The sequence below is a fragment of the Microtus pennsylvanicus genome, chromosome 12, assembly GCF_037038515.1.
Source record: "Microtus pennsylvanicus isolate mMicPen1 chromosome 12, mMicPen1.hap1, whole genome shotgun sequence".
In the NCBI taxonomy this organism is placed as follows: Eukaryota; Metazoa; Chordata; class Mammalia; order Rodentia; family Cricetidae; genus Microtus; species Microtus pennsylvanicus.
The window spans coordinates 54,597,554-54,669,642 of record NC_134590.1 but is presented as its reverse complement, the minus strand read 5'-3'; the positions used below and the strand labels follow the sequence as shown (position 1 = coordinate 54,669,642).

The window sequence follows — 72,089 nt, the reverse complement described above, 5'->3', positions numbered from 1 at the left end:
CCTTCTGTCTCTTGTTAGAAAACAAACAGGCATCTAAGGAATAATAAAATAAGATAAAAACAATACAAATATGTCAAAACAGCCAAACAAGAAAAATACCCCCCCCCCAAAAGTACAAGAAATGAATACAGATGCAGAGAAACACACATTTCCACAGTCAGGAATCCCATAGAACTAGAAGCCACAATCTATGACCAAAGGACCTGTAACGTAGAAAAACAACAACAAAATAACAAAATGCCCAGACTTAGCAGCATGAGATAAAGAACCTCTGAAGATGCCATCTACTGCTACACATGGGGCTTACCCCTAAGAGTGGTTTCTTCCCCCAGTAAGACTCCCTAAGAGAAAACTAAGTTTTTATCTGCAGTGGCTGTCATTGAAGAGTGGCTATCATCCTCTGGTTTAGGGTTTGGGGTGCGTGTCGACTTGGCTTTTCAGCTCTAGGACCCTGTCTTTGTTGTCTCAGTCTCTGTGAGTCCGTATGTGTGTCGGGTCTGTTGTGTCTCCAAGGCTTTGAGTACGGGGAATACTCAGCATTGCTGATGAAGTGCAAACTCGCACAGCCACTATGGAAATCAGTGTGGCAGTTTGTCAGAGAGATGGAGTTGATCTGCCTCGAGCTATACCAATCACAGGCATATACCCAAAAGATATTTCATCCTAGTATAGAAAAACCTGCTCAACCGTGTACATTGTTGTTCTATTCATAATAGTCAGAAATTGGAAATAACCTAGACATCCATCAGTGGATGAATGGATAAAGAAAATGTGGTTCATTTATACACTAGAAAGACAAATACGGTATGTATTCACTTGTATGTGACCGTTAACGATACTGTCATCGATAAATAAGATACCATCTGTAGCATTACAGAGGTTAGGTAGAAATTATCTGACTCAATTCTTGAATGATCCTGTGGACAACTTTGCAAGGCTATTGATGGTGTGATGCACATGAGACGCTTATAGTATTTCACGACCTGTTGTGTGATAACCTCCTAATCAAGTATGACATAATAATTATTACTGCAGAAAATAATGTTTAAATATAACGTACACTTGCAAAGTTGATGCAGGTGCTTAAATATAGTTACCAGATTCCTTTCATATCGGATTAAGATATTTTTACATTTTTAATTAAAATAATATGACATCACTTTACCTCCTCCCTTTCCTCCTCTCAACCCCTCCTGTGACCTCCCACTGTGAAACTAATAGCCTTTTTCTTTATTATTGTTCAGGTTATATTTATATATTTGTGCATATATGTATCTATGTATGTATATAACAATAATAATCAAAGATTTATTTTTTTAGTCAAACTTTCCCAGCAGAATTAGTCCCAACACTCTTCAGAATGGCACAAAGCACAGCTTGGACTATCACTCAAGGGGTAAGGTCAGGAATTTACCTCTGTTATGAAACTGCAGAGCAATATAATTTTGTACCTTCTAGGGTTGGGCAAACTCCACAGCCAGCATTTGTAAAAAGCAATATTGTAGCAACCACATTCATTATCAGTTAAGTCCTTTTGAATCTTGTTCTTTCAGGAAATCCCCCAAAGAATGTGTAAAATTCTGCAGATTTGGAGATTTGTTTTAACTTTCCCTCAAGCCATGCAATCTAAAAAATGTAACACTCCTTCTGAAATGAAAATGGCACATGTGTATTAACTTTAGCATGACTAAAAAGAGGACAGTCTGGAAAGGCATGATGGTGTACTCTTTTAATTCCAACACGTGAAAGATAGAGACAGGCAGAGTTCTGGGGCTGTCTATGACTCTTTTGCCTGCTTTTGGGACCCTTTTCTGCCTGCCTGCTGGGTTGCCTTGTCCAGTCTTGTTGTGAGGGAACGTGCCTAGTCTTATGACTTGATAGCTGTGCTTGGTTGATATCCCTGAGAGGCCTGGTCTTTTCTATAGGGTGGAGGGTGGATCTGAGGGAGAGGTCAGGTGAGGTGGGGGCCTAGAAGGAGTGGAGGGTGGGGAAACTGCTTTCAAAATGTAATATATGTGAGAAAAAATAAACAAATAAATAGACAGACAAACAAATAAACAAACAAATGAACAGCCTTGCCTAAATAATGAGTTCTGGGCCAGTCAGAGTTACGTAATAAAACTCTGTCTCAAAAGAACAGAAAGTAAAACAACATTAACTCAATCACTGCGGTGTTCTTTAAAATCATATATGATTGTAAGCAATTTACATTTCTAACCATGAAGAGACAGGTCAGAAGCATGGGACATCTCAAGAACACCTTGTTTATTATTAACTGGGAGATGCCTGGAGCACAAAATGGGAATGACTGAAGGTAGATATTTGAATTCTGGAATTTAATAATAGTATTGCTAACCTTTTGAGTATAACAATAAAAAAAAGCATGAGATACGTGTTAATAAGGGAAATTTTAGGATATTCAGTAAAAACAGGGAAGTTATAAAAAGGGTTGACTGCTCTTTAGAAATTAAGTAAATTAACTATGGGAGAAAATCAGAAAAAAAGATATGGGAATATTCCCAAGGAAATAAAATCATATCCAAAATTTGGTGAGGGGTAAATTATGATATGTTAGCAACTCAGACCTAGTTGATGAAATAAAATGACCATGTCTAGAATATTCTAGAACTATATGAACCAAGTTGTAAACTGGTTATTTCTGGGATTATTGGTGGTTTATATTTTCATTTTGCTTCTCTAAGGGAGGAAGAAAAAAGAAATTAGCAAACAGTCTAAGGGCTAGGGAGGGTTTTGGACATACAGGGAGGCTTTGGTTTATATTTTCAACTAAGTAGAGGTGAAACTGCCAGGAAAGTTCCCACAGAGACCTGTGTCTGTTTTCTGAAGAGGGTCACCCATGGCAAGCAAGACTGCTCTTGTTCCAGTGGTAAGTGCTCCCTCTTGACTGTCCTCCTTGCTTCCACTTAGGACTGCGCCTTTAATCCCAGCACTCGGGAGGCAGAGGCAGGCGGATCTCTGTGAGTTCGAGACCAGCCTGGTCTACAAGAGCTAGTTCCAGGACAGGCTCCAAAACCACAGAGAAACCCTGTCTCAAAAAAGAAAGAAAGAAAGAAAGAAAGAAAGAAAGAAAGAAAGAAAGAAAGAAAGAAAGAAAGAAAGAAAGAAAGAAAACGCAGGACTGGCTTCCTGATGCAAGCCTCACACAAAGCCTGCCACGCTGATAACCCTCTGATAAAAGTAAGCCAGGTGCTCCTCCTTGCCTCAAGGTCTTCTCAGATCTTTGACGAGTTTGGGGTTCATTAGTTTTGTTCACTGATATGTATGAAGTCATGCCAAGACAAGAGGAGGAATCCTTGCAAGAAGGTGAGACCTGCAGACTCCCTGCCATGTGTTAGGTCTGTTTCTGGTGCTATTGATGTGCTACATAGACTTGAGACCAAGCTAGGTGCATAGGAACTAAGTCTTGGGATCTGCCTCTGTCAGAAATAGCCAGGTTAGCAGGCCAGATGATGTCACCAGACTGGGGGTCAGTAGAGCCAGGGCATGAGTGTCATTGTGTCTGAAGCCCGAGAACCAAGCTTACTCCCTACAGCTCTCCCCCACCCTTTGTTCCTACAAGATGCTGTAGCCAGCTAATTATCAAACCAAACCATAGGGTTCTGGAACAGCACCTATGAAATCAAATTGATCATCTGCCAAATGACTCCTTCACTAAATTGCCAGTGCTCGGTTCTGACCTTCTCCGCGGAGGAGGAAGCCCCCAGCAGGCATTCGCACCGCGGGCGGGAAACTATAATGGGAGTGAGAAAGTGGGAGGGGTGGGAGAGGGAGCAAGCCTTTTTCCCTCCCTGGGCTTCCAACCAGGAATAGCTCCCCAGCCTTCCCCCCTCCCCCAGTCCTGCAGTTGGTCCCATTATCGCTTCCACCCTAGCTAATTATAGTCACTGATTACCTAACATCAAATCCTACTGTCACCTGCTTTGGCCTGACAGATTATGCCATCTGGGCCACGTGGCCAGGGTGCAGGAAGCAGGAGAGGTCACAGAGAGGGGTAAACAGCACTAAATGGGAAGAAATGTGTTTATAGCCCCGACAGCTGACTGGGCCATTAGAGGGGCTTTAGCTGCAGTGTTGCCAGCTGAAGCCTCTCTCCAGGGGCCTCACCACCCAGTGCTATTAGCTAATGGGATATGGCTGCATGTTGCTGCCCCTGCTCCAATCTTGGCCATGCGATGGGACTGTACCCGCTCCTAAAAAGGAAGAAGGACCCAGGAGAAAGCCAGGGCTGCAGTTGCACCCACATCAGAATAAATGGCCGGTAGTCTAAGAACGTCCAGATCAGGTCCGTTTAACACCTCCACTCCTCCCTGTGTATTGTTACCAACATAGACACGAAGCCCATTTGTGAAACTAAGTAGATTCTAGGTGGCAGTTCCAATGTATTAACAACTTTTGTTCTTTTAACAGCAGCGTGTACGTCTGATGTTCGCGTGCACGGTGTGACCTAGAAATCTTATTAAGAGGCATGTTTTTATTCTGTAGGTTTGGGGTGGGAAGTGAGGCGGGTTCTCTATTTATAAGAAACTCCCAGAGGAAGCTGCCCTGCTTTGAAAATCCATGAAGTAGTCAGTGAGCAGAATTCAATGACTAAATTAACATTGGACCAAAAAACCTACAGACCAGTATTTCTAAATCTGTGCACAGTAGAACACTCCCAGACAGCCGCTTCTATTCTGCTCTGCACCCCTGGGAACTCGGTGCACAGGATTAGCATAGTGCAGGAAGAAATGCCTCCAGTGGCCAGCTCCAACTGAGATGTGAACAGTTTGCATTCTACCGAAAGTTTGGTGCTCTATGACCTAAATTTTTATGACAACTCTTACTGAAGACGCTACACTCCCCTGATTGCTTAACCTGCCCATTAACGTCTTGATTTGGAAAATGCATTCTCAGCCGGGTCTATTCACATGAAACACCCCCCCCCCACACACACACACCAATTTGAGAAAGCCACACACACACACACACACACACACCAATTTGAGAAAGCCTTCACGACTGAAGCAATACCCTTATGATATGTTGTCATAAAACAGGCATGTGGGCACTTGGTTTCTTTTGACAGCTTCTAGCTTTCTCCTCTTCCCAGTTTAAAGAGGAAGTAGAAATAGCTGGGGGAAAAAGAGACAAGAACCCCACCAGGGTGAGGAGCTAAGGACTGAATATGTAGGAAGTCAGAAGGAAGACTTAATGTAAGAGACTGATAGCGTATAAAAAAGAGATTTTCAAGACTAATCAGTCTTGCTTCAAATGTTACAGAAAGACACAGTTTGCCATCCTGTGATTCAAAAGTGATTTTACATGACAGTAAGAAGTGAACTATGTGAACATTATGTAGAAAGGGAAAACATAAGACAAAGTGACAGATACCATGTGATCACATTTTGTGTTCTCATGTGTATTTATGTGCCTGTGTCTTTACGTATTGGCACATGCCTTTAGGGAACTATAGTGTAGTGATTAAGTATGTAGACATTGGGAACTGGAGGGACAGCTTCATGGAAGACCTCTTGCTTCTTGAGTATGAGAACTGCAATTGGAATCACAGAACCCACAAAAATTTGGCATAGTGTAATCCTAATTCATTTGAGGTCGAACCAGGGCACTCCAGGGGCAAGCTGGATAGCTAGACTGACTGAATCCATGAGTTTCTGGCTCAGTGAGAGAGCTTGACTCAGTGTAGAAGGTGCAGAGTAACCAAGAAAGACACCCAATATTAACCTCTGTGCCTTCACCTACATACAACATCCACAACACACATTCCAACATGCATACGTAAACACACAAAACACACACAGACACACATGCATGAGTGCCAGAACAATCCCTTCTTCAACGTGCATGAGGAATTACATGAGATGATGCTTTGGAAACACCTAGCGCATTGGTTCAAGCAAAGCACTCACTGATGGGAGCTGTTACAATCCAGGAAAAGAGCCTTGGAGGAATCATAAACGACTCCTTCTTCACGGGCTTGGGTCTTTATGCTGACGTGTCTGATGTTACTTGGTTGTGTGACTCTTTCCCTAAAGGAAAAGTCAGCATTTTGCTATGTGCAGTTTCGTCTAATGAGGCAATACCATAACCAACTGACTACCCTACTTAGTGAACAGTGCCTAATACATTTTTCCTGGAAAACTTGGCACTCAGTACCACTCTGTCAGGCCCATAGTATTCATGGCCACCACACTAACAAAAAGAACATTTGTTGGAAATAGAATATGCATCCCTGCAGCCAACCAATCAGAATGTGTACACACAGTTCTTCGGGTACACAGCTGAGCAAACAGTGGGTGCCTCTGTGTTCATTGGAAGGAGTCGCTGTTTCTCCCAACTGGAGGAGCCCCAAGTAAGCAGAACAGAGGCTGTGTCCCAGCTACCACTTACTCAGCTGGGGGTCCTGTGCTGGGCGCATACTGCACCACAATCATTGGTAGCTCTGCTAGCAGGCTGATAGACAGGATATGTACCTCTCTGTTCAGCTGTCACACGTAGCAAGTAGTGACTTATAAAATGTGAACTGGCTGACTGAATGCATGAATAAATTGATTAATGGATATTGCACAATGAATATATTTTCTCAGACTAACTTCGGATTTAGTAAATCCAAAGTCATCCTCTGTGTTTCCTTGATGTTGTTCCTGGTACCCTTTGGATCCTCACATGGAAAGTTCTCCTTTTATTTCTCTGTGGCTGGCGGTTATTGAGGACTGTGGATTGTTTCAGCAAGTTGATTTCCTGATGTGCGGGACTCCAAGGCAGATGAAACTTGGCCCTGGGAGAGCTTTTATGTAAAATCTCTTCTCTGCTTTGGCTGAGAAGCTCCCAGCATGCCCCTGTCTCTTTCTCGTGCTTTTAAGTGAAGTCTGTAATGTACCCTCTACTTCAGGCAGGCAGAAGCAGTGATTACTGGCAGCTTCACTTGGGTGTCTCATCAAGAGGCTGTGATGAGCAAGATCTGACCAGTGTTACCCAAAGTACTTCAGTAGGTACTCTGCTATCCTGCTGCACAAGGATTTCTGTGGGGTGGATCAAATACGTCAATCACCTGTCACAATTAGCTGGGAAACTTCATCCAGTACCCAGGGCCATTCCACCGAGGGCTCCAGGTTCTTGATCCCAGCCTAGAGATGTTTAAAAGCTACACATAGGCTTCCACATAAAAGACTTCTCTAAAACCCTCTGAGGTCCTCAGATCCCAGGATTAACAGTATCAGGGCAAGTTGTGATTCTAAATACTGTGGTCCTGTCCTTTTCTTTGCAACTACACAGTATTGTCTCTTGCCTCATTTATCAACTATTAGAAAAATCTTCCTTGCTGGGAATTCTACACTCACTCCCACTGAACCTTTGCTGGATCTCTGCCCCCACCTCCAATAATACTGGAACCAGATCACCTCTCTGCTGGAATGTCATCAGCACCCTCAGACTGTCATATCTTCTCAGCTAGACATGAGATCTATCATGAGAAAAGTTGTATTTGTTCATGTTTCCATATAACACAGCAGACAAAAATCTCAGGCTCCGGAGTCACAGGCCTCGTTCTCCTACACTGCCCATAACTGTCTGGACTAAAGTCAGCTTTCCAAATCTTAGTGTTTCTGTCTATAAAAGGTGTGTGTGTGTGCACGCGCACATGTGTGTGCGTGTGGGGGGTGTTAATATCTATGACCTGTCTCTGTGTGAAATACATCGATGATCCGGAGCGAGTACTACAAAGTGTCTAGCACATGAAAGCACAGCCCTCTCCAATGTAGTTCTCATGAGAACACAAAGGAAGCATCTAGAAAAGCACAGTGGCTCACTGGCGCTTAAAACTTGGTCTGTGAGGGAGGATAGGTTGAGACAAGGCTGGAGGGATCATCCAGTCTGAGATAATAAAAAGCTTCCAGTCCCATGACAAGGAGTCTGGGCAGGACTGAGGAAAAGAGCATCCTCCAGGAAGTATTGATTAGGAGAGATTGAGCTGATAGAGATGCCTTAGAGACTTCTCTACTGCTGTGAGAACACCTGGGGATCATAAGAGGGATGTTGGGGGTGAATGTAGTCATCTGACCCTGGAAGGTATCAGAAGTAGAGATTTATTCCACAGATGTTTCAACATGAACGAGACAGCCCTTGCCCTTGGGAAGTTTGTGCTCTACTGGGGTCCAATTCTTAGATAAGAGAGCTGAGGAGGCAGGAGTGTCATGATGGGAAAGATGTGGGTCTCAGAAGCTAAAGAAAGCAGCGGCATCTGGATGTGGTGGGGAAGAGGCCCGGGAAGCACCAGAGAAAACAAGGGCTGTGAAGTTCCCTCCTCCCAGCTGTCCTGAAAATGGAGGTGCCTGGACATCCTAATGCAGTCCAATGGTGTCATGTGCAATGGGCAAGAGGGATGAGAGATTCCTTCCTGAGGCCAGGACTCCTGATGTCTCACAGCTTCGAAACCCTTCTCACGGAATTGTTGGCCCCCATCACTTCCCTTCCTCTGCACTATCATGGCAGTGCGGGCGACTCCGTGATGAGCCATGATCTCCTTTCCTTTGTATCTATCTATGGGTAGATAAAACCTGCCTTAAAAGTTTCTTCGAGCAGCTTTTCTTTTCTTTTTCAGACAATGGGCTCTCTGAAATGAACTGGAATTTAATGTCATTCCATTAACATTTCGGAAAATGCCAGCAAGGAGCTCCAACCGATAATTACGTACAAGAAGCGACAAATAGGACGTGCTTGCCTCGCGCAGGTCCACTGTCCCCCCAGAAGTGTTTGAGAGTAGATTGTGTCATCAGAACCTACTTGAGATTATTCTGTCCCCACAATTACGGATTCAAATGACATTTACATTTGGCCAAATGGTCTCTAATTGAGCTGCCCATTAAGTGACTGCAAGTAGAAGCAGGCATGAGATGAAACCTCATTTGCAAGCTGCAGATAGGAAGGTGGTGATTAGTTCTAGAAGGTGAGAAGCTCATGAGTCCTTCTCTAGCTGTTTCAGAAAGGGGTGCAGAGGCCAGCGATGGCCCCTGCCCTTGTTCACAGTGCCAGTGATCCTGGCCCACACAGTGGTTGCAAAAGCCCACCACTCCACGTGACTTCACAGCTCACTGTCTCGGGAGCCACTGTGACCTCTGCGTCACCTGTGAATGGACAGTGCAGGTGCTCCGCTGTGCTCATTCCACAGCTGAGAAAACTGAAGTCATAACTCAGATGACTCACCGAGGTCATGCGACAAGCCGAGGAAAAGGCCACAATCAAGCCAGCACTTCCTACCCCCAGACCTGGGGCACTTACCACACCATGGGACCTGTCTAACACCTTTAGCAATGACAGTACAGAGGGATAGGTTTGGCAATGAAGACAGATGTGTGAATGTGGCCAGCCCATCACCAAATATGAAAATGACCACACAAAGAGGAGGTGACCTGTGGCAAATCTCCCACAGGGAGCCCAGGAGAAGGCCACAGGGAATGATTACATTCAGAAAATAATGGCAAGAAGAAGGGCAGTACATTGCACCAAGTCACCTTTCCTTTCCCACATATTGACTACACTTTGTCTGACTCCATATGAGCAGAATCAGCAGACATGGAGAGTCAGCTATATTTTTTTTTCTGAAGGAGTTCCTAAGTGGACACAGAGGATGCTCTCATACATAGTTTGTCCTATCAGATTCAAAACAAGAAGGAGGTGTTCAGCTCAGAGCGGCAGCAAGGCCATATGAAACACACAGACCCAAACCAACCTCGTCCCACCCATGAGTGTGCTGAGGAACGGTCCTACCCGTGCCATCTGTGAGAGAGATGTGAGAACTGTGGAAGACCCCGTTAATGTCTGAGCCCTGCAGACTTCCTCAATAGGACTTGGAATACAATGTAAATGCTTAGAAGGTTTCATGATACCCAGTCATTTCCAGTGCTGGCTCCTTCCTCAACCTTATCTGTTATCAACTGTCAGCCCTCCACACAGATCCACAGATATATCTGCCGGGTTGTCGAGATCGTAAACTGCTTCCCCTCTTCCTCTGCTGTGGCTCCTGCTCTTGTTTTTTTTTTAAATCTGTTCTTTGTGCAGAATTCACTTCCTCCCTTCTACCCCAGCTGTTTACCTCCTCCTGGCCCTTCTAGTACCAGCCTACAGGTCACTTCCTGTGGGACGTAGCTAAGTGCACCTCTGCCCTTCCTTGGCTAGGCTGGCCTGCCTTCCTCTCCCACCTCTGTCTGCATTTCCCCAGCTCTCTCTGGAATTGCTTCATTCTCATTCAGTCCTCACCACCTGGCAATTACTGAGTGGAAACAGCAACTGCTTCTCGTATTCACTATGGTAACCTCAAGGCAGGCACTGCAGTATTTTGTTGAATGATGGAATAGATTATTTTTTTTAATTAAGTTAGCCAGTGGTAAACCTACTAAGCAAAACAAAACAAGGATGTTTTGTTTAACCTTTAGGTGTTAAATTCAGTTGGCTTGAGCAGCGCTAAGATCCCGACTGGACAATATCCCTATGTCATATGCCATAATAGCACATTAGAGTCAAGATTCTGCTGAAGAAAAGAAGGCAAGCAGGCACCCTATTTACAGAAGTCCGTCTTAAAGGGGCTTATTTCTATCTGGGTGGGATCCAAGTTACTGAATGCTTTAAATAATTGGGAAAGACATTATCTCTGGAAGCTAAAATCCAACCCTTGAATACCTTGGTTCTTGCCAAATATCTCCCACAACCCACATTAAGTGGATTATCCTGTCCTTAATCACATGCTAAATGCCTGCATCTGTGGCTGGCATCAGCTGAGTGTGCAGCAGCTGCAGTCACCACTTAACCCCCCACCCCCTGCTATCGCAGCAGAAAGCACTGGGCGAGGAGCTCCCGGCAGTGGGTGGGAGTCAAGACCGTACAGGTTAAGGTCTTCATGTGGTCATCCGCTCAGCACCAGTTAATGGTCAAGCGTATTCTCGGTGCAAAAGAGAGAAGTCTGGCCCATTTCATTTTTTCCAAGGGACTCTCTGGAAAAGAAGTACTTACAGGACTAAAAATTCCTTTTGCCGGCACTCAGACTCGATGTAAACTCGAGGTTCTGATTCTGGAGGTCTGGACTAGGGGCTAAGAAACCAATAGTCAGATATTCTGTGGATTAAGATTATTGCTGCTGCTAGTGTTAAGGACCACAGTCTGCATGCAGAGCATCTTGCTATAACATAAACAGGGACAATGAAATCCTCATCACCTCAACTGATTCAATGACGGTGGGAGTAGGTGCAGAGGTACTTACTGAGCCTCTACTTACCCCGATGGTACCTTCACTGTTAAATTTTCACTTCCTTTACATAAACCCCAAATCCTTAATCCCCACTTTAATCTCCTTACACTTAGGATCTGATCCCAGAGGCTGACTTCTACACAGACCTGTTGTTCACCAAGTGGTCTCTCAAGCCGAGGGCTGTACACACTGAAGGTCAGAACTGCTTCTCTGGGGCTGGTCTCTCTTGATCTTCAAGATCTTTATGACTCCTCGCACCACGGTCTGAGAGGCGTACGGAATGTGCGAACCAGGAAGTTTTGAGAAGACCAGAGTGCTTATCACCAGGGACTCTGAGCTAGCCATCCAAGCACTTGTCAGGTGCCACATGTCCAGTATGTCCTCCCACAAGGTGTGCGCAAGCAACAGAGCCCTGTGCCGGGGGATAATAGGTGAGAATTGCACTTGGTGAGGATCTGCTGTGGGCGGGACAGTGTCCAGACTGTTTCCTGAGCTCTCACTCAAGAGATGCAGCTTAGGTTAAGGGTTTTGCTGCCTGGGCTGAAAAGACAGCTCAGTGGTTAAGAGCATTTGCTGGACAATCATGAGAACCTGAGTTGGGATCCCCAAACCCAAGTGGGGCACCCAGAAAACACCTGTTACTCCAGTTCGAAGGGATCTGACACCTTCTTTTGGCCTCTGTGTGCACACAGGCACGAACACCTTCACATCAGAGGTATGCATATACATACATGGACATATGCATAAATAAATATTTGAAAAATATCTCCTGTGTGCTGTGTTCCTTCATCATTAGTTAAGGACCAGCTGTGCTTTAGGCACTGAGTAGCTATACACATGACCTATATAGTCCTTCACTTTCAGAAGTCCTGATGAACAATAAAGGTCACACCAAAAATCACTCTCCTAGGAAGCACTTTTAGGGATAGACATTCTTCTCCCCAGCCTAAATCCCTCCGTTTTTTTCAGCCTAATGAATCCTTCAGACCATCAATTCATCAACTAGGGAACATGCTAATAATATAGATATCATGACTCACTTGGTCTGTAACAGGTCTAATAGGCAATCTTCCTAACATATTAAGAGAATCTGATAAGAGGAAACATCATATTATACTTGGAGGAAAATGACACCCATAACTATTGGAGACAGACAGATGAGCATTTCCCATTTAAAGCCACCCTAAGAACCTGCTTGGTACAGAGATACATAGAGAGCAGACAGGACAGCCTCCCACCTTGGAGAGACTGAGTTAGGTTGGAAAGACGAGTGCAGATATTGCACCCAGGCAGGTTTGTAAACAACATAACCGGAGTTACGTCTGAGGCCAGGAATGCAGCCTTGCTAGAATGCTGCAGGGCTAGCAAGGTGTGGGTGGGTGGGGTCGCTCCAAAGTACCACCCCATGCTCACATCACACCGTGTTATTATGACCGGTGCTTCTCTGCACTGATATCCTGCCGCATGATTATGGCTTTATAGTTTCAGGCCCACAATCATAAGGGATGGGTCACTTGGGCCCTAAGATAAACAGATGCTCCAGGTAAACACTTCCCCTAGCAACTGCCCAGCTGAGATTAGTCCTGGGTTCTGGAAGCCACCAAACTGCACTCAGAATGGGCATATCATGAACCTAGATTGACAGAAGTGTTAGAGACAACTAAGATCTTAAGGAGGTCACTGGGTAGGGACGTGAGCAGTCCAGTAAGAAATGAGTGCAGTAAAGTTTGGGGAACAGAACTGAATGGCTGGTGACTTAGTTAATGGGAGGAAGGAAATCTCGTCTGGTTGGCAGGCCTGTGCTATGCACTGTTGATGCACAGCAGAGCTGGAAAATCCAATGATTTGAGGTTGGGGGTGATACTTTGAAGGAAGATAGAGGTAATGTGGGGATCAATATCCCTTTGAATGCTTTGTATCTGAGAACCATTTTAGTTCTCAAAGTGGAAATACTAGGTGGCCAATGGACATATATACTTTTCTTTGTATCTAGAGCCCTAAAACATGTCTACTATTGGCACTTGGTATGTTCACCAAGACAAGAGTCTCCCTGGAAGTAACGAGGATACAGGATCAAACTAGGGGCCCTCTGACATCATGAGATGGATAAAGAAGAGGAAGAAAATTGAATGGGAAGGGCCTGTGAGGTGGGTACAAAAGAGAACCTGGTTTGGGGAAGTCAAGGGCCCAGATGAGAGTCAGCATGGGGATATGAAAAAGGAGTACACACTTTATTAAGGATGTAGACCTCCGTGAACATAGAGCTTATATCTCTAGCACCTAGAATAATGGATGACATAGAGTAGATTGTAGAATTTGGATTAATTAACTAATTAAGGATGTAGTCCAAGAGTGCAAAATAAAGAGCATTTATTTTTAGAGTAGACCTTCCCATTCTCCTCGCCTGACTCTACAACAAGACATTCAGCTATCAATAATTAGTTTCTCTCTCTCTCTCTCTCTCTCTCTCTCTCTCTCTCTCTCTCTCTCCTTTACTTCTCATTTTCTCTCTTTCTCTATCTCATGCTCTCTCTCCCACACTCTCTCTCCTGAAATAGGTCTCATTATGTATTTTTGACTGGCTTAGAATTCAGTCCATTGACCTCAGACATTCTTCCCACTTCATCCTCCGAGTGGTGGGATGATAGAAGCACACTACACCCTTGTTTTCTTCTTCTTCCTCCTCCTCCGCCTCTTCTCCTCCTCCTTCTTCCTTTTGAAATTCAGTCTCAGCCTCAGAATTCCTCAGCCTAGCGCGCTGGCCAGCGATACTAAGTGGCTGGACTTGTCTGGCACAACCAAGCCTGTTCGTTTGGCCTAGGAATGCACTGAGTAAGCAGTGCAGGACTTGATGTCAGAGTTGCTCAAAACTGGGGTGTCGCTGAAGCAGCTTCAGGTGGAGACCCAGACACTGTCAAGGTCCTCCAGAGGGAGTTGCTCCTTAATTAGAGTGTAAGCCAGACAATCTTAAAAACAACCCAGACAGGGGTTCTCCCTCATTCCTAAACTGTACCTGTAACAAGCATAGAGAGGAAACGCCTACCTAGTGTATGATTAACACCGGCAAACGAAGTCCTACCCAAACACTTCCTCCTATGCCTTTCTCCTCCCTCTTATCTTTATTGGCTTCCTAAAATGCCTTTTCTGAAAAGGCAGGCTCTGTTCTAAATCTCTGTCTATGAATACAATTACCACGTCTGCTTCTTCCACAAGGTAAAAATGAATCACAAGACGCAAGATATTAACTTCTCCGCCCTGCCATAGGCATCCTGTCTTCATCTCTAAATGATGCAACCCCCCTCCCATAAACTAGAAGGTGACAGCTTTATTCTTCAGTCCAAAGTACTTAGCATTGTGGAGAGACATCTGCTGCAGATGAAATTCGGGTCTTTGGAACATTAATACTTTGAAATGTCGCCTTCTTCACCACCTGGAGGCCCGTGAGTCCATGTGTGGATGTTTCCACCTTGTTGTGCCTTGCAAGCCAATGAGTGCTCAGTTCACAGTGAAACAGGTTGTAAGTTCTGCTGTCTAGATCCAGGCATCCACACTGTGAGGGAAAGGGCTGCGATTTGACTATCCAGAGCCTCTCAGTACCCTCCACCTCACCTCCCTGCATCATTGTCCATCCTCCCACAGACATGCCTCGTATGTTAGATCCTACAGTAATCTCTACAATAGAAGTCACTAAGGAATAAGAGTTGGGTGTTTTTCTCACCCAGGGCTCATGAATGGGCTTCAGAAGTTGTGTGTATCCCTCCAAGATCATAAGCAAGATCCTGTGTGTGAAGTTTGTTTTATTCTTTCTTTATTTATTTTAGATCCCTAATGCAATTTCCCCTCCCTCTTCTCCCTGACTCCCCGTGTGTGTGAGTTTTGTCATTTTCATCAAACCCTGAATCAAAGAGGTGAAGCATCAATGCAAATCTAATACTGCCATCTCACAGGTCTTCCCATTGTCCATATTCACATGAAAATATCACCAGGAACTGACAGATATTTTGTCTAGTTTTAGTTTTGTCTTCAGCTTTGCTGGTCCCAATACTAACCCTCCCTGATCAACCTCTGTTCAAGCTACCTTCATCTCAACAGCTAAGTGAGAAGAGTCTCCCGACTGCCTCCCACGGTGTACCCACCCTCCTTCAGTCTGCTCCCCACAGAGAGCCAGCTCATCTCTCCAGTTCTCTAATCTGATCATTTTGATGCTTTTGCACAAAACCCTTCAATGACTTCCCACAGCTCTGAGTGTAATAGCAAGCCTTGAGTAGTCACGTGAGCGTCTTCAGTCACAATGCGTCACTCTCTACTTCTTTTTGCCTGATGAACTCTGTTATATCTAACTTCTTTTCCAGCTTCAAGTTCTCTATTTCATCTCCCAACCCTGGCTTTGTACACTTTCTGAACCAAGCTGTGTTATAATGGTAAATTCAACCTACCCCTTTCCCCAACTTTCCTAACTGGGTCAAATCCTATATCTGTGAAACAGTGCGCTTTGTGAGCATCTACATTCTCTGTCCAAGTCAGACATATACATTATGTATGAGTCATTGATTAACACTTATCATTTATCCTTTAGTGAAGCTAATTGTCATTATAACTTTAAAGTTTAACAGAATAGCAGCCACAGGGGCAATCGGGGCTTGATAACTACTCAGTGAACAAATGAATGTTCAAACAGGCAAATAAGTATGTGACCAATGGTGTAACAGAGGAGAAGGCGCAGCTCTCTGAGCGTGTAGAAGGGGTGCGTTTTCTCTGCACACCAGGCAGAAAGGGCTGCACCTCAATCATCTCAAGGGGCCAGTTCAGAGACTATAATGTACTACATGGGAGCAGTGGATGTTGACTAAGTGCATGTCACAGAAGCTCACTCTGCATGGAGAGCAAAGGGAGGCCCCAGGAGGACTTGACTCTTGACATCAGTCATAAAGGAAACTGAAAGTACTCTGATCAAACAGAGAAAGAGCCAGGCACAGAATCTTTCAAGTCCAAGGAACGGCGAGTGTCAGGCATGCAGCCCCTGAAGAGGAAAAGCTCTGCAGTTTAAAGGTTCAGAGGAACGGACATCGTGCCGTCTGCTTGGATGCTCCTTTTGGGAGTGGAGAGCTGTTTCCCCGGCTGCTGAGCCCACAGAGACAAGCACTCCCAACTATCAGTCCTCAGGAGTCACAGCTGTACATGACTTCACTTGAGGTCATGTTATTCCAAGGGCATCCTCACCCACTAGCTGAGACTGGGGTGGTCACCTGGCTATTTTGGGTTTAACAGGGAAATGTTGATGCCTTCTTACTTCAGAGCTCTGGGTGGGCATGGCACAGGCCACCAGGGATCCACCGTCACTGTAGCTTTGCCTCTGTGTCTTCTCAACACTAAAAGTTGTTGACCTCCACAGTAAAGATTCAGTGTCGGTTTCTTAGAGAATAGGACTGTCTACCTGGGACAGGCCACCGAAGAGGATTTAGGCAGAGGTATCCACCCGCGGCATACTGACTAAGGAGACAGAATGAGGGATGGGGATGGTCAGACAGTGTCAAGAGAAACATATGTTAACTTCCAGAAATGAAAGGGAGGGAGGGAGAGAGAGAGAGACACACACACACACACACACACACACACACAGAGAGAGAGAGAGAGAGAGAGAGAGAGAGAGAGAGAGAGAGAGAGAGAGAGAGAGAGATATGCTAGTTTAGCTTACAATGAGAACATTCGAAATCAGACCCTTTCATAGGCATCCCCATGGAAGTGAGCATCAGATGATGACTAAAAGGCTCTCGTGGCATCAAAATCGGTAAATAACCAGCAAAGAATCATACCAAAGGAATGGACATCAAATATTAAAACTTAAATTTTTCTGCCTGATATAGCCAGCCATCAAACTTGCCAATAAACATTCTTATGTCAAACACATGAAGCTTCAAAGATGATCAGAAACAAAGGTATACATTTGAAGGAAGGGAAGCAACTTTCATTCAGAAGAATGGGGCCGGAATATAATGCATTTAACAAATGTTTGTTTAATGGAGTCTATTTGTGAGCCCCTAGAGGAGAGGCTGGGAAACACGTAAATAAAGCTTTGCAAATATCATGTTAAGGAGCAAGTACATCCTTGGTGACTTTTACTATAAACAGTGTTGCTGAGTTCAGCACAGTCCTGCACATCAGCCCTACTCCAATGTCATTCAATGGCATCTGATGCTGTGTGTTACTTCTGAACTGGTTATCCTGAGTGGTTATCACCACCCAGGCTTTCATCATCTATTAACACATAATACAGAGTACTGGTGCTGCTCTGACCCCTCACTAATCATGTAACCTTGAGTAAATTACACATCTGTCCAATGGGGACAATTATACCAATGTGAAACTGTGCATCCGCTAGTATACCACAGTGACATATAAGCCTTTACTCCATGCGATTTCGTTATACCAAATAAGGGTGAGGAGGACTGTAAAGAAGTAATTGTCTAAAGACAAGACCAGCACTGACTACATCATTTGGGAGACTCAGAAGAAAAGTGCAATTGAGAGGGTCCTCGTTCAAATATTATTAAAATTTTCAAGGTGAATAAGGCAGAGTCCTGGGGCTAGCACAGGAACCCTGAGTGTGAGGCCTTTTGCAGCTGCTTAGATTGAACACTAAGATGCTGGTCTTGGATCTGAATTCCCTATTCTCATACCTCAATGGACGTTGGTTCCCCAGTATGTCCAGAGTGATGAATGTGTGCTACGACAAGCCTAGTTGCAGAGCTAAAACACATGCTTGTTCTTTGGTGGTTGTATATTATAGACTAGCCACTAATCTTAACAACTTCTTTTTTCTGTGAATAAAATCATATATGTAGTTCTTTAACTTCAGATATTCCAGAGAGAGAGAGAGAGAGAGAGAGAGAGAGAGAGAGAGAGAGAGAGAGAGAGACTCTTTCCATGTACCTGCTTCCTCAACACCAAAGGACATAACTGTATTATCACAGATGTCATTTCTTTGGGGCCTTTGGAAAAGGGAGTCAAGTTTCTGCCAGAGTCTGAACTCCATCCTAGTTATGTCCACATGGCACTGTAGATATTACCACCTGGAGCAAGGAAGAACACATTGTTCGAAATTTCCCAGCAAATAAGTAGCAGGTCCAAGATTCAGACTTTAGCCTTTGGGCTTCAAGGTCCACACTCATCCAATAATGCGTTAATAAATGTGTGTTTCTTCCAGCTCTCTTCTGCAAGACTTGCCCTAACCCTTTGAAATGAATAATTGTTTGGTGAATAGAAAAACCTGCTTTTCTGCACCCCGGTAGGAATGAATGCTCCCTAATTCAGTTCGGGCATGTCAGGCTAGAGGCAGAACAACACATGAGCTTGCATGTCTGATGTGCGCTCCAGGAGTTCTGATTGTCATATAGTGAGGTCTCAGGGCTGCCATTGCTAGACTGCAGCTGCCCAGATGTGAGCCTCTGTGGAGGGAGTAAGGGGAAAACAAAGGTCATTTTAGAGTGAGTGATGGACGTAATTAACGTTACTGTCAATGAAAAGCTCAGTTGCTGAGAAACAAATGAACCAGCAGTGGGCTTGGTGTTGAAACTAACTGGTGTTGTGTTGCTCAAATACCTACTTGTTTTGCAAGAAGATAAGACAACTTCTTTATTAATTCATACAAGATGTCACTTGAGAACACTATGCAAAATATATGGGAAATATCTCTCTCTCTCTCTCTCTCACACACACACACATACATTTTCTTTTGTATCTAGCTTTTTCATTCCCACTAAAGAGTTTTTGAGGTCTTTCATAGCCCAACCCAAATTTCCCTTTCTATTATCAAACTCTCCATTCTCAACCCAATTATCAAAATCGTAACCCATCATTTCAGAGGCAGCTCTACCTAGGTGACAAGTCTTTCCTGTCTCCAAATCAGAAATCCAGGTCATAAAGGGGCATGGCTCTGGTGATGGATGATGAGAAGCATCATGTGTTGCCAACATTTATCCAGACATGTTGCGCCTAAGTTGCTTCTCACAAATTCTTTTCACTTGAATTAATCACTCTTAGTCCCTTCTTCAGGGAGTGAATATGCTCCTGTGTCTAGCTTTGGATTCAACGTCATACAGGACACTATCATCTTCCCAGTCCTGGAAAGTTCAAAGTATCTGATGCACCACAAAATAGACACACCAGCCTATTCACTGCCAAACTCTGGTATCTATGAAAGTCTCATCTCCATATTGCAACTGTTCAACTCTGCCCCTCCTTATGTGCTTGGCATATTGTTTTTAACAAAGTGGGTCCTCAATGAATACTAGATAATCTGATTTGCATCGACCAGGATTGCTTAGGATGATCACCCATGTGTCAGTTTGCCTGGCAGTTGGTGCTTCTTGGAAACAGAGTCAAGCTGATTATTTGAGAACACAAGCATCTTACTAGACTGCAGAAGGGGTGCAAGAAGAAATATGTTCTGGATTAACACAGATGCTGCTCTGTTAAATTATTTAAGAATTAAAAATTATGTAGGAGGTGTGATTGACGGAGCCTCGAAATGAAAGGACAACTCTGTGGGTCTGTTTCCTGTTGACTGAAATTCATCTGGCCCATTTTGCTGAAGTAGAGCTATTAATCTTGACTTTTGGAAATGTATGCCAATAATAATAAAGCACTGACTTTTGGTAAATTACAATGTGCTGTGTGTTTGCTGAGCCCTTGCAGATATTATCACATTAAATCATCTCAATAGCCTCAGAAGTAAAAAAAAAATGTCATTGTTGTTATTATAATATTCCCACTTTGTATCCCTCTTTGGAGATGGGGCCTCAGAGAGGCATGATAATTTGCCTAAAGTTGCAAAGCAAGTCATTGGAAGAACTAGATTTAAATCCAGACCTGTAGCTCTCAAGCCAATGCTTAAAATAAGCTTAATTCAATAAGGTAAATGGAAGTTACTTGGATTATGAAAGGTTCCCCCCTCCCATTAAATAATATCTACCCTATTCATTCTGTAAATGATGAAAATGGGAGAAGAGAAGATGAAATGTTAGGCCTTAAAACATCATAACTGCAACAGATATGTAAATTCAGACAAATTTTTTATATCCAGCTGCTAACAAAGCCATTTTTGTTAATAACAGCATGACTCAGATTTAATTTGTGCACTACCCAATTCACTCAGGCGAAGTTGCAATCCAATGGTTTTTAACATATTCACATGCTACATGTCCGTCACCATAAGTGAATTGAAGAGCACTTCCATCACCTCACAAAGGAGCCCTGTACCTAGATCCATATCTTGGGCACAAAGCATCGCTTACAGCTCCAGCCCAGCCGTCTCACTAACCCTCTGGTCTGACATTGAACTAGGAGGGCCTTGAATTGGCCATCCTCCTGATTCATGCTTTCAAATGTCTGAGATTTCAGGACTGAATCATCAGGCCAGGCCAGATATCTACCAATGGGTCTGTAAAGTTTCTGTCGCTGACTTCTTTCACTTAGCATCACTTATGGTTTTTGAGTATGTCGAGGTTACCTCACTCAAGGCAGCAACAAGGAATGACTGGAAAGGAGACATTTTCCAGGTTTCCATTAGCCTGAAAACAGGAACTATTCAAAATAAAAATGAAACCTAAGCTAAAGCAAAGTTCTTTGTATGTATTATGGGATAATGTATGCCTTGCCACACACAGGAAAACTCATGCTTTGAGGTCATGAATCTAATCATTTCAGATGTAAACTTACATGATGATACAGATTTTATAGAAGTAATTAACTTAAAAATAAGACCATTAAAGTGTGTTCTAATTTAATACAACTGGTCTTATAAGAATTGGAAGCTCAGATACACACACACACACGGGGTGGGAAGGTACAATGCTGTGTGTGGACTGGTGCCTTGCTGCCACAATCCATGGAACTATTGGAAATTAGACAAGAAATGATCCATAAATTCCAACATTTAACCGTCTAGCCTTCATAATTGTAAGATAAATTTCTGTTATTTAAGCCATCCAGGCTGGGGTGTTTTTGTCATAGTAACATTAGAAAACTGATACAGTATTGAAATATAGCTTCTATTGTAGTGTTATTTTGTTTGCGGTTTAACAAATAAAGCTTGCCTGAAGAGCAGAGAAGCAGAGCGGCCAGGCACTAGAGAGTTCTTACCTCTACCTATGCTCAGACGAAAGGGGCAACCCTGTTCTCAGACTGCATCCTCAGACTGACTGCCTAGATTGCACCACACCTCAGACTGACTGACTCTCTCAGGCTGTACTACTCTCTTCAGACTGTGTTGAACTTCTGTCTCCACCTACCTTATACTCCTCTCTCTGCCCAGTCCTATCACCCCCGTCTCCACTTCTCTAGTGCTGGGATTAAAGGCATATTTTGTGTGAGCTCTGTTTCTCTTTTAGATTGGGTCAATTTCATGTAGCCCAAGGTGGCCTTGAACTAACAGAGATCTGTCTCTGAGTCCTGAGATTAAAGGCAGTCTTTAGTGACTTGACTCTGCACTCTGACCTTCAGGCAAGCTTTATTTGTTAAAACACAAACAAATGTCACTACTTTCTATACGACTTCCCCAGTCATTCTTTTCCTAGCAAGAATATTGCCATTACTGTGTCCCTTCTCATTGGTTTCTCTAAAATCAAATGTTTATTTTTCTGAGTCCTAGCCTTTCTCTACAGATTTCTTAGGCAATGGTGTACTATCCAGACAAATGTGCAAAATGTGCAAGCTAGTATTCTAGAAATCATCATGTAGACTTCTTCATAACCACACTTTCCTAAGACACACACACACACACACACACACACACACACACACACACACAGGGGCTATTCTGTCTAACAAGCCTTGGAGAAAAGTAATCTTAATACTATTTCATGTGCTCAGATCTTTAAAATTTAAGCATGAAAATTCTTCATGTTGTCACCAAATATTATCAAAACCTGAATAAACAAAATAGAACAATCACAGATTCTAAATGCCCATACCCACTCCAATTACAATATCAGGTTACACGATTCATACTGTTTTAAAGACTAATATGTCATGACAACTCACAACTTAGTATAGAAATGCAGGGCTGCTTCTTCCCCTTCTGTGTTTGGCAGACTGTTGCCATTTGAGGGAACTACAGAAGGCCAGTGTGCCTTGCCTAGTCACACACTGCACTGCATGTCACTCTGCAGCCGAATCTAGTGCTGGGATTTTTAAGTACCTTTTTATGGTTTTCCAGGAATGTTCTCAAGTCCTTTGGCTCTGAACACCATATTTTTCCTCCTTTATAAATGTGTTCACGGCTTTGCCAAACATTAATCTCTTGAAATGTCTTTCTATGCAGAGATTTTTGCCAATATACATACAAAAAATGTTTCCTACAAACATCTAATGGAAGTGATCAGTTACATAATAGTCAGAGCCAACCTTTCTTGCATAAGAATTGGAATTTTCAAGCCAAGAATCCGTTTCCTGGAAAAAGAAAATCCTGGAAAAATTCTTAAAGGTTGAAGTTCATCCTAGGTAAACACACCACTATGATTATCTGTTGATGTATAACCCTAAAGCCTGAAAATAACAGTAAGAACAGGAAGAATGACTTAGCTCTTCTTATTCTCCTAGTCCTCTGAATAAACTGGGCTCAGATGATGGACTTTTCAAGATGGACTTTCTTGTGAATGTTGACAGTCGATGGTTGGGTAACACTGACTTCAAAGTTGTCTTTGAAGCCCAAGTTGAGTCCCTCACATGGCACTTGATGTCAGCAGCTGAAGGGAAACAAACTATGTATGTATGTGTATACCTGTGCTCATCTGTGTGAGTGTGTTTGTGTGTGTCTGTGAACATAGAGAAAGAGCTGGGGGAGACAATATCAAAATTTTAATTGCTCTTATCTTTGGATGACAAAATTAGCTACATATTTATAATTTCTCCTACATCTAAAGATGTTTCTGATGAGAATTATGCTTAGACTCAGACTCCCAGACTCATAAGGGGGAGTAAAAAGAAGAGAAAGAAGTATTTATGTGAATGTCAGACAATTGGATCAAATTCTAAATACAAATACAGTAAGACTGTTTTTGTTGTTATGTTGTTTCTTGATTTGTGCTTGTCTGTTTTTGTTGTTTGTTATATTTGTTTACTATTTTCTAAGCATATAAAGGATGAAATATATTGCATTTCTGAGTTTGAAATTACCATTCATGAGTTTTTTTTTTTTTCATTCACGTACTGTTGACAAGTAGATGTAATGACCAGAAAGGATCTAGGCACCCATCTTTGAGAAACTCCCTCCCTGTAAACCTCCCTTAAGCCCTCATATTTTTCTTCCTGATTTCCCACAGTATAGTACATCTCTAGTAATTCTTTCACTCTCTCCTCACTTATGTCAATGTATTTTTATCTTCAGCATACCACAGGTTCCTTTGAAACAATACTCACACTTGTCCGTGTCTTGGTCCTATTCTGAGTCATTGACTACAAATACTTGCTGCTGTCTGTTGACTACACAGCATCTCCATCATATTATCACTGCCAGATAGACCTCAAACCTGGCTAGTGTCAAATGTTGAGCTAGAATCTCTGTTCCTTCTTTCCCGAGTGTCTCCATAGCTTCTGGCAAATGCTATGATGCGCCATGCTTCATGGAACATGTAGAAAGCCAGTCATGAGGAGCAAATGCATCTGTCTGCCCATGGGATCATACATAAGGTTCACTGAAAAGCCTTTTCTGTAACTGCATTTCCACATGAAGCCCTTCTCAGTACTATGGCCTCAAGCATAAGGGCATGACCTGCATACAGGAGGTGGTTATCAGCTGAAAATGGTAACAGTATGAACACAGCTTGGAAACAGCAGAGAAGAAGGTTCTACACTCTGAGTTAAGCAAGGCTGAATCGAAATTTCTACTTATGAAATGTCTTGCATGTCATGTGGAGTGACATGCAGTGCAGTGTGTGAATAGGTAAGGCACACTGGCCTTCCGTAGTTCCCTCAAATGGCAAAGGTCTGGGCAAATACAGTAGGGCAAGCAGCACCGCATTTCCCTTTGCTCAGCTGCAGTTTCTTTTCTGTTAAATGAGCAATTTCTACATCTATGTAGAAGTAGCAAACTAGACCACCTCTTAAGAATATGGCTGTATTTAACTGATATTTTAGTGGTGACATAGTCTCTGGTTGTCAACAAATCCAAGGTCACTGCTCCAATTTTCATCTATCCAAACTGAATCGCCTATCCCCTGCTTCCTTTTAGAAGTAGTCTTCTCCTGGAGTTCTTAGGGAGCCACCTTTAGAGAGTCTGTAAGGTTCTGAGGTGGGGAACTCTCCACCTTGTAGATTCTTGCCTACTTGTGACCCACATATACATTCTCTTCCCCCTTTCTGAAATCCATCTCTGCTAAATTTTCCTGAAGGAGGCTCTCAAATAGAACACTATTTCAAGAGATGACACCTTAATCATGGTGTCAATTAGTACTTGTTGTAGCTACCCAAGAAAAGACACCATTGATAAGACTTAGATGTGTTTAGTTTTGACTTTTTTTAGAGACATAATACTTGGGCTGACTTTAAAAGAAGGGTCTAGGTCTAGATTCTAGGTATCTGTTAACCTACACAATGAGTCCTAGTTTAGATTCTGCAGAAAGACAGAATTCTGGAGTAAAAAGGGTAGGCACAATGACAATCAAAGTCTAGTGATTTGCAATGGTGGCCTGTGACTCTCTTGACCCAGTACCTACTTTTTTGCCATGCAGCTTTGAAGTGCCTTCTTACAATGAGCCAGCAAGTTTAAATGGTGATAACGGAGGCACGAGGCAACAAATGTCAGAGTACTAAGTCATGCAAGATGCCATTTGCATCATGTTTGCCAGCATTCCAATGGCCAAAGATGACTGAACGGTCAAGTCCACTCTCAAAGAGATGAATATAAAACCAGCATGGGTACAGCTGCTCCTAAGAGCCAGCAGATTTGTGTGCAGTGACCCAGAGAAGGAAATCAAAGCCATAGTAGTGCTATATTCTATCAGGTCCTGTTTTCCTTCCCAGCCAACTTCTTCCCTCCTGAATAATAGCAACAGAATAAAGCGCCTGGAGGAGGATACCTTTCATTTCTGTCAATCACTGTGATTTGAACAGATCACTGCTTCCTATTGGCCCTCTAATATTTTTCCTGGGGAGCTGTGGATACACAGATACTTGCTTTGAAATCACTGTAGTGTCATTAAGAAGAAAGTTTTGATGAACACAGGGTCCTTACCAATGTTTTCAGTGGCTCCCATGACTCACCAATAAATCCTCAACTCTGTCTAATCTACCTAGGCACTTTCTAAACCCCAAAGTATATTCTGTCATATAGTGGGGCGATTTTTTTCAGGAACATTTTCTGGACTAATCAGTTCTAAACTTCAGATGCGGGACTGTAGTTATCCATGGTCTTTCAGACAGGAAAGCTTTTAGTGGGTATTTGACTTGGCATTCAGATAAGACTTCAAACAGCTCTAGGATATAAGAAAGTGAATCCTCTCTAGAAAAGAATGCTCATAGCACAGGAGACAGAGTCTGCTTCTTGCCACGACAGGACATTGGATCCATTATTACATTTTCCCCCTGAGTACTGATGGTCATAATTCCATTGGTCACTGGGGAAAATGAAATTCAAAATAGGAAGGAAAAAAGCAGTGGTAAAACTCACAAGGAAATGACATTAAAATTATTTAAATTAGAATCTTTGAATGTTCCATAACTGCCATGACCAGACCTATGGCAATAGAATTTAATAGGGTTTCCTCCATATTAAAGTTAATGAAGTAAAATTTTTCTTTGTAAAATTACATTCACGTCACAACCTTATTTAAATTGCCTGCAAGTATTTAAAGTAGAAGCAATGCTGTTGAGTAGAAATGCTTCAAATGAGACTAATGAATGTATTAGTCATAGAAATTAGCCTTAGAAATAAAATGTCAAAGGTACTTAGGCATCACCATACCCATTTTACAGCATGCATTGTGGAGACCAAATAACGTATACAAACTAGACAGTTATGAATCAAATACTTTAAACACAAGTGAAGCAAAAATATATCTATATGATTTGCACAACGTCCTGTCTGGTTACTCATGGAGCAAGCTAGTGGTTTCATTGACTGCCCCAGGCTCTGCAGATATGAATATCTCAAGGAACAGTATTGAAGGGAGGGAGCTTTCGCCAAAGGCAAAACTAGACAAGATTTTCCCATATAAAAAATTTGTCAGTTACCAATACAATCTGGCACCATTACAGAAATGCTGATTTCTGTCTTCTGTCACAGAATCAAGATTATCAGCCACACAAACCTGTTGCTCTATCAGAGATTGAAAGCTCATGTGACCCAGCAAAGGAGACACACAACTTACAAAGTAAGTATTTCACTGTTTGAAAAAAAATTGAAAATACTGGTAGAGGAGGCCAAAGATCAAGGGGTAGATTAGCTGTGCAGCCTTCTACAAGGGGGCAGGCGGTCCTCTCCCAGCCAGTGTCTGAAGGTATCTCACTGAATACAATTCTATTTCCCATTCAGTCTTCTGCCTAATTTTCCACGAGACCCTTATTATACACTAACGATGGTCCTAAGCAAATTAGCAGATGTTCTGAAGATCAACTCAGTTTAAAACTGTAACTCTAGGATCTGTAGAGCTATGGTTCCAGCCAGCCTTCCTAGACAGGGATATTGGGAAACTTGTGAAAGAAAAAAAATAGACTTTGACTTCAATCTGTCTTAATTCCTTGTGCTGGCTAATTTTATGTCAATTTAGCACAAGCTATACTCATCTGAGAAGAAGGTATCACAATCAAGAACATGCCCCCATATGATTAGACTATAGGAAGCCTGTAGGGCATCTTTTAATTAGTGAGTGACGGGAAAGAGTCTAGTCCACTGTGAGTGGTACTGTCCTTGGGGATGGGCCTGGGGTCTGTAGGCAAACAGGCTGAGTAAGCCATGGGACAAGCAAGTAAGCAGCACTCCTTCTAGGCATCTCCGTCAGCTCCTGCCTCCAGGTTCCTGTCTGACTTCCACTGATGATGAACAGTATGGTGGTTTGAAAGGAAATGACTCCCCAAAGAGAATGGCACTATTAGGGATTATGGCCTTGTCATGGTAAGTATAGACCTGTCAGAGGAAGTGTGGTGTGGTTGGAGGAAGTGTGTCACTGTGGGGGTAGGCTTTGTGGTCTCTTCTCAAGTTTCACTGAGTGTGACAGTGTGTCAGTCAGTAGGCTTCCTGCTGCCTTCTGGCCAAGATATAGCCAGCATCACATCTGCCTGTACACCTCCACGCTCCCTGTCATGATGATAATGGACTGAACTGAAATTGTAAGCCACAACCTCAATTAAATGTTTTCTTTGTAGGAGTTGCTGTGGTCATGGTGTCTCTTCACAACAGTAAGGACCTAGCCGGGCATTGGTGGTGCACGCCTTTAATCCCAGCACTCGGGAGGCAGAGACAGGCAGATCTCCAAGTTCGAGGCCAGCCTGGTCTACAAGAGCTAGTTCTAGGACAGGCTCCAAAGCTACAGAGAAACCCTGTCTCCAAAGGGAAAAAAAAAGTAAGAACCTAACTGAGGTTGAATAGTGATGTCTAAGCCAAACAAACCCCGGTCTCCCTGAGTTACTTAGGTCATGGTGTTTTATCACAGCAATAGAAATCCTAACTAAGACATTCTTCCATCTAATATTTATAATTTGATTTGGGATTGTTTGGAGAATACTACAAAAGAAAAGACTATCTTTACCTGGGCATGATGACACATTCCTGAAATCTAAGTGCTCAGGAGACAGAAGCAGGCAGATCATCCAAGAGTTCAAAGCCAGCCTTGTCTGGACAATGAGTTCCAGGCTAGCTACAATATAAAGTAACGAAATGAGACCCTAGCCAGAGAAGCACAAAAAGGGAAAAAATATTCTTGAGAGAAGATGCCCTTGAATGGTATTGAGTCATCTCTGGAAAGCATCTGACCAACCTCACCACTTTACAGATAAGAAGGCAAAGGCCCAGAGAGATGAAGCAACTTGACCAAAATTTCCCAGCAAATTACCACCAGAATAAACACAAGAAGTAAGTTCTCACCATCTCTAACCCTTTCCTTCTCACTGGTCCACACACAGGTTCTCAGTGGCATTTTTACAGGGAATGTTGGCTTTATAAGCCACCTCCTTGACCTTGACACCGGAGGGAAAGAAAACAAGAACATCCACCACGAATGCCCTCTCAATCTAAACCAAAAGACATTCCTGAAAACAAAGACCAAAATGTAATCCAATGGGGCAAAGGCCTCAGTAGAGGCTTCTTCCAGGAGACAGAGGAGAAGAGCAGAAACCCTTTAGAGGATATAGGACTTCGGGATCCCCAAAAGATGATAAATACATAACTTCGAAAGCCAAAGCATCCAATAGAAGGAGCAAGACAAAGAAAATGTCTAATAGGTAGCAACATGCTCTGAGCCCTAAGGAGGTTCCAGATGCTATGTGGCGTCTCTAGATAGTATAATGCTGAGAGATGTAAGAAAATGTCTATCTTGGATGAGCTACAAGTCCACGGTCAAGGTATCATCAGTATTAGTTTCCTCTGAATACTGGGGAAAAAAATTCTCTTTGACGTATCTCTCTTCTAGTTTCTGATGGCAACGAACCTGATCTGTGCATACATTTCACGCATTCTCTGTGCATATCAGTACTCAACCCCCTTCTCTCCCTCCCTTCCCCCCTATACCTGTTTGTTATAGTGTGTGGCATATGTGCATATGTGTATTGGTATGCATACCTGTGTGAATGTATAAAGGCAGGTGTCCTGCTCCATCATACTATACCACATTCCCTAGAAAAATGGTCATCCCTCACTGAAATTGCAGCTAGGCTGGCAGCCAGAAAGCCCTCATTATTTTTCTGTCTCTGTCCACCCTAGTCCTACCATCCCAGGAATGTTTGTGGTCATATGTTTTGGGGATTGAAACTCTTGTCTTTATGTTTATATAGCAAGCACTCTTACCTAATGAACAATACTCTGACCTCCCAGAGTTACTACATAATTCTTTTCTATAAGAACACCAGCTGTATTATACGATACCAATGGCACTAATATCTATAGGTATTTCAAATGAAGCACATATATTTAAATATGTAGATTTAATATTTATCTTTCTAATCGATAATCTTTGCAAATTCCACATTTCTAAGTAAGGTTACATATTATAAATTTATTGGGGGATATGTTTTTGGAAAGACACAGCACTACTCACAAGAGGAGCCTTAAAAGTTAAGTTAACAGGGGGTGAATCAGTTACATATTTCTCAGAAAAGATTGTATTGAACACACTGAATTAGACTGATTGAAAGGGGAGAATTTTAGTGATGCACAATTAATAAAAAACTCAGGAAAAACAAGAGGTTCAACCTTAGGTCAGAAAAACAAAACAGCCAGCCACTGGCTCTTACCTCCACCTCAGTCAGAAATGGGGATTCTGCCTCCAGGAATCTCAGAATGAGACCATGTCTGAGAGCTGTTTCCTCCCATTTTATAACCATCTTTAGGGCTGGATTAACGGCATGCACCACTGGAATTAAAGGCATGCACTGCCTGGTTTCTATGGCAACTAGTATGGCTACTTGGATTAAAGGTGTGTGTCACCACTGCCTGGTCTGTAAGGCTGATCAGTGGGGCTGTTTTGCTCTCTGATCTTCAGGCAAGCTTTAATTATTAAAATACAAATGAAATGTCACTACATTTTAGACCGGGAGACCAGATGTAATATCTGCACAAAAAAAGCATAAGAATTAGTCTCTGCAACAATTATAAAATGCAGAGAAAGGAAGAAAGTCAAGGGATAGTTGATCCACAAAATTTTTGGATCAATTTGATGCTGGAAAGAAGAATATCTAGAAACCCAATTGAACATTTAGATTGAGGAGAAGGCATGATGATACCTACAGAAAAAGAAGCAGATGCAACAAGAGCAAATTGGGGAGCAGGGAGACTAACTGTTTAATATTAGGCTCAGGCTTCTCAAGTTGACATCGTCTATTGTCTAAGAGCATCCAAGTAGAGATAGTGAGAAGGTGCTGCAAAGTATAAGAAAAGAATGAGTTTGATTGCCACAGCTAGAGAAGTGCATAAAGCAGATGGGAACCTGATTTACAACAATGAATTCAGCATACATTCTGGGTTAATGTATGCTGAACACACACATGTATGCACGCACACACACACACACACACACACACCCCACACACAATCCAGCGTGTGTGTAGCTAAGCATACCCTTGGTATCAGACAACACAGTGAACCCAAACTGTGTTCCTGTCCTGAGCCATGATGGAGAGAGAATGTTGTAGAATAAAACTGGGTGTCTCCTGTACGTGTGTCTGGGGCTCTTGCTGGGCTCTCCCCACCTTAGCATTCCTTACTGCACATTTCACTCTATAAAATACACTGACTCTTCTTAGCTGCTTCGTTTGATAGTTCATTCACTAATGAGCGTATTGGGCTTGCATTGGCTGTCACATATCGTGATGCTCATCAGAAGCGCCTTGTGGAAGAAGACGACTATTTTCCCAGCACTCATACTTCACAACAGGGAGAGAAGAAGAAATCGGCAAGAAAAGTATCAGCTAGAAATGAAAGCTGGGGTGAAGGCAGCAGATGAAATGATGGAAAACAATAGGGACCTATATTCATCTTAGATGCCTCTAGGTGCCCCCTAAAGAGACAATATTTTAGGAGAGACCTGAGTGATGACTAGGACTGGGCCTGCAAAGGTCTTAAGATGGTTTTTAAAGTAATAGTATCTATTCTTTGAGAATATCATACACATATACAATGGATTTCAATCATTTTCACAGCCATGCCCTCCCTTCCTCCAACTCTTTCAGCTCCTCCCTCACATCCTCATGCCAATTTCATGTCTTTTCCCCCTTTTAAAAATAGCATGTCAACAATTGTGAAAAACTCTGCACATGTCATTAGCATGTAGTGAGTAGTGATTAACCTTTGCTCTTTCAGCATTTGGGATAGGCCCTAATGCCTCAGAACTGGGATGAGTTACAACAGGAAAAAAAATCATTTCTTAGTTATTCTGTATGTTTATCTGATGGTGGGGGTCGGTTGAGAGGTTGTTGTCATTGAGAGGTTGCCTCCAGTCATAGAAACAGAAAGAAAAGCAGGCTGGCAGTGAACACTAGCAATTACACATGTACTTTAACTCCCGTGTCATTGATCAATGAGAGTCATGTGTGTGTGCCTAACTCGTAAACAGGAAAAATGTTTCCCTTTCAAAACTCCAGGAGGAATTCTAAAAAACACTGGGTACTGCCAATGGTAGGATGGCTAAGACTGCATCGCTTACGTAGTTATATATCATAATAATTGCTTTATTTACCAGTATGCTCTCCTAGAACCAAAAAGCACATATGGCAGCCTCTCCCATATAAAAGTGGTATTTATGTTCCTGCTGGATATACGAAACCACACAGAGTATGAACACTGTATATGCAGCTTTTGTCTTTACATACACTTACACAAATTTAAAGCCTTTTTCAAATTCACTCAGAGGTTAAAACAGACAGTGGCTGTTGCTTTGTCTGATTGAAGTGCAGCAATGAAAATAACATACATTTATTCTTTATATTCAGTTCCATAGATGGAACACTCATTCTCAGAATAACTTAGTAATCTGTACATAGAATTATGTTCTTCTTAAGTTGTTAAATTTCATTTCACTTTTAGCTTTTTTCACATATGTCCAAATTACCAGAATCATTACAAATGCACTCTGGAGACATTATTAAGTAACATGGCAGGGAGTTAAATATAAGCGCTATACTGCTGTAATAGCCAATATGATACTACACTAGTTACTAACTACCAGTTGGGCATTGTGTACAGCGTGGATATCCTAAACAAAGAGATGATTGACAACCTGGGCATGACAAAGAGGGGCAACTCGAGACATAATCATGCTTCTCAAAATGCCACATAATTTAAATATTTATTTATTTATATTTTTGTATATGCGTTTGTGCCTATGTGAGTTTATATGCAGTGTGTATATTCAGGTTCCCATGGAAACCACCAGGTGTTACATCTCCTAGAATTGGAGTTCAGACAGTTGTGAGCTGTCTGATGGTGATGCTGTAAATAGAAACCCAAGTCTTCTGTAAAAGCAGGATAGTGATATAAATAAAAATACCCATTGTAGTCTCGTATACATGAATGCCGAAGAAAGGAGTGGAACCCTTTGCTAAGATTAGAAGGATTAGGAGATATGGCCTTGTTGTAGAAAGTGTGTCATTAAGAGTTGGTTTTGAGGTTTCAAAAACCCATGCCAGGCACATTCTCTGTCACTCTGCCTATGAATTAGGATATAAAACTTCTCTAACACAATTTCTGCCTTCATACTGCCGTGGTCCCCATCATGATAATGATAGACTAACTTCTGAAACTGTAAGTAAGCCCTTAATGAAATGCTTTCTTTTATAAGAGTTTGCCATGCTATCTCTTTACTGCAATAAAACACTGACTAAGACAGAAGTTGGTATTAGGGACTGGGGTATTTTTGTGACAGGCCTGATCGTAATGTTTATTCAAGGGATATAGAAGATTTTGGGATTTTGAACTTGAAAAGTAGTTGAACACTTTAAGCTTATTGGAGCATCCTAATAGGAACATGGAAGACAGTCCTGAGGGGTAATCTGAATGATGGTGCCCAGCTCAAGAAATTTCATAGGGAAAGAATATTAGGAAGTGGACTTGAGATATTTTGTGGCTGCTTTTCCTCTTGTCCTCAAAATCTACCTGGGACTAAATTGAAGAATTTTGAATTAATGGTTTTGTCAAAAATTGCAAGGCAGCCTAGTATTGACTTTGTTGTGCGGTTATTAGTAATCACTCTCACGTAAATCTATAATGAGAAAGAGAGAGCTGGGCAAAGAGAAATACAAAATGTTCAGTGTGAAGAGAGAAAGAGCACCAAGAAAAGTGGTGTTAGAGTCAAGTCCTGTGCTCAAGGAGACAAAAAACTTAAAAAAAAAATACTTGCTGCTAAATGGAATAAAGGGAGTGGTGACCTCAGGGCAAGACCCCACCAAGTTTAGCTTCCAACTTGTAAAGAGGAATTAAAGGAGAGCTTACGCAGAAAAGGAGCCATCAACAGTAGAAAGCTGATGAAGATGCAAATTAAAGAGGGGTCGAGTTCCAGCACTATTAAGCAGCAGAACTTGGCAGCCTCAGCCATGTGGTTCTGGTTTTGGAGTAATTATACAATGGAGGGATTGTGGAGTCTCCCTCTGTAGCTAAGGAAATCCGCGGAGGCCAGAAGTGTGTCAGGGGTGTCTGTGCATGGAGACCATTTCTTGAAGCTGCGAAGGTGAAACCTGGATTGTGTTGGAGACACCAAGATCTTAGAGATACCAGAATCATCAGATACTTGCCAAGGAAAGCTAAAGACTTTGTGTGGAACCAATCCAACACAGAAAAGTGTGCTATAGTCAACAAAGATTAAGAGATTGGAGATCTGAAAAGTCCTTTGACACCAGGCATGGGGATGAAGAACATGGGCTTTGCCTTGCTGGGTTTTGGTCTTGCGCTGTTATACTGTGTCCTCACCATGTTCCCTCTCCTATCTTTTGGAATGAAAATGTATATTCTGTGCCATTGTGTTTTTGAAGTATGTGATCTGCTTTTTAATTTTGATTTTATAGGGGGTTAAAGTTAAGAGAGTACCACTTTGGACTTTAAACGGTGTTGAGACTGTGATAGATGCTGGGGACTTCTGAAGTTGGACTGAATATGTTTTTGCATTATGCGGCTTCAAACCAATGGGACCAGGAAATGGAATGTGATGTTTTGAATAAGAATGACCCCCATAGGCTCATATATTTGAATGCTTAGTCACCAGGGAGTGGAACTCTTTGATAGGATTAGAAAGATTAGGAGGTATGGTCTTGTTGAAGGAAGTGTGTCACTGGGGCGGGGGGAGTGGGGTGAGGTTTCTGAATTCTTTGCTAGACCCAGTTTATTTATCTGTCAGTGGATCCAGATGTAGAACTCTCAACTACTGCTTCAAGATCACATCTGCCTGCATGCTACCATGCTTCCCTCCATGATGGTAATGGACTAAACCTCTGAAACTGTAAGCCAGTCCCTATTAAATACTTTCTTTTATAAGAGTTGCCTTGTTCACGGTGTCTTCTCACAGAAACAGAACAGTGACTAAGACAAGCGGTCAGTATAATCTTAATTGCTGAGCCATCTCTCTAGTCCCTGACTCAGTTGAAAACGGATTGCTGAAACTGTAGAAAGAAAGACTGTGCACACAGAAAGAGTGTTATGTTTTTGTATCACCTAACTAAGAAAAGCCATTCTTTCTTAGCACTGGTTGGTAAAGAACACAGCTTGGATGCTACCCTTCTCTGAAACCACTCTGAATACTTCCTGCTTCATTCTTTCCCTTCAATAGCTTTCTTAGATTCCTAGTCCTGACATCACTTCCACAGTGCCCCTACCTTAGACCTTCTTACTCGCATCTATCTAGTTATTCTTGGCCCTTTGCCAGACTGGAGTTTCAACATGCTTTTGTTTTTTCTCAGTACTAACCCTGCTCTCTCATCTTCTGTTGGCACCATCCACCCCACTCCACATAGGCACCCCAAACTTGGCAAGAGCTGTTTCTCACATTTGGACAATAGGATAGCGGCATGGAATCATGTTGCTGTGTACTACCTGGAGCTCACAAACAGAACCCGACGGATCTTCAAAACGACGCCAGCTTCCAGCAATTTTCTAGAATAATCATTAGGTCTCCACAGGGTAGAGGGTGGGGAGAGTTTTTGCTTTTCCTTTCTCCCTTTGCAACTGACTATTCTAGGTGGGGAAGCGGGATAAAATGACTGAAGCGGCATGATGTTGGCCCACTTTAAAGCTTCTATTATGAAACCCAGTTGCATAAGCTATAAGAGCAAATAACATATTCTCGGGAACAAATTCTAGTGAATCAGCTCATTTTAGATTCACATCTTCATCTGTCTCTGAAGTGGCTTATTTAAATTTTAATAGAAAATGTTGGATGTAGCGCTCCAGTGGAAGCAATGAAAATAACACTGTTTATCCCCAAGATAAAATTGTGTTGGGCGCTGAAAAAAAACAAAACCAGAAAGAAAAAATATGATGCTAATTTCTTGAAAACAAACCTTCTATGTCCCACTTCATAGAAACTGGACAAAGCAATATAAACTCTCTCTTGTGCGGCACCAAGGGACAATGGATTCTTTAGTGACTCACTCTCCTTTCATGTGTGGATTTTTAAAAGCAATAAGCTGAAATAGGAAAAATAACTTCCTTTTGGAGAAGAGAAAAAATCTTACAAAACAAATGTTTGCCATTTTCTAGAAGTAGTTGGGGTGGGGGTAGATAGAAGGCAGCATAGGGTAGCAGGAAGGTCTTGTAGATTAAAAATCAGGAATTAATACTAGCATTTTCCCTTCTTAAGGGTATAATCATGGGAGGAGGAATTCATGGTGCTGGGACACAAACGAGCCTCCACAGTGAAGAAACTGCATGGTGCTGTCACGAAGAGAAAACCTAGAATGTGGCAAGTCACTTGCTCGGTCCAGTCTTACCAAAGGTCAGTGATTTTCACTTATTTTTATTTATTTATTTATGGTTTATTAAAACATGGTTTTTCTGTGTTGGCCTTAATGATCCTTGGCTGTCCTGGAACTTACTCTGTAGACCATTCTGGCCTCCAACTCAGAGATTCAACTGCCTCTGCCTCCTGAGATTAAGGGCATGTGCCACCACCACCCAGCTGATCTTCATACTTCCTAGACTAAGAGTTAGCTAACCAGGGCCCATGGGCCACATTTGGCCAGTTTCATGTGTTTGAAGACAATTTCACTGGAGCACAGCCATGTCCATTGCGCGACAGATATCCGTGGTTTATTTGGCACCATCATCGTATGATCCTGTGATTGCAAGAGACCAGTTGGTTGGAGCCCAGAATATTTACTCCTTAAATTTTCCTGAAAAAGTTTGCCAACTTTTGCTTCAGACGGTTTTGAAATTTAGGGTTCGTATCAGGTAAACCCAACTTCCGCATCCTGTGAACGATCAGTTGCCAGATCCTGTGGATTCTGCTTCCAAATCACCTGTTAAGTCTTTATCTCACAATCCATTTCTGTAGCCACCACTGTAGCTGTAGTCACTATTACTGAAGTTATTTATACCCACATACTCACACACATATACCCTGCACATGCTATTCAAGTGAGGTTTCTAAAATGCAAAACATGGCAACTTTCTACTTAGGACAACTCGCAGGGGTTCTGTTGCTTTTAGAATAGAATGAAAAATCTTGGCCTTGGCCCTGTTGAACCAGTCTTCATTTAATATTCATTGTCCTGCTTAACTTTGGGGTTACCAACCTTCTTTCAGCTTTTCACTGAAGGAAGGCAGCTTTCTTGGGTCCAAAAAAAAAATACTCATGGAAAGACTTCTGCTCTGAGATGGAATTCCCCTTAGTCTTTACCCTCTCCAACTCATTCCATAAGCCAGAGAATAACTGTCATCTGCTCAAGTAAACTAGCCTGGTTTTCCATTTCTCCCCTTCTCCTAGATCATGCTCTGACATAGGCTCTGATAATAATCATATCAACTGATGATCATATTGTTCATAGCTTTGCTTCTTTGACATTTTCCTCAAGAACTTCAGTGTTTTTGTGGTTTGCTTATTGTAGGCAGAGTTTTTGTTCCCACCTACCAGTTCCCAAATAATGGACACAGAGTGTTAATATAAATTATAAATGCTTGGCCAGTAGCTCAGGCTTGTTACTAGATAATTCTTATATTTTACGTTAACCCATATTTTCTTTCTATGCTCCGTCACGTGACTTGGTACCTTTTCTCTGTATGGCATGCCCATCTTGCTTCTCTCTGCATCTGCTGGGGGCTCCTCTGACTCTGCCCTTCTTCTTCGCAGAATTCTCAGTTTGGCTCTTCTGCCCAACCTTACCCTGTCCCACTACTGGTCCATCAGCTTCTTTTTCAAACCAATCACAGTGACATACATTCACCCAGTGTGAAGGAATCTCTTGCAGTTTGTTCTGTTTTGTGTGTGTCTTTTGGTGGGAGGATAGAATGAAACTATATTGTTGGCAAGCTCTGTGTTCCAATACATGGGCCATCCCTTTGCTGCTGCAGCAAGCAATAGCTAAGAGAGACAAAGCCCTGTAACTTCTTTTTTTACTTACAAATTTTTAGCAAACCTTTCAAGACTATAGCTCCTTCTCAATTCATAACTATGTAAAATTTAATTGTGCAATAGCCCATCACAGTCATACTATGCTGTGAGCACAAGATTGTGCAATACATGGGAAACATTTTGAGTGTTACATGAGGGCTTGCTATTTTGACTATGCAACATTGTCAATAAATTTAGAATAGAGGACTAGAGATGTAGCTCTGTGGTAGAGCAGAACTCTCACTTGTCATATATGAGGCCTTAAGTTTGATTCCCAGCACAACAGTAAAATCACTTCTTCCCTTCAGTCTCCAACTGAGCATTTTGCGGGTGTATAATTATCCGAAGTTTATAACCATATGCCAATAACTCTAGACTGCTTGAATTTTCCTCCAAAACCACCTATATCGTATGTCTCTTTAATTTTGCAGTTGATGTTCATAATTCCTGGTCTCTACAGTGAATCCTTGTAGTTAATTAGAAGAAACTCTTTCCAAAGGAAATATGCACCCCAAAGCCAACTGCTCCTGTTCCTTTCCTTTCTCCAAAACAACCAAATCAAAACCAACTGCTCTTTTCTATGCACAATAATAGAACTGGGCAGATAGATAGATAGATAGATAGATAGATAGATAGATAGATAGATAGATAGACAGATAGATAGACAGACAGATAGATATGGGTGGTTATAATTCTAAATAGTACTTACATATGCAATGCTTTGTATATATAAGTCACTGCCTCAATATTCCTCAACAGGTTGTTTACACTTTGGTGTGATGCTTGTATCAACTTTGTTTTGATATTTTTAGTAATTATTCATATCTTCTAAAAATTATCTTATCTATTAGAGATCAGCAAGGATACCTTACTCACTTTGGAATGACCTAAATGCTTTGTCTTCTCTACAGGCAGTAGGTACTCATGAGACGCTTATTAATTTGCTCCCTGTGGTTAAAACATTTTCGTGTCATCAGCACCTACTGCAACTCAGTAGGCTTTGGGGCAAATGTTTGTGGAACTGTGCCAAGATGAAACTTCATCTTTGGTATCAGTTCCTTGTCTTTTAGAATTACACTTGAAGAGCCAGCGGCAGTGCAATACAATGTGAAAGGGACAAGGATTTGCCTCTTCTTAGGTCAGAGAGGAGGGCAAGGAGCTTGGTTCTGAATACTAATGTGGGAATGAGTCAAGCAGCCACTGTGGGAAGTGGCCAGCTTGTGATAGCTAGAGAGGAAACTAAATTACTTCTTAGTCCTCCCAGGGCCTGATGGAGGACCTCTGATTCCTAGCACATTGGCCCTTGCCCTCAGCAAGGTAGCATTACAGCTCACTGCCATGCCACCCACTGCACTATTGCTTTCTTGTAAAAATGTGGTCTTTCTGACACCCTGGGCACACATAGTACACAGGAGTGCCATGTGTGAGGCAAGTGCTAAAGATACAGCTAGAATGAACTGTCTGTCGGGAGTGCATAGCCTAAGTGGCAAGGAGAGGTCCATAAAGAATGGGAGCCACAGATAACAAAATAATAGAGGTCAATGAATATGAAAAGTTGTTTATATAATATAAATGCTGCAAAAATATTTCTTGCAGTAGGAATTTTTATGTATTTATCTATAGGAAGTCACATTATAGGAATGTAAATGTATTATGTTTGTATGTGCATTAAAATGTGGCTCAGAGTTGGGTTTGAGTTCCTCTGATTAAAAAAAACTTTCTATATATGTTTTAACAATGAGTTTATTTCTTCTCATTTTAAGAATACAATACATTAATATTAGCAATAGTCAACATGTTGATGAAGGAACTATTGATATCTACATCTAGAAGCCAAAAGATATTCTCTATATTCTAATAGCAAGGAAATTGGCATGTGACCTACATATGTTTAGGTGGGAGCTCCTACCACCCATGGAACTTTTAACCTTCAAGAAGTAACTTACAGTCTCAGAGAAGTGGAGATGATTTGTCCAAAGGTATGGTTCATGAAGCTACTGATGGTAAATATCCACAGATGGCAACGAAAGCTTCTTTTCAGTCGGATCTATGATATGGCAGTGGGTAGGCGGGACTTTCTCTGATTGTTTCCCTCTCAAGGGTTGTTTTGTTGGCCTTCCTTCAATTCTGTGAGCCTTCCCATTTTACCTCCCACTTAATTAATCTTATTTTTAAATAAGCCAGAGACTGTTTCCATGGCCTTCAAATATTGACAATGGTAAGTAACTACTACATGTAACTAGCACTTTTTGTTAATGTTTTTTTTTTTCAAAAAAATTCAATTTAATGGCAACATTCCAGCATGGAATTGTTTTTCTGAGATCTGAAACTCTAAGAGGACCTAAATGATAGTTATTCGAACCAAATGGACATTTTGATGATAGCTATTATCAAATCAACCTCTAATAATGTCTTAATTTGTCATGACTTAATGGAAACAACATGACCCAACGGACAAAAAACATTGGGTGTATGATGTCTCAGAAACAAGTTCTTCTTAAACTATGATAGTTCTTGGTCATTTATGTGAATCAAGAAGACAAAATGCCGTTAAACGTGGTTTTGAAGCCTTGAAGTATAATTGTACTTGTTTTCACAATTATATGCATTCACTTTCTAAATCTACAGAAAAATGGAATTTTATAAAGCCAGGGAAAATATCTAAAAAGTTAGATGAAAAAATGTTTAGGATAAATCAAACCAATCCCATTTTCTTCCTTCATTATCATTTTAACTGTTGAATGACCAAAACCATGAAAATGTGCTATAGTAAAATCTACCCAATTGCTGGGAGGTGGTGGCACATGCCTTTAATCCTAGCACTCGGAAGGCAGAGGCAGGCGGAACTCTGGGAGTTCGAGGCCAGCCTGGTCTACAAGAGCTAGTTCCGGGACAGGCACCAAAGCTACAGAGAAACCCTGTCTCAAAAAAACAACAAAAAAAAAATCTACCCAATCAACTCTTCTATGTGTCTAGCTCAAAAGTAAGTAAGCAGAGGTTCGTGAAGACTACCCACAACATGGATAGGATGCTACGCCTTCACCGTTAGGCAGTTCTCCGGTTTCAGCTTAGTCTGTTTGCTTAGAGTCACAGTCTTTAGTAAAGTCCTCATTTCCATGCGGATTCAGAAATCCATGAGTGAGTTGTGAACCGTTCAGCACATTGATATCCTACAGGGCAAGAGCTTCTCAAGCAAGCTTATCCTCAAGAGTCTGAAAGATGAGGGCCGTAGAAAATATCACAGACTGCCGGCACAAGTGAAAGGACCGTGTCTTAAGTGACAGCAGCATGGGACAAAATTCAGGTACAAATGTTCAGCCATGTGTCTTCAATGGAGAGTCCCCCCAGGCCTTAGGAGATATCATATGAGTGCCCTGAAATTTGCATAACTAAAAACTTTTTGATTAATTTTATTGGCAATTTTATACACATTTACAGTATATTAGAGATCCTTTCTCCCACAATGCCCTCCTTTATCTCATTCCCGTCAGTCTGTCCATTCCTAATAGCTCCTTTCCCAAATCCATTACTCCTTGTTGCTGTTTTGTGACCCATTTAATTAACCAGAGCCATCTGTGTGAGCATGAGATTAAACTATCTATTGGTGTATGGTGGGGTAACAACTTAAAATAATGATTCCCCTCCTCCCTACATCTATCAGTAGCAAAACGTTCAACAGTGAACCAAAAAGTTCAGTAGATCCCTAAGCCCCTCCCTCTTCTATGCCTGACTATTGATGGGCCCATCCTTGTGTTATTTAATTTTTATCTTTCTCTGAAGGTCAGGGTACTACAACTCCTGTTTACCTAAATGATTATCTTGTCCCTATAGTTCAACAAGGACATCTGTACATCCTGCTGATGCTGCTACTGCAGCTACTGCTGCCCAAGGCTCAAACACTGACTTTATGATAGAATGCTAATATCAGGAATCCCAGCACCATGCCCACCATGCCCACATCAGCCCTTGACAAAGGCCACTGTTCTAATGCCGATCTTTGATCTCTGTCCAGTTTCTTTGCAATATTGTTTCATTCATACCCATGACAATACTATAGTGGCTAATTAGGATCTGCCAACCAGATAACTGCATCTCATTTTCTTTAAATAATCCCCTGAACAACATTGACATGAATTGGAAACATACTGTGTAGGTTTAAATCCTTTCTTTGTTATTTAGTAGATGTATTTATTACTTTGTCCTTTGTCCCAGGGTATTTCCCTATCTATAAGAGCTACCACAGGGAACAGAAGAAAAAAAAAGAGTAACTATGAAGTGTTATTTTGTCCCTGACATATTGTAAAGTGTCAAGTAAGTATTAGTGTTTTGCTATTACAGCATGCATCAGTTTAACAGGTGGTAAAGTTAGATTTTGCCCATTGTGACTCTTTATTGAATATATACAAAAGATATAATTAGTGTGATGATGCCAACATTGAACGGAAGACTATAGATTGAGAAATATCATGAAGTGTTGGTTCAGTCTGCACATCTCTGTGCAACCCTATTGGGATTTTGTAAGGGTTAAAGGTCAAAAGAAAATGAAATGAAATAAGCATAAATCCATATGCTTCAGACTCATCTGAAAAGTTCAAGGATCTGGGAGGAAAGATTCTGGAATAACAGTAGCTATGCGACAGGACAGGTTGTAGCACTGAGCCATACCTATCATCATGTTCCTTATCAAGGGCTTAGTAGGTCACACTTGCCCAGTAGTTAGGTTTCTGGAATTGTTGGGAGGGATTCTAATGAAAAGCCTTCATAAGCTTAGAATCCCATGATGGGTTACAAGAGAATAACCCCTAGCAATCTCTTCCTGCTCCTGGTTGTACAAATAGAACCCACCAAAATGACATATTATAAAGCATCAGGAAAGTGAACAAAGAGCGCAGATTTGAACATGCACCAGTAACACACACAGACACACACACACATGCACACACGCACATGCATGCACACACACTTGGCTCTTTGTTTCTTGAAACTTTGTACCTTCATTTATACTCATTGATGTTAAAGAGAATTTTACAAAAAGAAAAAAGGAAAATACGGTAAAGAGAAAGAAAACATATAAAGAAGTGTTTTCTTTAATGAGCGAGATGGCAAAGTCAGATGAACTCAAGCCATGTTTTTGGCTGTAAACCAATTAGTTGTTCACTAAAGATTATGCTCAGCCTTCTCTGGTTTCCACGAGGTCAGGGAACACTCTTCAGTGGCATGTATTGATATTCAATTCAGTAAGCCTACTTTGAGAGCACTTACTGGACAGAAAGTACATTTCTTTCTTTTTGCTCCATCACTCTTGCTAACATAATCACCCTGTGTCTCCTATGGTATTTGTGCTCAATCTATAATAATTAGTCAATAAATATATGCTTGGTGAATATATAGGTGTGTTTATTCGAACATAGAGGCATATCATGTGAGCAGCAGTTAGGTAGACCTCTTTCCTTCCAAACATTACAAACAACACACACCAGTGAAACCCTGGCCGTAATTTCAAAGACCATTAGTATACAATCGTGTGTTTCCTCCAGGCATGTGTCCAACCTTTCCACATTGCAACAAGATGCTGTCATCCACAAAGTTCATGCTTCTGGACCTCACATTCCACTTACAGAAAAGAAAGCAATGTTTTAAGTTGATGATTTTGTGCTGGGCTGCGTTCATAGCTGCCCTGGGGCAATGGCAGTCCTAGGAAGTTCTCATTTGTTTCAATAGTTGCTTTATCTTCACCTCGGTTCACCTCGTTCAGTTCTGGAACCTTCCCATTGGTGCGTCCTATTAGCACATCTACTGAAATATTTGCCAGTTGGATTTGACTCTGCCAAAATTCTTCCTGCTAGACCTTTTTGGACAAGGTTTGTTTTTCAGAATGGAGCCTCCAGTACATAGTGGGTTTCAGGCTTGGTTCACATCTACAATCCCTTTCTGTCTTACTGGTTTAAATGGAGTGTTGCCGTGGTCAGAGCTTTGTGCCTTTGGGATGATTTCTCGGAAGAAAATTAGACCACTGGAAGAAAGTTATGAAAATCTCTGATCATCCAAGTGAGAAGAAATGAATGGCTGAATGAAGTTAGTAATGGGGAGGCAGAAGGAGAAAGAAATGAGAAGGATATTAAAGGAAGCAAATGGCCTGGAAAAGCGACTGTGTGAGATTCAAATTCAACCGGCTGGAGTAGCCTGGTGATCCGTAAAGCACTGCGCTGTATCAGAGAAAAGATGGCCTTTATGGATCAGAGCCACCTCAAAAGATGCCAGTGGGAGGATGAGGTGGAATCTGAGTCCCCAGTAGCAAAGAGTGGACAGGAGGAGAGTCAAGTGGGGCGATGTGAGTGGGAAGCCTACTATGAACTCTGTAAACAGCGTGGGTTCTGGGGTCTCCCTCATGCTAGACTGAGAAGGGGAAAGAGCTCCTGCTGCTCCTCTTTACAGGGCACCTACTCCCTTCTAAAACCCTATCTGTGCTCTAAGTGTTCAAGTAATTGTGGTGGATCAGTAACAGTGCTGCACCCTTAGGCCTTACCCTAACATGAGCGTGGCCTCAGTGGTTGGTTCAAATCTGGAAAAGTCTAGCAAAAAGATCCCGTTAGAATCTTCTAAAATATTATGCTAATCTACGTAGAAGCATGATGACAAAGTCTCTTCTTGTTGAGCTGGAGTGAATGCACCGGGTTCCCTCCCCCTTCCAGCCTATCCCACTCCCACACACTGAAGGGTTCCCAGGGTTCTTACAGCTGTATGCAATAAAACTCAGTGCCAACTAGCTTAAGAGCTTAAGACGAAAAAGAGTTTAACCTGATTCCCAGGGTAGTCTTCGTCCCACTGTACCCCACTAACTCTGTCACCCTTGTAGAGACTTCAGCAGGGTTGTGAAATGGAGGCAGCAACTCCCCTCTGAGAAAAGACATTTGTTCTGTGAATTGCACAACTCTCTTTGCTCCATTCCTCCGTTTCTGCTTTGCCACCGCTTTGTACATCCTTTTAAGAGACAAGATCCAAGATGGTGTTACTTTGCATTGCATACATATGCCCCATTCTGTGCGGAGTGCTGCTGATTTCAGCCTGGGTTTGTTTCCTGTTCTCTTCCTATCTGAGCTTTCTCAAGGGGAGAGTGTAGTTCTATGATTGGACAGAGCTTAGGAATGAACCAAGGGCACTCTATTGAAAGGCTGAGAGATAGCCACATTTTTTGCCCCAAAGACATTGCTGGGCTAGATTTCGGGGTTAACAGGATGAGCCACCCCTCCATACCTAGGTACTGAACTGTAACATGAACCAAAATCTAGGCACAAAGATGGGATGTCCCAAGCTTCTTCTAATATCAGAACTCAGTTTAGGGTAACATGTCTATCTTCAAATTCTGTGAGGTAAATGCCTGGGGTCAAAAAGACAATAAAATGCCATTGTCAATGGAGTGAGTTTTCTGTAAAACCATAGAAAAGCATATTTGGTAACTTGCTGAAGTGATTTAGATATGAATATTTAAATTTTTTGCCTTGATATCGTGGCACACATCTAAAATCCCAGCAATTGAGAGGTCAAGGCAAGAGGATCAGGAAGGCTTTCATGTCCAGCCTAGGCGGACATGAGACCCTACACAGGAAAACACAGAAAGTAGAAATGTTCATTTTAAAAAAATTTATTGAATCACATTAGTCACACATAATAATATTTGTATTGTAGTGTTTGTATCTTTGATTACCCCATGATTCTATCTTATCCCCTCTCCCTACTCTTCTTTCTTACCACCACTCTCCTCTTTCCCTTAGCAGAACCTTCTTCCCTCTCTAGCTAGAAAGAAATATTTAAACTTTTAAATCTACATTTACTAGAGAACTCATGTTATAGACATATGTTAGGGGAAATCAGGAAACCACAGGAAAACTTTCTGAATGAACCCAGGGACTAGTTCAATAAACACAATTGCAGGGGAAAATCTGGGCTTGTCATAAAAATAATTACTCACATTTTCTAAAACTTTTCCAGTTGCAAAGATTTTGCTCACAGGCTCTTGTCTGAGTTAATGAGAGCAGGAACTGTAATTTTCATCTCCTTTTGACAGCTGCTGAAATTAAAGTACAGAGCGGTTAAGCAAATTTCCAAAGGTCAGATGGCTAATAAATGAAAAAGGTCAGGTACAAAAAGATAGCATGCTGTTTGTCCAGGAAGCAGTGAGAAGAAAGCTAGAATCTGAGGTCAGAGGTTATAAGACATTGACCTTGAGACATTCAGTTATCAAATTATCCTAACATGGCTGCCCCACTTAGAAATATGAAGAGATACCCAGTCTGCAGCACAGAGGTGGGTTAGTCGCCCTCTTTCTTCTCTTGGCGAGCATAGTATGCAGCTCAATGGCTTACAGGCTTGAATTCACAAGCCACAATTAACATGTAAATAAATGTTAGAACATTCAGAGCAAAAATCTTACAAAATTATCAGTCATTAGTGGAATGTTTATTTACACATACCATCACCAACCATACCCCTAACCTGGTTCTCTGAACCTGAAGTCTACAAGGCAGCCCATGTCCCTCCTTCCCTTTTCCCTGGATATCCATAGTGACTGAATTGCTCGGATTACATCCTTAAAGTGTCTCTCAAATCTGCCTTCTTCTGTGTGCTGGCATGCTCATGCTGATATGCATATCACAGTCATGACTCTAGGGAGTCTGCCCCTGGTTTCTACACACTAACCTAGCCTCCAAGGTGTTTTCCACAGCAAACCTTTAAGAGAGCTCTCTGATCTTGGGATCAGACTGTGCCAGCTCTTCAAAAGTCTGACCAGTACACTATGTCTTCTCTGGCACAGAAAGTCTACCACCAGCTTGTTCACCTTCCATTTCCCTTCCAGAAATTTCCCGACCCATGCCTGTCTACTTCAATTCTCTAAAGGCTCATGGTTTTATCCTTTACCTCTCTGGTGTCTTGCTCTACTTAGAAAGTTTTCCTCAAAAGCAGTGTAGCGGTTTCTCAGGAAATTCGGGATCAACCTACCCCTGGACCCAGCAATACCACTCTTGGGAATATACCCAAGAGATGTCCTATCATACAACAAAAGTATATGCTCAACTATGTTCATAGCAGCATTGTTTGTAATAGCCAGAACCTGGAAACAACCTAGATGCCCTTCAATGGAAGAATGGATGAAGAAAGTATGGAATATATACATATTAGAGTACTACTCAGCAGTAAAAAACAAGGAACTCTTGAATTTTGCATACAAATGGATAGAAATAGAAAACACTATCCTGAGTGAGGTAAGCCAGACCCAAAAAGAGGAACATGGGATGTACTCACTCATATTTTGTTTCTAACTATAAATAAAGGACATTGAGCCTATAATTCGTGATCCTAGAGAAGCTAAATAAGGTGAACCCAAAGAAAAACATATAGGCATCCTCCTGAATATTAACCTTCATCAGGTGGTGAAAGGAGACAGAGACAGAGACCCACATTGGAGCACTGAACTAAAATCTCAAGGTCTAAATAAAAAAACAGATGGAGAGAGAGCACGAGCAAGGAACTCAGGACCGCCAGGGGTGCACCCACACACTGAGACAATGGGGATGTTCTATCGGGAACTCACCAAGGCCAGCTGGCCTGGGTCTGAAAAAGCATGGGATAAAACTGGACTCGCTGAACATAGCAGACAATGAGGACTACTGAGAACTCAAGAACAATGGCAATGGGTTTTTGATCCTACTGCACGTACTGGCTTTCTGGGAGCCTAGGCAGTTTGGATGCTCACCTTACTAGAACTGGAAGGAGGTGGGTGGTCCTTGGACTTACCACAGGGCAGGGAACCCTGATTGCTCTTTGGGCTGACTAGGGAGGAAGACTTGATCAGGGGAGGGGAGGGAAATGGGAGGCGGTGGCAGGGAGGAGGCAGAAATCTTTAATAAATAAATAAATAAAATAAAAGGAAAGAAAAGAAAGTTTTCCTCACTTTACTCTCTAGAAACAAGTTTTTATCATTCAAACTCAGAACAGAATCATTAGCTCTTCTAGAATACCATCCCTGGATTTTACCCAGAATCTAGGCTCCATGCCCCACCTGCATTTCTTTGTGTCTGTCTATGGAGGTGCAGCCAGAACATGATGGAGTATTTTACTGGGGTTAAAAGAAAAATTTAAGGATGCCAGCGATACATTTTTTTCCCCTTTGGACTTCTGACAGAGGTTAGTTAATTGATTCTTCTATGCCGCATTCCTACATATGCAAGAAGAATATGTATTAGCTGCTTCTGGGTATGTATCAAAATACCAAAAGCTAGTTCACTTTATTCAGCAGAAATGTATGTTGCCAAAATTCTGGATGCCAAAGTCTTGTACTGAGATGCTAGGAGGGCCATACCTCCTCTAGACCCTGTCGCCAGCCATGTGTAAGACTGCTCCCAGCTTCCTGTGGCTCTGGGAACTCCTCTGTGGCTGTATCACCCCACTATCCTCTGTGATCATAACACGGCCTCCTCTTTGTGTCTTTTATAAGGATGGTTTTCATTGGCTATCGGGGCCACTTTGATAATCTGAATAATTACTCATCTTAACATCTTTAACTTAATTACATTTGCAAAGACTCTTTGATCCAAGTAAGCACACGTCCCCAGGTTCCAAGGATTAGGATTCAACATCTTGTTTGGAGGGTTAACCACACACATACATTCTAGGTCCCAATAGACTACTTAGCTTTTGTTGGTTTTGTTAAACTTTGAGTAGGATGATACATGTAAAACTTTCAGGAAAGTATCCGGCAGCAATAAATATTCAAATAAGTGATAGCTGTTATTGGCATCACAGTGCCCAATGACAACATCACAGAGGTTTATACACATATGGCACTTAGATCTTATTTTCCTATTTTAGGACTTAAATTTCTTACATGAAAAATGTTCTACATACCTGACATGTGTTGCTAACAGCAAGGGTTTAAATAGGTCATATGCTAATTAATCTTCACTCTAACAAGAAAATTCAATTAACCAGAGTTCTCATCCCTCGTAACACATGAATTTAGGCAGTGCTTCCAGCTGAGGCTTTTTCATAAGGAAGATTATCGACGCCAGCAGCATAAAATGCCAGTCAGTCCTCAAATAATGAACGATTTCATTTGAAATGAAGCCGAAGAGGTCAAGTGTGTGTGTGATTATAGACTCAGAAAGGCTGGCAAAGCAGCCATCAAATAACTAGCTACCCTGCAAGATTACAGACGTGAGGACAGGACCAAGGGTGACAAAGAAAATGACTTGCCCCAGGTCTTTCCTTAAAGAAAGGAAGAATTCATCCAGCCATTCCAGCCTTATTCTTATCAATGATCTGCTTCATCTTGTTGACATTATTCAATGCAAAATCAATACTAATAGCATCAACATCTGTTTCTAAGAAGTCAAGAACCAAGAACCCATTCAGTTGACTTAGGAAATCTTACTTTACTCCAATGTGTTTTCAATATTTTATTCCAACAGACCCATGTACTGATACAGATACCAGCCTTATCATTAATATTTCACTTATATTTACACCAAGAAAGAGCAGTGTGGTTTTATCTACCATTTTATTTGATGTCCTACTTCCCTTGAGCACTCTTCCTCCCTGTTCACATCCCTTCTGCTCTAACAAAATGAAAAATTATTCCTTTTCTGTAGTTATTCCTTAATTCCACCAGTCTAAACCTCCTTTCACACTTCTTTTCTTTGTTTCGTAGACACCTTCCCTATTTCAACATCTCCAAATCCTGTCTTCCTTGCAGACTCAATTCAATTTGTGTTATTTGTGCCATAAAGCCTTATTGGCTCCCTACTGGATGTGACATTTCCTGCCTTTGAAATCCAATTTCACATTTTCTACACCTCTCTTGTGTCACCAACCACTTCCTGGATTGTATTTATTTATACTCAGTTTATTTCATCCCCCCTCGTGTATTAGAATGCCAAGGACATTTACAAAATGAGAGGTAAACAAATGGTACTTGCTAGGAGTTTTGTTACAAACTGGAGACTTCTCTGTGTCAGTAGGACTTTCTGAGGAAGTTAAATATTACACGCTGGCCAACAGCCCACCTCTACCAACCCATAACTAAGTTCTGTCATCTGGCAGCCTAAGAATGGAGAACACAAAGAAAGTCAGTGACCAGAAACAGAAATGAAGACAAAATTAACTAAAAGAGTGAGAAGCAAGTAGGTAAGAAGCACAAAATGTATGCGGTACCAATAGCACAAGTGGATGGATGGGGATAGAAACGGAAATGAGTAAGAGCAGGTTCAAGGCAAGCAGAGCCAATGGCAGAGACAAGAAGATTGTGTCCTGGTGTGTCTCAGCAAAGAACCCCCACCTCCCACTCCCCAGTGCAAATGGTCTTGTGTTTTGGTACTCCAGACGATCCTTCTACTTCCTGTTCACCTGAGGCTGAACCTGGAGAATCCGGCAGTGCTTTAGGAGGCCCCTTTGCTCTCAAATGCTTGTAACTCCCACTTCCTAGTGAATTTTAATCATCGTAAGTACCTCTGCAGACAAGTAGCTCTCCAACCCTTTTAGAATCAACTAGCCAAGGGGAGAAGTCTGAGACTCAGAGAAGCTCAGAGACTTACCCAAGAAATGTGGTCAGTAAAGAGAGACCCAGGTCTTCTGGCAGCAGGATCTGGTGCTCAGCACACTGTCAGGCTGTGAGCCCTCAAGTTCATGTAACACAGAGATGCAATGGCGTTTGTTCCAGACAACGTTCCATGAGCAACAGCAAGGTTAGTCAATCGGCAGATGAAGAAAAAGCCTTAGAGATAGGAAAAATGAACAACAGCAGATGTGGGCAGGGAAAGGGGAAACGGTAATGTCTTATAGTTTACAACTAGTAGCTTTGCACACAGAAACAGCTTCTTCCCCATGTAGAGGGGTTTAGCTTTTATAAATCCATCCTAAGTTGAAAATACCATTAAAAATATATTTAAGGGGTTAGAGAGATAGATGAATGAATGCCTGGCATGTGCCAGAACTGCCACACACATAAAAATACATGAAATACCTTTAACCTCCGAACACCAGAGTTTAGCCTAGTCTATCTTAATAAAAACCAGAACACTTAGATGGATCTACACAACAGTCATCTAACACAAAGCCTAGCTTATGAAAACAAAGACGTGTGACTATCTCATACAAAGTATTGAACTTTATTCTGAAAGCAGAGAAGAGAACTGTTGTTCTACAGTGCTAGCCTGGGAATGAGAAAATGTGTGATTCCCTGTACAGTTTCTACTGGATGTGTACCAGCTTTTTACCATCATAAAACTAGACTGTCATAACATGGGGGCATCTGCACATATAATATTGTGAGTAGGGAAGAAAGGCTTTAGTTAGTTATCCCAGCTAATTTTCATTATCAAGAAAATTCAATGAACCAGAATTCCCTTCCCCAATGACACAACCTGCCATCAAAAGTTGGGGACCCCCTATACTTGTAGTACCACACAAATGGCATTCAGATATATTATGAGGAGTCAAGAATACCTGATTAAAATTTGAGCTTAGCTGTTCATTGGACATAAACCCTTTAGCAAGTCTCTCACCTTCCCCCACCAAGACTATCTATAAAGAGATATAAATCCCCTGTCTGCTTCATAAGAATTTAGTAAAGCCAATAAAGAATATACAAATCATGCAACAAAAGCTTGCCACAAAATAATAATTATGTGGCATTTGTTGTGTGGATGTTATTGTTTTCAATAAAAATATTAAAACAATAACAGTTTAACTTATCAAATAATGTCAAAAACAAATCATAAATAAAAAATCCTATAGGCAATGAAATGATCATTTTGTATAAATTGAGGATACTTTATATATGTGCACAGCTTGCTCTACTAAGAAAAAGAAATCATTGGAAACATAAGAGACTCAAAATTAAATGTTTTTAAATAAAACATAAAGCAAAACAGCTGCTGCTGGAACTCAGTTCCTGGGCATATTAGATTGTTGAAAATGACAAAGAGGCCAAATTGTCCTCCAATTCCCAGGCTGCATGAGAGTGAGGGACATGATTGCCTCACTGACAGCCTACTGGAAGGACGGATACAGATGCACAGAAACAAAGGATGTTGTACGCTGGACATACAGCTTTCTGGAACCCTCAGCCAACAGGGAATTCTGCTGCCACATCACAGACAATATTGCTGATTTTCCTTTCCTTTTCTAAACAGCAAAGCATGAGCCATAAACACCCAAAAGGAAAATGTTTCAGGCTGATAAAGGACAATACCTCTTGCCATAACAGAAAAATCACCAAGGGCCGAGACCTCAGTACATGGCATTACCGCTCCCTGTTAGAGTGTCTATAGTGAGTCACAAACCAACTGAACCCTTACTTGTAGAGAAGTGACTTATGGAGAGATCTAGACATGAAACCCAGGATCCCTTCTCTAGATAACCTTTTAAAACTTAAGCAAAATGTAATATTTCTCAATGTAATTTAAAGTTAACAAAATAAGACCAAAATGGACACTAAACAGCCAAGAAGAATTAAATCAATCACCACAAAACACAGTCCCCTGACACAACGGCTACCTTTCACAAACGTGCTGTTGGTCACTTTTGTTCCTCACATGTGTTTGCTTGCAGTTTGACTACCCATAAGGCTTTGCAATGCAAATTTTCCGGAGCTGGCTTATTATTTGACCTCAGTTAAAAGGGGAAGTGGTTTGGAGGGTTTCCAGCATACAGTCCACCTGCCTGGGAACCTGGAGGTCCTACCAGAAAGGAAGTCTCAGTCTTTGAGGAAGTGGTGGTAGTTTGGGTGCCTGTGTTTACGGGAGTGGAAATACTGAAGGATGAGAAACATCTTTAGCTTACCTTTCCACCCTCTCTATGCTATGCTCTCCATCCTACCCAACATGCTGGGCTAATTCTCTGAGATTTGTACCCCAAATGTCCTATGACTGACTATCACAACATCTGATATTCCCTCTGCTCAAAAAATTCCTCCCCACCCCTCCGTACCTGTTGGCCCCTCTTAAGCACCCAACACTCGGGCTACACACTTGTCTATCAGGAAGTGTGCCCTAAGCCTGACCCAGTCCTCAGTGCAGGCTTGAGAGGCTAAGATGAACACGGCAGCTGACCTATCATGACACCGACTTTGCCATGTTATGTCAGTTTGCATGTTAATCTCAATGTCTTTTCCAGAAATCATATTCTGAAAGAAAGATAACAAGGTTTGTGTCACTGCCTACAAGGGCTAGTGGACATAGTGGCATAGAGATTGTTCCAAGAACAGGTTGAGGAGCAGGTAGCACGCTTGGGTTTGGGGACTGTAGGTGTATCCGTCAGAATGCCTGGATCCCTGAAGTGTCTGTGAGCTTCCAGGATAGTGTCAGACCTCAAGAAAGCCTTCCCTGAAGAAAGGGAATCTTCAACCACTTGGATAAATAGTTGTGATTAGACTAAGCTTGGGTAGGAGATAAATCAGCATCTATTTCCTCTGACAGATATGACTCCAGGAATGAATGGGAAGAGGAGAAAAATCATCAAAGGGAGATATCTAAGTTCCAAGGCCTTGACAGGATGGAATGGGATGGCATATGGCCAAGGATGGCAAGAGTGGCCGGCCACAAGGGTGCTGATCACATGACCAAGTGAAAAGGTCAGCATGAACAGATACAATTACAAGACTGAAGCTTTCTGGAGAAAGGATTAGGACTTCCCATTACAGTTCTTACAGGTAGGATTCTACCCTGGCCACAGACCTCAGTGTGTGCATTGATGTGCCCTCTCTTGGCATCACCCATGACAAGACCTGGTAGATGTTGGTGCTGGGTGTTTATTGGTGGATAGATGGGTGGGTGAATGGATAGGTGGGCTGTTGGATCGTGGGTTAATTGTTGCTACAGAATTACTTATAGACACCATGTTTCAAAAGACAACACAAACCCATCAGGCAGTCCATCACCTTAGCCAGGAGTCCAGATGGAAGAACCAGAAGCAGAAAGGCAGACTGATGTGATCTCTGGAGCCACAGCCGCAGAGGTGCAGATCATCAGTGCAAAGCTTAGCCTCATCCTCTGACTTCGCTCTTCTTCCTTACCTTGTACTTCACGTTGTCTCCAAGGATGACTCCTTTGAGCATATGAGGAGTCTCAAGAGAAACTGTCTCAATGGTTCAGATACAGACATCCACATATATATATGGAGGATGGATTTAAGCAATTGGCTTTTACCAGTATGGGGTTGCTGAGTTCAAAATCTATGGCCAGAAGGCATCCTGGAGATTCAGTAAGAGCTGATGTTTCAGCTTCAGTCTGAGGGATGGAAATTTAGGAAGGACTTCTTTTTTTATTTTTTATTCATTTTACATACCAATCACAGTTTCCCCTCCCTCCCTTCTTCCTGCTTCTTTCCACTTTTCACCCCCACTCCCCACCCACTCCTCAGAAAGGGTAAGGTCTCCCATGAGGAGTCAACGAAATCAGACGGGATTTCTATGTTGCTCTCTGAAGGTAAAATCCCTCACAGGAGACCTTAACCTTTGCTGCCAAGGGCTTCAGCTGCTTAGCTGAGGCTCTCCTATCACACTGCACAGCACAGTACATCTCCGTGTTCCAAACAAACTAACCACACACGAGTATAAGTATGCATGTACATTTTACATGTGGTTTACAAAAATACATTGACTGAAACACCTAAGTGACTCTTTGCCCAAATACTTGATTGTTACAGTCTCGTAGGGTTGTAAAAAAACTTAACTGACACGGACTCCCTTCTACTCTCTTGTAGAAAGTTCTTATAGTAGACTAAGTGCAAGGTGACTTAGCTTTAAATTGCCAACTTCTCTGTCCCCCTTCCCAGATTTTGCCAAGGGAACATTCATTCTTGGTAAGATAATTGCTGATGTGCAAAGTGGTAATGGGGTACAAGCCAGCCAGCCACTAATGGCTTTCTGCTCTATCCTTGCTGGTAGGAGTAACGCACCTGAATGAGTGCAATTCTGCATCCAGTCTTGCACTAACTGCTCACGCACCCTGTACCTCCTTAGGATCCCAAGACTACCTAACCACATATAAAGAAAACTGGCTGCTTCTTTCTTGGATGAGGATCTTGTCCTAGCATGCCATTCCTGGCTGAACTGGGCCATTCTACTGCCAGGTTGCTGTAAATCTCTTTCCAGCCCCAAGCCACGTGCTTAACTGTATTTGTGTGTCATGGGAAAGCATTCAGACATCACTTCCCTATGTGGGCCAAGGGGAAGCTCCCAGCCTAGGCTGTGGGAAAGTCATCTGGGACGGATCCATCTTACAGCTTGGCACTGACAGATACTCTAGAGACATTGCTGTTTGACTCATTGAGTCACTCTTGTCTAAACATAAAAAAAAAACAAGTTTTCTTTATATTGTCTTAGATTTATTTTTTTTAAATGGGGAACATATTGTCTTCTCCAAAGGTCAAGCATTCTTTGTCTTTGGGGCTTAGGTAAGAGACAGACAGAGCAGGCTGTTATTATAGTCTTTGTTCCTTCATGTGTGAAACAGAAATTCTAGTATCTGCATAAGTATTCCATAATATACTGGTGGATAAGAAGGAGCTGGGCATGAAAGACTACACTGGCCATACATACTTCCTTGACATCTCTCCTCTATCACCTTTTCTGGTTCTAACATGAATTCTTACATGAGATTTGCTGAACAACAAGGCTACCCTTCCCTTGACACAATCATGAGTTCAGACCACTTATCAGGCAAGTACTCTTGACTTTAAGGTGGGTGGGAGAGGGACTGATTCTATTCCCAAACTCATACATTTGCTAGTACCCCAGATCTTTGGTCTCACGACCTATAACATATTAGAAAAATAGGTGTCTGGGAATATAGAAACACCAGCCTCGACAGGCAGGCAAGAGAGAGCTGTAGGGGTACCAAGGGCGCAGTTTAAACACAAAGGAGGCCACAGAAGGGGCAGAGGTAGGAAGTTTGTAGAGAAGCCTGGGGTAGATGTAAAACACCTGAGAACCAGCTGGGCAGAGGGGAGAAAGAAAGGGCCCTTGCACATGAGAAGACAAATACCCGAGGGTCTACAGCACTCCAAGGAGACATGATGGCATGTGGTCAGAGAAAGAGAGATGCAAATGAGATCTGACGGAAGAGGTAGCTCCTCTGCGGCAAGCACATTGTCTAGGGAGTCAGCCCCTCCTTCCTGGAGTACTGCTGCTTGGTTTTGGCCTTTACCCCTCCAGTCTAGTCTCCTCTGATCTGCCAGAGAACGGGGAACAGCGTGAGTCATCTCGCACCAGCCCTCTGTTCCAAATCCTTCTGCAGTTCTAGCTTCACTCAGAGGCAAGCCAAAGTCCCACTGGGCTCTTAGAGTGTCCTCTCCGAGCCTCTGTGATCTGCCCTGCTAAATGTTCTCACTGTTCCAGTCATACCAATTCCCTGGGCCATAGACTCTTACTCATCAGGTGCCTGTCTGCTGTGGAACCCTTTTCCTGGATGCCCATCTACCTGGAATATTCTTTTCCCAAAAACCTACTCTCTACTGCCTCTTTTAACCCTGGGCAAACACAGTAGTCTCCATGAATTCTGCCCCACATAAATTTGCTATATTCTTATTTATTATTAGTGGTGATATTAGGCCCTATTTTATTTATTACCTATATTGGTTTCATCACTAGCAAGATGACTCTGAGAACAGTTCCTGACAGTTAGTAGTTGATAAATGAATAAATAAATAAATTTAAATAGTCTAAATCTCAGCTTAAACTCCAGCTACCCAAGACCTTCATGCTCTCCCTCTTGAGTATACAGATCAAGCACTTGCATCGCTTGTGTTTCTCATACTAAATAGGCAATTTTTGTTTGTGCCTCATAAAATTGCTGAGGCTTAACTAAGAGAATTGTATATGAAAATGTCGGGTATAAAAGAGAATTTTTAAAATGTGAATTTTGTTGTGAGATTTTCACAGATGGTACTAGAATATCTAAGAAAAGAAATCTGCCTGTTTTGATAATTTCAGCAGAAAGAATCAACAAATGTTTGTAAACACCAGTTCGGCATTGGGCCAAGAAGCAGACCTGACCTCAACAAGCACCAAATCCTTAAGAGAAACAGATCCAACAGTTATGGGTTGCAATTCCCAGTAAAAGTATTTAGGAGGGTTTAAAGGAAAAACAAACCAACACATACACTTCTCTGATGTGTATTTGACCTAACTTCAGACAGAGGAGACACTGCCAACAAGGCAGAGTACCTAGCAGTCTTCTCCCAGCTTCCCCCTACACACACACACACACACACACACACACACACCATACATCATCAGAACCAGGGGCTGCCTTTGTTTGAACGGTAATGACTTGCAGCTGTCTACTTGCCTGGGTTAAGAGCTAGGCTAGCTGGAGTGCTCGTGAAGTCTATTTGGGGGCACTTGTAGGAGTGTCTGTAGACATGATTGGCATGAGAATCAGCGGGACGAAGAAGGCAGGGATCTGCCCTTGGTGTGAATCAGTATCTGGGCACTATCCAGTTGGCTGGAGCATGAATGCAACTTAAGACTCTCTCCTCTCTTCTCAAATTCTCTCTGTCTCTCTGCCCTCTCTGTCTCTCTCTGCTGTCTGTCTCTGTCTATCTTGCCCACCCGCTAAAGCTGATCACACTCATGGACATTGGTTCTCCAGGCTCTGTAGCCTTTAAACTCCAGTTCTTGAGGTCTCTGGGTTGTCAGGCCTTTGCTCACTAACAGAATTGCATCACCAGCTTCCCTGGTACAGAGGTCTTTGGACTGGCATGGAGCCAGGTTGCTAGCCCCAGCTGGTCTCTGGTTTCCAAATGTACTATTATGGTTCTTGTCTGTATCCATTATTGAATTTCGTTAATAAATTCTCGCTCATATATCTATGTTTTCTTTCTGTATCTATATTTTCTGCTGCTTCAAGCTACAGCCCTTATTCAGATTTCGTCTGTTTTACATGCATTGTGTGTGTGTGTGTTTGCACACCTGCCTACATAGTACTGAGATTTTTATAACAAAATTTAATTGTGAAAGACAATCAAAAAAGTTCAAAAAGCTGACAAAATGTGTGTTTATTCCTCATATCAGTATGAAGGAAAGGTTTTAATGTAATGTTACAAATAATATTCTGAAACTCAGGCCCACAGCCACCTCTTTGGGCTGCCAGCTAGAGTCCTGCAGAGCAAAGCAAGCAAAAAAGCTTTAAAAATGGGGGCACGGAGACGCCTAAGCAGCCTGGGAAGAATCATGAGGAAGAAAGTGACTGTTGTCCTTCTCGCTGAAGCTCCTTTTTGTTGCCCCGTCTCACTGAAAGCAGTGGGATCTGAACCTCAGCCAAGAGACAAAGGGCTTTTCTGGCTATGAGAAGCAATTGTGGCCACTACGGGCCAAAACCGGAGGGAAGCATTTTATGTGTATGGGAGGTGGGGGCAGCGTTGGTGAGTGCAGGATGTAATTTAATTCTAGGATGCACCTGTTCTATTTCAGGGAGACCCGTGTGATGCAGAGACAATCCAGCCCCCACGAACTCCAAAATGAGAGAAGCATCACTCATTCTGTTCATTCATTGACTTAATCTCTTGCTTCTTTGGCTGTATAATTTAGTAATTAAGAATATAGCCTTGAGCTAAATATGGTGTGCACACCTGCAATCCTATCCAGCAGGAGGTTGGGAGAAGAGGTCCCCAAACTGGAGGCACCTGGGGTACTATAGCCAGACCCTGCCTGAATACAAAACCAAAACAAAGATAGCCTTGAAATGAGAGACAGTTTCGTTAATGCATTTAACTATCTGGCGCTGCTCAAAGCATCAGGGCAATAGAGAGTCAAAGCCCTAGCCTCAAGGTCACCAGTGGCTTGAGAGGTGAATGGGGAGTGGGGAGGGTTGAACAATAACCATGACAAGTAAATTATATGGTGTGCTGGAGTGTCAAGTACTATGAGGGAATAAAAGGTGTGTAGCAGAGAAAGGGGTCTGGCAAGGGCTGCACAGGGGCTTTTGGATGTAGTACAGCATTAATGCATGGTTATCAAGGTAGACCTCACTGAGAAAGCCACGTAAAGGCAGTGGGAACACGGGTAGGCCATCTAGATATGGCGAAAGAGGGGAAGACAACACAGCAAGTGAATAGCTAGGGGGAAGGTTAAAAGGAAGGAGCCACTTCTGCTCTGAGCCCAGGAGGTAGACACAGAGAGAGGAAAGTGGGGGTGGGGGAGTAAGTTTAGGGACAGAACCTCCAGAAGAATTGTACAGCCATGGCATGTTACCACCCTTACTGAATGACATGAGTAGCCACAGCAGGGCTTAGAAGAAGTATCATGGTATCTCTAATGTGTGGACAGATAACACTCAAGCCATGACCCAACCACAGAGCAGACTTTAGATGTGTGAACATCAACCCAGGGAAGACACGGAGATGACTATCACAGCTATCTTGAGGAGAGGTGACCTAGGACAGCAATACCTCAGGCCAAGACAGTGAAAGTGGGCAATGATAAGTAGGTGGACTCAGTACATGTTTTAAAAGCCAGAGTCCAGTTTCTAATGGGCTAACTAGAGAGTCTAGGACAAAGGGTAAAGTCCATGTTGATTCTAGTCTTAGCCAATAGGGACTCTTGGGGAGATTATTAAAATGTGATCTTGAGGTTGATGTGGTAGCTCAGTCAGTAGAGTGTTTGCCTAAATTAGATCTCCCAGAAAATAAATAAGAAATAACTGAGCACGGGAGCATAAGATGGTCAACCCAGTGGTGTAGAATGGACAGAGAGACCAAGTTAGAAGGGAAGGAGGGGGGACCTTGGGGAAACAGGAGGATTGGGATAAAGGAAGGTTGGTCAGGGGAGCACGGAAGCACAATTCTTGGTTAAGGGAGCCACTTTAGGGTTGGCAAGAGACCTGACCCTAGAGGGGCTCCCAGGTGCCCAAGCCGAGGCCCCCAGTTAGTTCCTTGGGCAGCTGAGGATAGGGAACCTGAAATGACCCTATCCTAGAGCAATACTGACGAATATCTTGCATATCATCATAGAACCTTCATCTATGGTTGGATGAATGGAGATAGAGACAGAGACCCACACTGGAGCCCTGGACTGAGCTCCCAAGGTCCCAATGAGGAGCAGAAGGAGGGAGAACATGAGCAAAGAAGTCGGGACCACGAGGGGTGCACCCACCCACTGAGACAGTGGAGCTGATCTACTGGGAGCTCACCAAGGCCAGCTGGACTGTGACTGAAAAAGCATGGGATAAAACTGGACTCTCTGAACATGGTGAACAATGAGGGCTGATGAGACGCAAAGGACAATGGCACGGGGTTTTGCTCCTACGTAATGTGCTGGCTTTGTGGGAGCCTAGCCAGTTTGGATGTTCACCTTCCTAGATATGGACGGAGGGGGGAGGACCTAGGACTTACCACAGGGCAGAAAACCCTGACTGCTCTTTGGACTGGAGAGGGAAGGGGAAAGGAGTGGGGGGAGGGGGAGAAGGGTGGGAGGAGGGGGAGAAGGGTGGGAGGAGGGGGAGGAAAATGGGAGGCTGGGAGGAGGTGAAAACTTGTTTTTTTTCCTCCTTTTCTCAATAAAAAAAAAGAAAAGAAATAACTGAGCATGGGAGCATAAGATGGTCAACCCAGTGGTGTAGAACGGACAGAGAGACCACTAGAGATCACTGGCCAAAAGAGAAATATAACCCCAATTTCCTTCGCCATTCTTGTTCCACCTCTCCTTTTTTCTATTAATATTACCATCATGCTCCCAAAACCTGCTAACAAACCCAAGATTCTATTTTGTGTTTGGTTCTCTTTACCCTTCAAATCCTAGCAATCAACATCACAGAGTCCACATTTGATAGCAGCTGTTTTTCATTGCTAGGTAGCGATGCTGTTCTCTGCCTTTAATTCTAGCGACCTCTCTTCTATACTATTGCATAAGTCTCATTCCCACTCCAGTGTATGGGTACTCCAACCTTGAGTCCCTCTTCCATAATGCTTGCAGACAAATCTTGGGGGCAAATTTGATCTCCCTTACTGTTCCTCAGAAGACATCAGTTCTCCATCGTTGGTGGAATGCAATCATACACTTGTTTCTCATTTCAGTTCTCCCATAAACTGGATTCTATTTACCCTCTATCTCTGGTTATCACCATTCTCGTTTATAGATCCAACATGTGTGTTTAAGAAGATCAGCCATTCTTGGAGGTACACTGTCCCCTTTGCCTCTGACTTCTTCTACCTATGATAGTACTCCTCACTTTTCTCTCAAGGTTTGTGCCAAACTCTTCTTTTTGTTGGTAACCCTGCTAGACCCTTCTCCCTCTCTTTTAACTATAGTCAGCACTGAGAACTGGACTTTTATAAGGGCTTTATTTTGACATGTTTTAAATTTTCTCTGTCTATTGTTCATCCCTGATAATTGTGGCATTTATTCCACTTGTTTGGATAATACTACTTTCTCTAACAAATTGTCCCCATATTTCAGTGGCTTAACACAATAAAAGTTTTTTTCTCATATGGGAATATAGTAGAAAACTTTTCTCCATGTATGAGTTTCAGGCTCCCATGTCTCTACAACTTGTATCTATGTCATTTTCCAAGATTTTAGAATCTTCTACTTCCAGGAAGAGAAGGAAAAACATGGCGCAATGAATTGAATGTGTATATTTCATTTTTATTTTCCATTCTGAAAATCAGCCAACCAGTCTCTTTCTGCCCCAAAACAGCAAGAAGAGATAGTTCCAAGCTGGACAGTTCCTTCATGAAGACAGCTGTATGATGCTACAGAAAGAAAAACAAAATGGTACATGAATGGAGAGAGGGATGATAACATTTAAACATTGATTATTCATTATTTATAATAGCCCTTTTGTGCTGGGAATTACAAATAGATATAGTAGATATGGCTAAAGATAAAATTTCCAACACAAGGAATATATATATATATATATATATATATATATATATATATATATATATATATATATATATGCAACACAAGGTAAATATATATATTAATATAGGCTATAAATATAATTTTTTGTTTGGACAGGATTTCTCTCTATACTCCCTGGCTGGCCATTGTATATAGGCCACTATAGCCTTGAACTTGTAGGCTTTTTCCTTCTAATTCCTGAGTGCTGAGATTGAAGGTGTTTGCTATACTCACATGTTACAGCACCTACGATAAAATTCTTGTTTTTCAGTTATTTATTAGTTTTATTTTATGAGTTTGTTTTGCCTATATGTATGTCTGTGAACCATGTGCATGTTTAGTGTTCATGGAAGACAGAATAGGGAATCGCATCTCCTGGAATTCAAGTTATTCTTATGTGCCTCTATATGGGTTTAGAGAGCCTAACGCAGGTCCTCTGTAAGAGCAGCATCTACTCTTAACTACTAAACCATCTCTCCAGCCTCTTATTTTTTTTGCTTTTGAGAAGGGAAAACTTAGCTTTAAAGTCATTAAAGAATAATAAAAAGTAAAACTTGATGAGCATCGATTATAAAATGAACTGATGACTTTATAATCAACATTATGCAAGTTGATAAAGATGTTGACCAAGGCTTGAATCTGTCTAGATCTCTCTGATTCTAAGACTCCTGTTCCATCTGTTACTACTTGAATATTTCCTTCATCTTACATGGGAATCTTACAGGATAATAGATGCTAATATTTAAGAAGAGCTTCTTCATGGGGAACTCCCATGGAAAAGAGGGAAGAATTATAGGAACCAGATGGGTCAAGAATGCCAGGATAACACAGCCCACAAAATCAACAGGGCTCATAGAGACTCACAGAGACTGAAGTGGCAACCATGGAGACTTCATGGATTTGTGTGTGCTAGGTCCTCTGCAAATGTTATGGTTCTTAGCTGTGTAAGTTTTTATGGTACTGTTAATAGTAGAAGTGGGGCTGTCTCTGATTCTTTTGCCTGCTCTTGGGACCTTTTCCTCTTATTGGGTTGCCTCACTCAGCCCTGATATAAGGGTTTGTGCCTAAGTCTTGTTGTAACTTGTTACACTATGTTCAGTTCATATCTCTGGGAGGTCTGCTCTTTAGTGAAGGGAATTGGAGGAGGAATGGATCTGGGGAAGAGGGGAGACAGAGGGTGGAACTTGGAGGAGTGGAGAGAGGGAAAACTGCTGTCAGGGTGTATTGAATGAGAGAAGAATTTTTAAAAATAAATGCTTCTAAATTTTTATCCCTAATAATATAAATATATAATATAATATAATATAATACATATATTATAATTTATATATTATATAATATATCATAGTGCTTAACACACCATATAATGGTGTGTATCTATGTGTATACATATGAAATTTCATACATATATATGTAGACATAGAGACGAAAATTTTGCACAATATATAGAGTACAGAAAATATATGTAAATATATATCCTTTTATCTGTATATGTGGTTTACATGCTATGTGTGTTTATATGTATACTTAAAGATCCATACACATAAACCCATAGATATATGCCTATCTATAGATATATGTGGATATAAAGCATATGTGCAAATATTTAATATATTTTATTTATTTAAATTATATATTCATATATTTAAGATATATTAATATATTTAAAATTTATATTTAGTTTATATTTAACCATAACTATCATGGTTAAATACACACACACACACACACACACACACACACACACACAGAGTATCATTATTACATTCTTTTTACAATTCAGAAAGCTGAGGAAAGAAGAAGTATAATACGCTGCTTAAGGCTTGTAGGGAGCAATGTCCTGAGTGTGACAGCTGAAGCAACCAGAGCTTGAAGCATGGCTTGCCACCTGTGCTAAATCTCCAGGTTGGTTGGATTCTTTGTCTCTGCTGGCATGAAATAGTGAGCTCATTAAGGCCAGAAGTCTGCTGTATTCATCCCTGTCCCTAGCATCGCCTGATAAACTCTGATAAATATTTATTGAATCGGAATGACGAGTTCAGAAAGAAATTATTAGCAAGAAAAGGCATGCAATTTAGAGTCTGAGAGGTTAGAGGAGTAGTGACAATTTCTGCCAGAGAAAGGCAGCATTTCAAGAAGCAAATTAAAGTCCAAGTATTTGGTAAACTCTCACTGTTTGTCTTTCTGGGAAATTTCTGCAGTTTTGGCTGTGGTCCAGTGCCAGAGAGCCACATGCTGTAAAAAGACCATTCTACTTCACCTAGCCCATTGAGAATGACCTTCTAACCCTCTTCTGGTGTGCTTCTCAGCCAAACATTGCTCAAAAACCCCAGAGACAGGGAAATGTTTTTCTGTTTGCATTGGAAGCTTGGGGAAGACATCTGAGGCAGAAGGAAAACTCAGGTATTTACAAGTTCCTTTATGACTGGGGCATCACCAAAAATGGAGCCTACTTGAGAAAGCCTTGGGATTTCCTGATGGGGAGATGCTGATTCATGACAAGTAATTAATATTTATGAGAGGTGGTGGATAACAGAAACACAGGCATGCCGACCACACTGGTTAATCCAGCCAATTGGAGGCAGCCAAATTTTACTCATTTTCTTCCACATAAAAGGAAGTGGGCTTCATGCAGTGTTGGCTTTTCTTTGTACTCTTAAAATGAACTGATATTTAGACTTTCTATGAAGATGACATATTTTATTTCTATTTTGTTCTTCTATTTCAAACACACAAACAGAAAGGGAAAGATACATAGATGTATGTTGTGTATGTGTGTGTGTTTGTATATGTATGTGTACAACCAAGGATAAAGAGGGGGCAAATGACCTCTATCAGAGAACAAATAAAAGAGACAGGAATGAGTGAGGAGAGACTGTGGAAAGAGTCTCAGGCTCTGGGTCTGGAGCCCATCTGCTTCTTATGACATTTTAGGCCTTCCATAGTGTGACTGTCATAAGGGTTACATCATCCATGATGGAGAATCAGGAGCAGACCCTGCTCAAAGCCAGGGCATTTTCTCATTTAAGCAGAGGGAAAACACTACTGTATTTCTTATCTGCCTCCATGGGCTTTACCAGCCTCAAACTTGAGAGGGCTAGAAGGCACAGATAACCAGCTCATAACCAGGAATGTAACCAAACCATAGCTAACTTGAGGACTGTGTCTATAATATTATTGATGCATGAGAAAAGGATTCTTGAATACTGTGGAAAAAGCAGAAGTCCAATACTTAGGCCCAAAGTAAGAGCATGGCTGATGTCAAATCATTCATTACAGCAGAATTAATATACATGAAGCCTTTATTAACTCATTCACTCATAACCTACCCTGAATGGGATAAAAACCAGGAATCAAGTTCTAGATAAGTCTGGCATTGTAGGCATAGTGAAATAAGTATAAAAGAAGAGGTTAAATGCCCAGGGAGCTGTACTCCAAGACACTTTTTGTTGCCCGTGTTATATAGGTGTTCTCTGGTTTCTATTAATGCCTGGAACATTGATAGAACCCTTGAGACAAAAGACTCTGGAGTCAATAAAACCCAGGACATCTTAGAGGAAGATACAAACTCAAATGCTCAGAAAGAGGGCTCAGATTCCATTGTCCATTTCACCATTAGGAGGTCCAAGCAGGAGACCAAAGAACTTTGGAACGTCTGCAGAGAATGATAAAATTGGAACAAGGACATGCAGAGACTAGGCAATTAGAGAGTCAGTTCTGTAAGGAAACTGTTACTTGTTTAATTAAAGTTGCTGCATTCAGGAAACAAGGACAAAATCTATTTCAAAGGAACGTATTGGAAACAACAACAAAGAAATTTGAAAAAAAATAAAATTATAAGACCAGAAGAATAAATGTTTAAAATTCATCATAACATGTGGACAATAAAGTGAAAGAAACCTTCTGAGACCAAAGTTCAAGAAGCTAAAAGTAAGAATTTAACATAAAATAGAAGATTTTGTAGGAGAGGAGATAGCTAAGTATTAAGAATTCCAGAAAGAAAAGATAGAGAAAACACAGCAAAAGCAAATCTTTTCATAAGTTCGCAGAATTTACAGTCTAGAAACTGAAAAACCCCACTGGGGATGTAACACATTTGACTCTAAGAAACTAACACAGGTTCTCCTCAAGGCATATCAGCATAAAATTTTAGAACACTCAAAAAGAAAAAGAAAAAAATCATATGTACACATTCCTCAGAGATATATGAACTTTGTGTGAGACTTGAGGCTAGGATATCATGCAGAGAACTGGCAGTTAGGAGTCCATACCTAGGCCAATCAAGTGAAAAAGAACAAAGAATTTCCAACCCAACATCTTAAGAATTACTGTCCAGCGAGTTCTCATTCTGAGAGATGTGTAGTGTGTTTGCCCTCAAACGGCACAATAAATCTGAAAGAGAAAACAGAAGAGCTGCCAACACCATGACTCTGCGTAGACGAAGATGATGGTAGATGTGCACATAAGCAGATGCTCTGCAGATATCCAGAGAGCAAATGATGCAGGGACCTCCCACTGTGCTCCCCTTCATCAGATGCATCATCTCTCAACAGGACCAAGATAGGCACTAAGTCTTTTTAACTCATCGGTCTTTGGAGATATATTTAAGATTCAAACTACAGCACACAAAAATGCAATCCTTATTTAAACAGAAAGTGAGATGTAACTCTTTGGGGAGTCTAAGAGAAAATTAGCCTGATTTCAGAGAAAGAAGTGAAGAAATAATACGTAAAAACACAGAAAAACCAAAATATAGCAATATATTCACTCTGGCTGGAAATACAGAATACATACCTCAAATGAAACAGAGCTAGGGACACTTAACTACTGTTGTAAAAGGAAAATCAGTTTCCTCCCAAGACAGGAACCATGATAGGTTGTCCAATCCCAAGCAGTTGGTCCTAAACATATGTCCATATGAGCAATGCTAAATGGACTAAGAAAGATGTGATTTATTTCAATTTCAGTAACACATTCTTTGTTGGAATTCTGTACTTTAAGTTTAGGTTTAACTAATAGACAAGAACAGGGAGGAAAAAAACAAATGAGACACTCTGTTTTCCTCTTATAAGGAAGATTCTGCAGAGAAATTGACCTTCCAAGGCTGTTCTATTAGATTGCCAAGGTATTAGGATCTGTCTAGATTTTGTTCTGCCCCTCCCGGAGAATATGGTTTATCCTAGGTCTCAAGATGCCTTTTGTAATATCAAACATCATATCCAAAATCCATTAGCAGATAGAAACAGGGAAAAGATGCTTTTTTTCTTATTTTTCTTTTTAAAACAGTTTATTGATCACAGATGTCTGTGCCTAAATAAGTTTTTGTGCACCACGTGTGTACATGTGCCCATAGCGTCAAGAATGCCCTGCACAGATCCTCTAGAACTGGAATTACACCTGACAGTGTCTAAACATGGCTCCTCTCCAAGATCAGTATGAACTCTTAATCTCTGACCCATCTTTCCTGTCCTTTTTCTTTATTATTTAGGAATTTTTTTTCTTAGTAGTTAGACACTGTGCTACAGTTACTAAATCTTAATGACCAAAACATGCTGAGGATATATTTGTTACATGGACACCTAGATAAGACATTCATGCCCGTAAAAATCAAACTACAAGTCTTGAGATCTAAGTGTGTGGCTCTCATATCTCATCAGAGAAGCTTCCCTTGCAGCAGACAGAGACCACAACTGGTCATAATGCAGAGATCAATTGGTCATGGGTGCCCAGCCCCAACTGATATGTGTAAGACTAAATTCTTGCACCTAAGCCTCAGGGAATAATGAGGAAGAGGGGGCAGAAAGATTTTAAGAACCAGAGGACCAGACAGTCACTCTGCTGTAAGACTGTGACCCCCGGAAATTACAGGGAACACTACGACTGCCGGAGAAAGACCTGAACAATGACAACCCCAAAAGACGTGCTAGTATGCAGAGGAAATCTCAACAGGCCCCACATCAAGACAAAGAACTAAGCAGAATGCTAAGAGAGGCCAAATTAAGTCTTCCCCCAAGGAGAACCCTCCTAGTTAGTTATCCAATAATGCAAATAATCAGTCCCAATCATATAAATACAAAAAAATGCTATATTTTAACTTAAATTGAAAACATCAAACTTATCTGCTCCAAGGGAAAGACATGGATTATAGTAAGCAGTTATGTGATACGGACGCCACGCTTATAATGACATCCTTAGGCTACTTAAAGATTATCATTAATGAATGGGGAAAGGAAACAAGATAAATCAAAGTCATTGGAAAGAGGTCTTTAAAAAATATGATTTGAAATAAAGGACGCACACATTCCTTTAAACTTATTTTGTCTGATAAATACGAAGACAGTGACGTAAATGCATGTAGTTCATCATCTCCTTTGTAAAACAGAGAACCTTGAACTTTTTAGCAGTATGACTCTGAGGAGTAGGAGCCAAAAAGAGCTAGTGAACCGTGTATCCTAAGATCCTTCAGATTCTAACTTTATAAGCAATGATAGCCATGTGTTACTTTAAGAACCAGAGTTTTGAGTGGGCCCACTGGAACATCCACCCCATCTATCATCTGTTGGAACACGAGAAGGGACCAGTGCTGCAGACTCAAAGCTGCAGGATCTCAAGGACACAGGGCGACAGCAGGGTATCCTCAGGGAGTCTCAGAGAGGGCCCAGCATCGATAGTGTAGCAGAAACCATTGACCTTAAACCAGACCAATGACCCTTTGCAATGAACACTTGCGAGTAGAAATATATGGATAAAAGGGTCCACTGCGTGACTCACTGTGTCACACTACAGCTTCTATGATGAGATTGTTTTTTTTTTCCTTTTTTCCTCTTAAATTTTATTTTATTTTTAGAGGGAAGTTGCAAGGACAGAGGGCAGATACAAAGGATGAAGAAATAAAAGGGATTTACAGTTTAGATGTATGCTGTAAAACGAACAAAGAATAAATAAAAAAATAAAAAAAGAACAGGACTGCAATCTGAAAAGGAGTTGCAAGGCCATTTCATAATGGCATATATCACAGAATATACTCAAAGTGATCTAGGTAGGTACTGTGGTCCAGTCCACGTGATATATATCATCATTATATATGCTCCGTTATTGGTTGAGAGGCTATACAGCTTGTGTTGTATGTTAAAAATGATAAGATTTGGCAAGGCTAGATGGGTCATCGGTAGAAATTTATTATAGTATTCATTTCTGTTTTCTCTACTTTCAAAGAACTTCACACAATTAATAAATAAGATAATTCCTTATTTCTCTTTTTTTTTCTTTGATATTATCATTCTAGGTACCCAAGGGTGGCTCAACAATATTATATGGAGCAAATTGACCTTGAGTTCACAGCAATTCTCTTGTTTCAGCTTCTTGGGTAACGGGATAGCAAGCATGTGCTACTCAGGACTAGCATATAGTTTGTTTTCAAACTGTCAGATTTTGTACAATCTTTCTTTAATTAATACAAGGATGTAATCTAAACCAACATACAATCTCAAGCTACTTAGCAGCAATAACTTCATTCCTCATTATTTCCTCTTTGACAATGCAGTTTTGCATCTTCAGAATAAACTCCCAGATTCATCAAAAACTAAAGGTTTTTTTTATTTGAAATGAAAACATCAGTTTGAAGGAAAGTCAATAATATAAATATTATCTCAAATGAATCACCTTTTAAAACCTTGTGAGGCATTTTCTTATCCAGTAATATTTCTTGAAATAATAGGTTATTTTTTGTTAGTTTTTGTTTTGTTCTCCAAGGGGTTCATGTACAAGACAAAGGCAAGAATACATTTTATTCAATGTTTCCTTCTATTTCCAACCTGATCTTCTTAGAAAACATCTCCTGACACCAAAGGGCTAGAAAGGTATCTAACACTCAGACAGTTCCCCCAATTAACACACTGGGAGTGCATTGCAGGCTTCTCTTCCACATGCTTCTGTCCCTTTCTATGGCATCACAGTTTTAGGGAGCTCTGGAGTATAGGGAATGTATCTCGGCTAGAACTCACTTCAATTAAATTTCTTCATGGTGTCTTGCTCCTTAGAAATACGGCTGATGTGCTCGTTTATTTTCACAATTCTGTTAACAAGAAATAAGCAGGAGTCAGCATGCAAGCTGTGAAATTCAAATATAGCCTGGCTTCTATTTTAGAGTTTCCTTTTCTTTTTTAATAATAAAGTAGAATAAAACAAACTTTGGTATGTATTGAGAAAATTAACTATTACTGTTGGATTTTCTAATTAGGTGGAGTACAGGTTTTTAAAGTATGTCCTTATAGTTCTCTGGATTTCCTGAGTGTTTGCTGTTAGGTCCTCTTATCATTTACGGTTTTGTTAATTTGAATATTCTCTCTCTCCCTTTCAGCTAACTTGAATTAGGGGTTTGTCAAGTTTATTGATTTTTCTCAAAGAACTAACTCTTTGTTTAATTGATTCTTTGAATTGTTTTTTGTTTGTTTGTTTTTATTTAACCAATTTCAGTCCTGAACGTAATTATTTCTTGAAAACTACTCCTTTTGGGTATAATTTCTTTGTTTTGTTCTAGAGCTTTCATGTTTGCTGTTAAGTTGCTACTATGAGATCTCTCCAAATTTTTTTTATGTAGACAATTAGTGCTATGAACTTGCTGCTTAGAACCACCGTATGTCCCTTAAATTTGGGTATGTTACATAGTCATTTTCATTCAATTCTAGAAAAATTTCTTTTCCTTCCTCTCTTCCTATTGTTCTTAGATTTGGTCTTTTTATGGTGTTCCAGATTTCCTGGAGGTTTTGTTCCAGGAGTTTCTTTTAGCTTTAGCACTTTCTTTTACCAAGTTATCTATTCCTTCTATCATATCTTGAACGCCTGAGATTCTCTCTTCCATCTCTTGTAGTCCATTGGTGAAGCTTGCCTCTCAGGTTCCTGTTCAGTTCCTAAATTTCTCATTTCTAGATTTCCCTCAGCTTAGGTTGTCTTTACTGATTCTCTGTCTACTTTTAGGTCTTGAACTTATTTGTTCATTTCCTTCCACTGTTTTGTTTGTGTTTACATAGATTTCTTTAAGGAATTTCTCAATCTCCCTTTTAAAAACCTCTATCATATTCACAAAGGCTAATTTAAGGTCTTTTCCTTGGGCTTCATCTATGTTGTAATACTCAGAGCCTGCTGGGGTAGGATTGTTGGGCTCTAGTGGAGACAAAATGTCCTGGCTGGGATTGATTGTGCTTTTACACTGGCATCTGGGCATCTGGGCTTAGGAAGCTTGCAATTCTAGCTGCTGGTATCTGCTCTTGTGTTTGTTGGGTGGGTATTTTGTTTCTTGGCTTCTGTTGCCTTCTCTGGTTCTTAGGAGTGTGTGCTGCATGTAGGAAACTTTTCTGGAATCCTGATAGGTGTTGCCAGAAGGGGTTTACAAGTAAAATATGTTTCAAGGTGTTTAGAAGTTGACACTTAGGAATGGGGATCAACTGAGGGAGGCTGGGGGCCATCCCATGGAGGGAGAAAAGCAGGTATATTCAACCAGTACCCACTTAGTCCCCTGAGAATAGGGACAGAACATGAGGAGAGGCCACTGCAGATGGTCTGCTACAGAGCTGGGGATGAGACTGGGGGATTGGACTTGGAGGAACAGAGGGAGAGGTGATGATCTGTAGTAAATCTATTTGTTTCCCTGGCTGGAGTGGTCTGTGAGCTCCCAGGTAAAACCTGCTAGAGTTGGGAGCTAGGATAAAGCAATGTGGGGGAGCAAAGCTAGGAGGAAGTCTATGGGATCAGCTAGAGATGGGGGAGGAGGGAAAGGGGCGGGAGAAGGGGACTGAAGCAACAGCAGGTAGCTTGCTACAGAATTAAGGATAAAACTGGGGGGTTCGATTTTAAACTTAGGGAGAGCTGAAGCTCTTCAGCTGACCAGTTTGTTAAAAATCTAAACATTTTACTGGCTTAAAAAAAAGTATGTTGCTAAAAACTAACATTGGGTGAAGCCCTATTATGTGGAGATGATTGATCACAAAACTTTATTCTAAACAGCACATTATAGGATATGTTTTATGTCACTGTACTGGTTGTTGCTTGAACCTGTGGATCCTGGAAGATTTCATAACTTTCTGATTGCCTATGCAAAGGCTAATGTGTTCTCCTATTGAGTCACACTGCAATTAAATGAAGAAAACTCAAAATGCTTTTCTCATTTGTGCAGGAGGCAGTAAAAGCATTGACTTCCTTGTTGGCAAAGATCTGTTCATTGAGTAACCATCACCGAGTCCACCAGCCCCACAGATTTCTGCTTAGTCAACATTTCTATCAAGATTGTTACAACATCCCTTATACTACCACCATTTTATGTGAAACTAGGCATGGCTTGTCTTAGGTTGCTATGGTAGTCTATGCTTCCTTTTTTATATTTTTTAAAAAAGGAGGTTTATTGTTATTATAACTAGTTATGTATATGTGTTTTCAAAGGCATGTAAATTTGAGTGGATGCTCATGGAGGCCCCCCGGTATTGTATTGAATGACCTGGGCCCTTGTATCAACTAAAAATCAAGAAAATGTCCCCATGGATATGCCCACAGGCAAATCTGAGGAAGTGAATTCTATCAAATTTGCTCTTCCCCTGTGAGTGATTCTGAAAGCAAAACTAACCAGGCCAACATCTAATTTGCAAAATCATAAAGTTCTGCAGAAAGGCCATCAATTAGATGTGTGATAATTTCACAGTAACTG

At 41.5% G+C, this 72,089-nt stretch overlaps 1 long non-coding RNA gene across 2 annotated transcripts; it reads right to left on the bottom strand.

Moving 5' to 3' along the window:
• Nucleotides 1-44,141: 44,141 nt before the first annotated feature.
• On the bottom strand, nucleotides 44,142-50,264 carry LOC142832877 (uncharacterized). Of its 2 annotated transcripts, none has more exons than XR_012907289.1 (3): nucleotides 50,082-50,264; nucleotides 45,464-45,562; nucleotides 44,142-44,475 (listed from the first exon to the last, which is right to left on the bottom strand). It is a non-coding gene; the product is annotated as an uncharacterized LOC142832877 (long non-coding RNA). The 2 variants fall into 2 exon arrangements; XR_012907290.1 differs by having other exon boundaries at nucleotides 45,464-45,559.
• Nucleotides 50,265-72,089: the final 21,825 nt, after the last annotated feature.